At 31.5% G+C, this 72089-nt stretch overlaps 4 protein-coding genes across 8 annotated transcripts; 2 read left to right on the forward strand and 2 right to left on the reverse strand.

Annotated features, from left to right (window-relative positions):
* The first annotated feature begins 4347 nt into the window (after positions 1-4347).
* LOC131601396 (peptidyl-prolyl cis-trans isomerase PASTICCINO1) lies at positions 4348-16809 on the forward strand. Of its 5 annotated transcripts, none has more exons than XM_058873200.1 (21): positions 4348-4486; positions 4669-4793; positions 4881-4965; positions 5841-5910; positions 6744-6841; positions 7507-7629; positions 7916-7948; positions 8529-8587; positions 8676-8760; positions 9056-9211; positions 11077-11134; positions 11500-11648; positions 11829-11926; positions 12061-12130; positions 13476-13535; positions 14609-14665; positions 15392-15460; positions 15600-15677; positions 15909-16010; positions 16097-16168; positions 16272-16809. In XM_058873200.1, exons 2-21 carry the CDS (start codon positions 4714-4716, stop codon positions 16548-16550), a joined length of 1881 nt encoding a protein of 626 aa, XP_058729183.1. In that variant the 5' UTR covers positions 4348-4486; positions 4669-4713; the 3' UTR covers positions 16551-16809. The 5 variants fall into 5 exon arrangements, with proteins under 5 accessions (XP_058729183.1, XP_058729184.1, XP_058729186.1 ...); XM_058873201.1 differs by having other exon boundaries at positions 4354-4486; positions 4675-4793; XM_058873203.1 differs by having other exon boundaries at positions 4380-4486; positions 4709-4793.
* A 94-nt stretch (positions 16810-16903) lies between these two features.
* LOC131601397 (copper transporter 1-like) lies at positions 16904-17694 on the reverse strand. The gene has a single exon (XM_058873205.1). It carries the CDS (start codon positions 17448-17450, stop codon positions 17049-17051), a length of 402 nt encoding a protein of 133 aa, XP_058729188.1. The 5' UTR covers positions 17451-17694; the 3' UTR covers positions 16904-17048.
* Positions 17695-32899: 15205 nt separating this feature from the next.
* On the forward strand, positions 32900-33814 carry LOC131606344 (peptidyl-prolyl cis-trans isomerase PASTICCINO1-like). The gene is made up of 3 exons (XM_058878592.1): positions 32900-33015; positions 33102-33173; positions 33277-33814. The coding sequence occupies exons 1-3, from the start codon at positions 32962-32964 to the stop codon at positions 33553-33555; spliced, it is 405 nt and encodes a 134-aa protein (XP_058734575.1). The 5' UTR covers positions 32900-32961; the 3' UTR covers positions 33556-33814.
* Positions 33815-33908: 94 nt separating this feature from the next.
* On the reverse strand, positions 33909-34700 carry LOC131606345 (copper transporter 1-like). Its single transcript, XM_058878593.1, has one exon. The coding sequence runs from the start codon at positions 34453-34455 to the stop codon at positions 34054-34056; it is 402 nt and encodes a 133-aa protein (XP_058734576.1). The 5' UTR covers positions 34456-34700; the 3' UTR covers positions 33909-34053.
* Positions 34701-72089: the final 37389 nt, after the last annotated feature.

Raw genomic sequence — 72089 nt, forward strand, 5'->3', positions numbered from 1 at the left:
GTTTGACTCTTTCTTGGGTTGTCCTTTCTAGAGTGTTGTTGAGGTTTTCTAATTTGTCGGTATCCTTATGAAGATAAGATTAACATTACACGACGCATAAACATAATGTGTGTAGGGGCGACGTGTTTTAGACTGAAAACTACGATATTACATATTTTCACTTAGTTGTCTCTTCTATACTAGTGTTAGGCCAGTGGGGCCGAGCAAACTTCTTAATTAATGGTCAAGTTAGTATTCTAATTTGAGGTGGTCTGTCCTTACTACTTTAAGTTGGGATCTTTCGCCCTTATCAAAAGCTTCTTAGAGTTTGTCTCATCCTTAGGGATTACTCTTTATCTTATTATTAAGTCCCTTTGTTAAAAATTTACCTAGAAATAAACATTTTCCCGTGCATGCGGTCTATATGGGTGAAATGTTTTTAGTGAGAGTTCTTGGTGATAAAATACCGCCTCTACGATCCAAATAAGTTGTCTTGGTCATTAAATACCAAATTGGTCTCGTTGAAAGGGTGATGTCATTTCTTTTGTAGTGGTAAGCTTAGCAAATCACGATTGAGGTCAATCAGAGATCATCTTGGGTTCTTTAAGTATCCTTCCTAATTCTCGTAAGAACATAAGAGCATGTGTGTATAGGTGAAGTGCTTTCAAACTAGGTCGATCAACCTTCAAGGGCGAGTTTCCTTTATAGCCCATACTTTTTTTGCCTTTTTATGAGCTCTTATTATGTGTGAGTACTCCTTTGTATTGATCATACCTCGAGGGAAGTAGCATGTGGGTGAAAGGTTTCCCATTAAATTTCAACATATTTCTAATAAGAGTCTTGTGTAACCTTAAAGACAGTATAGTTGGTTCCCACATTTACACCCATAGGAGTCTTTAGTATATACAACGAGAGTTTGGTGGATTCCTGCATGTATGTCATTGTCGTATGAGTCTTTAGTAGGTTCAAGGAGAGTGTGGTTGGTTATTTTATTTTCGCTCATGTGGAAGTCTTTAATAAATGCAATAAACCTAATTGATTCTTGCAATTTGATCCTATATGAGTCTTCAGTAGGTACAAGGAGAGTACATGCATTTGGCTCTTGTGAGAATTTTTAGTAGGTGTAAGGGGAGCCCGAAGAAACCCTGATTGTGGATTCAGGTTGGTTGCATCATACAGGAAGAGAAGTGATTCCTGGGTGATAGGATCTATTTCGCAAGATCACACATGCGTTAACACGATTCTTTCCCAAGATCATTGAAAGCTAAGTTATGATATTATATGTCAAGAAATCTTACCTCTGGTGAGCAACGATCCGTCATTAAAGGTAAAAATGATGATCTCTCATATCATTGCGACTTACAACTATGCTTCATCTTATAGAAAGGCGTGGATGGTGAAAACCAAAGCAATCGAAATTATGTATGGCAACTAGGAGGATTCGTACAAATAACTTCCACGTTTCTTACTGCCCTTCCGACTTATGCTCATGAAATCGTTTCTATTTTAGAGACCCTTCTGGCGCATTCTCCCTACGGAACGTGCGTTCAAGGAAATGGGATATTCCATAGAATTTTATAGGCTTTTCGACCTTGCATTCAAGGATTTGCGTATTGAAAACCAATTCTTCAAATAAATGGCACTTGGTTGTACGATAAATACAAAGGGACTTTGTTGATGGCTGTTGCACAAGATGTAAATAATAATATTTTTCCACTTGCGTTCGCTCTTGTGGAAGGTGAAACTGCTGGGCTCTGTTTGATTTCAGATAGGCATGCTTCCATCGAGAGTGTGTACAACAATCCAGCAAACGGATGGCATGAACCACCTTCAATGCATGTCTACTGTATTCATCATATTGCGCAAAATTTCATGCGGGAGATCAAGGATAGGGTTCTTCAAAATACTCTTGTCAATGCTGGGTATGCATTAACTTAACCAAAGTTCTAACATTATCGATGTGAAATCGTATTGTCAAATCCAGATGCAGGCAGATGGATAGATAATCTAGGCAGAGAGAAATGGACTATGGCTTACGACAACGAGCAACGATAGGGGCACATGAATACAAATCTTGTGGAGTCAATGAACAGTGTTTTTAAGGGCATCAAACACCTTCCAATTACTGCCTTGGTGAGATCAACCTACTTTAGGATGGCTTCCCTTTTCGCAAGAAGAGGTGGAGTGCAGTTTCATAATTGGAACAACTGTTCAGCGAAAGTTGCATGAAATTTAGGAAAGAACAATTTGCCAAAGACAACAACCATCATGTTACAGCTTTCGACCGATTCAACCGTACATTCAGTGTCAAAGAAACAATTGACCATAATGAGGGCCTGCCGAGACAAGAGTACATAGTTCTGCTGGAAGAAGGGTGGTGTGAGTGCGGAAAGTTTCAAGCCTTTCGCATGCCTTGCTCCCATGTCATAGCAGCATATTTATATGCGCACCGAGATGTCTTAGCACTCTTATCTCCCATTTACAAGACCGACACCTTGCTCGGAGTATTCAACAATGCATTTCTAGTGATGGAAAAGGAGGATTACTGGCCTGCGTATGAGGCAGAGGTAGTTTGGCATAATGACAACATGCGGCGAAAGAAAAAGGGTCGACCGAACAACACGCGTATCAGAACCGAAATGGATGATCATGAAAAAATTGTAAGAAAGTGTAGCATTTGTCGTCAAGCCGGGCACCGTAAAAATAATTATCCTAATCGTGGAGCAACCTCTACCAACCAATAATTGTATGTCATGTTTTTGTACTATCTTTTATGAAATCAACTAGACTTTCTTTATTCCTGAAACATATTGGTGTTACAGCTGAACACACACAAACAAAGATTAAACAACAACAACACAAACAACTCTAAACAACTGTAAACAACAACAATAACACAAACAACGCTTAACAACAAACACATACGTAGATTAACTGCATTAAAATAAGTACAGTTTCACGCTATCACAACCATCAAAAAAATGTCATTTATGTCATGCATCATGGTCATGACATCAACGTCGTTCTTAACTTCAACCCACCAACGTTCAGTTTTCCCGTGATAATTGACGTCCTCGTTCTCTGCATCCAGATTCGTTTGATGCTTTCACCAGCTTCGTACTTCCAGTCTAACCAGCGGAACAACGACCTTTTTAGATGGTCCATGGAATGAATGTTCCAAAATTTTATTTTAATCGGAGGTTTCACAGCCGAGTAAAACACATGAACACCTCTCTTAAAAATCGGCAAATCCGCCATGACGAGAAAAATCGAAGAGAAGGTGAGAAAATGGTGGAAAAAGGTGTGGAAAATGAAGGGGGATCGAAGGTATATTTATAGAAAATACTCTAACACATAGGAGCCATCCCATATGGCTCCTATGTATAAAATATGTACATAGGCGCCACCACCATGCAAACCCTAATTTGGGTACACTAAGGCGCCACATGGATTGACGCAAACTCACAAAATTTTCTACATATGCGCCATGGGGTGGCGCCTATGTGTAGTGCTCCCCCAACCTGGTTACCCAAATAATTTTTTTGAAAAGATAGTTTTTTGAATACTTTTTAATGTTGATTATTTGATTTTTTTTTTTTTTAAATTTGATCTTAGATACTAGATACCATTTAATTTCAAATTTTTATACAAATAATTTTATATCAAAATTTTATTTTTTAAAAGGAAGGGACGATGTCTAATTTTGAATAATTCTAAAACAATTATTTACAAAATAATTATCAAAATTTAATCATAAGTTAAATATTCAAAAAATTTTAGAAAAAAAAATACAACAATAATATACAATATTTTTACATATCAATTAATTAGAACAATATACAATGCTTTTACATTATCATTTAATTAGGGACATATATTTCATCAAATAACATTTTTATTTTTAAAATATTAATATGATTTGACAAATTAAAATATTTTGTTTAATACAACATGTTGGGTAAAATTAGCTGGTAGCTAGTAGCTGATGATTTGTAGTTCGTAGCTAGTAGCGGGTAGCTGATAGCTGTTAGCTGATAAAATAATTTGAGTGTTTAATAAATTAGCTATTATACGAACTTATAAATACAAAATGACATAAAAGGACATTTTTAATTAAGAAATTAATAATTTTATTATATTATTGTATTATATAATTAAATTAATTTATATAAATAGTAAAATAATATTTGATTTGATAGCTATAATATAACTTTATACGAAAATTACACTACCTTTAATTTTTTTTTTTTTTTTTATCATTGAACAACCTCTGAAATTTAAATAAACTTCCTTACAAAAAAGCATATTAAACTATTTATTAAAAAAATCATTAATAGTAAAATAATGCTCACATAATATATTCACTTTTATTTCTATTTTACAACACATTATTTGTTCCTCGATTTTCCCGCAAGCGGGTAGGTTCACCGTTCATAGATCCAACTCTCTGAACTGTACACACAGCAAACAAGTTGGTGCAATCCACACCGGTTTTTCTTTCAATCAGGCGAGAATCAAAATCCACCTTTCTCTCTCTTCACCTTTCAAATTTCATTTCTAGTAACTTCCAAATCCTCATTTCATTTTGTTCGTTCAACAACTTTCTAACTAACCAAATTTAACCAAATTTTCATTCAATACCAATCAAATCAACCTTATTTGAATCTTCAATTGTATCTATTTTTGTAGCTATAGGTTTTGGGAACTAGAACCCTAGCAGAACATTCAGTGGTTATGGCGATTGTAAAGGAAGAAGGTGAACATGAATTGGCTCCTCCACAGCAGAAGAAAGAACCGTCTGAAAATGAGAAGAGGTAGTTATTTATTTATTTATATATTTATTTTTGGTTGATTTTGTTGTAGTGACTGTATTTTGAATATTGTTTGTTTGGGAAATTCAGGAAGCTGAAAATTGTGCCTGGGAGTTTGATGAAAGCTTTGATCAGACCTGGTGGAGGTGATTCTCGACCTTCAGATGGTGATCAGGTTTGTTTATTTCTATCTAACACGACACCTCTTTGAAAAGTGTTTGAAACTGACACTGACACTTGTTATTAGTTTAATTTATCCATTTGTTTTTTTAAATTATTACTGGTGTCGTTGTGTCAGTGTCGGTGTCATGTTTCTGGTGACTGAGCTTCATAGATTTATGTTATTACTAGGATTATGTTTAAGATAGACATTTTAATATCAATTTGGGACAATGAAATCCTACAACTTTTGGAATTGTAAATGAACTTGACATGGTTTGTATACTTGGTTAACATAGTTCCATTCAATGACTGGTTGGTTAATGGATGTATCAAGATTGGATTGTTTATAAGACTTCTATTAAACTTATTTAACCGTGAGTTTAAAGATTATCAACCATGATTTCAGGTGTTCCAACTGAATTTCATTTAAAACAGTTGAATATCAAGGTTAACTTCGTTTAAATCGTGATTATTAAATTCAATAGATGGTTAATGAGTTGCAATACTGAATATATTTATTAACCATGCACCTAAAAATAAAATTTCATTTAAAAGTTCTCCATTTTAGGACAAGTGTCCTAAATTGATGTTCAAATAATATTTCTGTTTTGGGATATATTACATCTGTCTCAGATTATAAGTCACTTCGACGATTTCATACAAATTAAAGAATGTAGCTAATTTTATATGAGAAAGAGGAATTATTATTTGTTTTATAAAATTGTTCTTCAATAATGGTATGGGTTATAATTTGAGACGTAGAGAGTATATAGGTAAGCTAGAAATGGTTTCTTAATGTTACCAATAACTGTAAATATGCAATGTAGTATAGAGTGGATTGATGTTGATAGAAATATATGCAGTGTAATGTAATATCATGTCACTCAGGTTATCTATCACTGCACGGTTCGAACTTTGGATGGAGTTGTTGTGGAATCTACGCGATCTGAAAATGGAGGTGAGGTGATTGTTACTTGCACGGGATGTTTTTTTTGGTGTTTTTAAATTGGATGAATGATCATAGTTAGTTCTGTTGATTATTTTGCACTCTCCTTTGAAAATTGACTGTTTTTTTTAATTGTGATTTCTGTTGTTGTTTGCTTTATTTTGTTTGAGAGTTGGCATGGGTGAAGTACTTCTTGTCAATCTGTTGTCAACTGCTCGGACGTGTTTAGTTTCAGGGTGTGTAGAATTATTCCCTGGAATAATTTGGGGATACAAGGTTCTCCAGTGTGGTGCATGATGCAAACTCTAGGAAAAATATTTCTAGGTATTATTGCTCCCTAGGAAAGGAACATGCTTGTGTTTTGCTTGCTTTTTATTGAGTATCTTACTTTCCCTTGAGAACACAAGTTATTTTGAAACCCGAACAACCATAACTTCCATTCTAACTCACTTTTATGCCACCATATTATTTCTTCCATATTTTAGTCTTTTTTATACGAATTAAAGAAGTTCCAACAATTTTTTTCTAAAAATATTAAATACAACCAAACAAAACATATTTGTAAATTTACCTGAGAATAATGTTCCCAGTTAGTGTTTGTGGATAGAGATTATCTTGAAATAAAAGCTCCCTAGGGATTACAAAAGCTCAACTTGAGTTCTTTTGTTTGAAGGTTTGAGACACAGCTATCTGATTTCATGAAAACTCCCTACTGTAGAAAATGTTAGAGTTTGGTACTGCTGATTTAGAAATTAGGTTTGTAAAGATAGTATTCATGCTGTATTTTCGTCTTCTGCGATAGACATATTTGATGGGATAGACAATTGTTTATGTCGTTGCAACAGGCAAGGGCACGCCGATAAGACATGTATTGGGTAAAAGCAAGATGTTATTGGGCTTGCTAGAAGGAATTCCAACAATGTTGAAGAGTGAAGTGGCAATGGTAACATACTATATATTAAGTTTTTTTTCTCTTATTTATGTTTTTTGCTGCTGACTATGCTAAAGTCATCTTATTTTTATTTTTCTCTCATCTATATTTTTTGCTGGTGAATATGCTAAAGTCATCTTATATGTAGGGAATAATGAAAATAGCAATGATTTCCTTATGAATGTTTGAAGACAGAAAATGAAACAAAATAATGTAATATTTTTCTATGTAATAATAGTTAACACAAGCAATATAAACAAAAGAATTTTCTGAAGCCTAACACACCCTCAGGTTTTAGTGTCCTTGTCTTATTTGAAGTAATTCTATGTATGCTTTTTCTTAAGGATTTGATGAATTATCTTTGCGATGCATTTATTTTCTATAACCAACATTTTGAGTGATCAATACTCATATTTCAGAGGAATAATGAAAGTCCAATACAAATACTATTATATGATGGGATAATGTCAGTGGTTTCTTTTGGAATATGGCTTTAATAAATCCTTAGTTGAATATATGACGACAATTCTAGTCTGATGTCTTTTTCATTTTCCTCATTTTCTCTTTTTGTTTGGTAGATGTGTTATCCGTTTTGTGATTTTATTTTATTTCATTTTTTACTTTAAAGGAGAACGAATTATCTATTTGTACTGAAATACTTTTTCAATTACTTTCAGTTGAAGATGAAACCTCAGCTGCATTATGGTGAGGATGATTGTCCTATTTCTGCTCCTGATGGGTTTCCTAAGGATGATGAACTCCATTTTGAAATAGAGCTGATAGAGTTTTTCAAGGCCAAGGTAATGATGTGATCTTTGAATTTTATTTCATATTATTTTTGTTTATGTTTTCTATCTTTTTTATCTTGATGAATTTTGGGTTTTGTTATACTCTTGTTTATGTTCCCATTACTGATTTAGTTTTTTTAAACTGATTTATTAGATATCCTTTACATCTACCGACAACAACCACAACCAAGTCTAATCCTCAGTACTGCAGTACTGATATTTAGATTTACTAGAATTTATTGGGATTGAAGTCTTTCTTCTAACCTTCATATATTTATTTTTTTGTTTATATTTCCAGGTTGTCACTGAAGATTTGGAAGTGATTAAAAAGGTATAATTGTCTAGAATGTATTGCTGCATCTGCATGGTTAATAAATCTATTGTGATTTGTGTTCCTATTATATTGGATGACTGACAAAATGGGAAATATGAATGTCAGAATAAAAGAGAGGAAAAGAGTTGTGTTGTGTATGATGCAAATGGTTAAATTGCGACTACCAAATTGTTGGTAAATGAGATCCAAAACTGCAACATTACTGCCTCAATTGTGGTTGCAGATTGCTTCATGCAAGAAGCCTGAATACATTTTTAAATATGATATTCTACTGAAAGAAATATTTATATTTTTTCCTGTTTCATATCATCATAGAGTTCAATGGTTTTGAAGCTTAAGTATTGATTTATAATCTTGTAGATATTCACAATAAGCATGGGAAATTTTGATTTCTGTCATAATTTGGCTAAAAAAATTGGCAAAATTTGATGCCACTTTTTATATATTTTACTTGTATTTTCATGTTTATATCTTGTGCTCAACAAGTCATAATTGGAAAGAGGGGTCTAACAGGAATGGTGCCCCTTTTTGTCAGAAGGGTATAATTTTTTCTTGAGTAAACTTTCTCTTAGTGTAGGTTGTATGCGAAGGGCAGGGTTGGGAATCTCCAAGAGAACCTTATGAAGTGAAAGCTTGGTAAACCAATCCTTTTTACCAACTTGTTCATGTATGTTAGTAAAACGTTTTGATGGAAGTCTGATGATTTTTGTATGGTAATTTCCAGGGTTTCAGCGAAGACAGCTAGTGGGAAATTGATCATGTCACAGAAAGACGGAGAACCATACTTCTTTACATTTGGAAAATCTGAGGTAGTTAAACCACTTCACAACGTGTTTGTTTTTATAATGATATATTGGTGGAGTAACTTGCACAGATAGTTAGCTGGCCACTCCCAGTCTGCCAAAAATTTCAGCTATGATCTGATATGGTCGTGCCCATACTTTTATTTCCTGATTCCAACATGTGAAGCAACTCCCACAAAATACATATAAGAAAGCTATTTATTTCCTAGACATTGTTGTGTTGGCAATTTTTACAAAATGCCTTAAATTTGAATTGCTTTCTGCACCGTGAATTTGATGATTACCCTGCTGATACACTCAGGTACCTAAAGGTCTTGAAATGGGGATCGGAACAATGGTTCGGGAAGAAAAAGCTGTTATATATGTTACAAGTCAGTATTTAACTGAGTCTCCTCTGATGCCTGTTATAGAAGATTCTGAAGTCCAGTTTGAAGTGGAGCTTGTTCACTTTATTCAAGTGAGCCATGATCTTTCTTGCTAATGATTTTGTTTACTGTTGTGTCATGTATGTGTGTGTTTGTTCATATGATTTTTTCTTGACATTCTCCAATCATTATTTACTTTACTTATTTACCGTGGCGTTCATTTATTTAGTTTTGAGTTCTCCATTTTTGCCTGACTTCTGGTGTGCATATGGTGTGGTAGCTTTTGTATTCCTTTAACACGGTCCATTAGTTTGTATACTAAGCACTAAAAATTTTTGGTATTGGGGCTTGGAAATATACTCCCTTGAATTGAGCGATTTTACTTTCTAGGCTAGATGGACCATCCATTTGGTAACACTCTTTTTGAAAACTCGGACATGGGAGGATATTATTATACAAAAGTAAAATATTAACAATTATGTAATAGTAATTTATCAAAAGGTATACACCTTTTAGACACAATGAAAGAGATTTGATTTACTCCTAAAACAAGAAAGCGAAGGATAGAATACTGCAGAACTTCTAGGATATGCTAACCTCCCTGTCCAAAGGCCCCATAAAACGCACTCACCGAATGTCTTCCCTACCTTTTCTTTCTTCATTATTTATAGCCGTTCCCGTTCCTACCCTCTTTTCTTTGTAATCATGGTTTTTACAACTAACATCCCTCTTTTGTCTCTTACTCATGTCTCTCTGTATGGTCTAGCGTTGGAGCAGCTAATAGCCCGCCCCGCCACAAGGTGCGAAAGGACAACATAAATGATATTTTGACCCACAAATTTCAATTACAAGTTAAATGGTTAACACATTTCAAATGTATTTAATCACGTTCGGTGGATGATTAATGAATATAATAATTTGTCGTAACATATTAACCATCAACTGAACTTAATTAACTATGTTTTTAAATGTCATTAACCATACTTTTTCTGAAGTCCAGTTATACATAATATCTATTTAACATCCAAACTGTGTTCAAATATACATGATTTTCAGGTGTTTAAATATAGATATCCATTAACCATGGTTTGTGTTCAAATTTACACTACAAATTATGGTTATGACATTCATAGTCGTGGTTAATTGTGTTCAGTTGATAATTAATAGTTGTGACAACTTGTTATATTCCTTAACCATGTAATGAATGTGATTAACTATATATTAGAATGGTGTTAACATATAACTTGTTGAAATTTGTTGTTTGTCAAAACGACATTGCTCAAAAAAAAAAAAAAGAGAGGGACATGAAATGAGTGATTTAGCAATTATTGAAGACATATAAGCTGAATTTGATGTTTTTCAAGAAACGAGGGGCAATCAGCTAAAAGAAATTGGGATCATGTTGTCACATTCACAAAGCAGGCTGAAATTCCCAACATTGGATTATTATGCCTAACTATAGCCTTTTTGCAGTCTTGTCATACTAGTAAAGAAAAAAGACGGTGGTTGGTTTTGTGTACATTGTAAACTATCTGTCCTCAGGCAATCTAACATTACCCAAAAAAATCAAATATCCCATCATTGATGAGCTATTAGATGAGTTGGGGGATGCAAAGGATTGGATGATCGACCTGAGTTTGGGACTCAATGAAGGCGGCTTTTTTCTTAAGATACTTTGCTTTTAATAAACTTTGCAAGGAATATGAATAATCAGCAAAATTAATACATTTATGTCATGTCCAACATTTTGTACATGAAATGTGGATTTTGTTTTGATTTTAGACAAAATATTGTGTGTGCTACAGTTTCTCTCTCTCATAGTCATATTCAGAGATCTGGTTTTTATCCTTTGTATTACTAGTAGTGCCTGGAGCATGTGTTTTTGTATTTTTAATTCTTTTCTCCGACCAAGATGTTGAGCATGTTTAAATTGCTTGCTGGTAAAATATATCAACAGGTGAGGGACGTGCTTGGAGATGGGCGTCTTATAAAACGTCGGGTTCGTGATGGAAAAGGTTTGGCTTAAAAGTAGAGTTAGTTTCTAGTTACATAATTACTAGAAGCACATAGATTATGGGAACCTTCATGATTTCTCTTTAGCAAAAGAAATAAATTAAAATAGAAAGGAAAGAAATAGAAAATTATGTTGTGAAAAATGCCTGGCTCGTGCTTGGGTTATACTCTCAAGATACTCGAATAATAGAAAGTCAGTATTTTTCTTTCTTTTTCAATGTTATCATTTTTATTTTTGTAAAATAGTATGTAGGGAGATGATGCCGAATTTTTATTTTATGCTATTTTATGAAGTTTAAGTACCAGTTGAGTATTTATGTTTGAAGTTTTTTTTTTTTTGATATTGTATTTTGTTTATGGCAAATAGGTGACTTTCCAATGGATTGCCCCCTTCATGACAGTCTACTTCATGTTCATTACAAGGGCACTGTTCTCGGTGAAGAAAAGAGGGTGTTCTATGATACGAGAGTTGATAACGATGGTCAACCATTGGATTTCTGCTCTGGAGAAGGGCTTGTAAGTTTATAATTTAAGCATAAATAAGTTCCGCTTTTTAATTGTACAATTATTTTATTTTAGGTTGTGTCTGAAAAATCCACGTGTAGTTGTTTATTAATAATGTCTGCCTTTCATTTTCAAGCTCTTCATGCAAATAATGAATATTTGCACTGGAATCTCTTTTATTTTGCTCTTCAGGTACCAGAGGGATTTGAATTGTGTGTTCGTCTGATGCTACCAGGAGAGGTGGCTCTAGTCACATGTCCACCAGACTATGCTTATGATAAGTTTACAAGGTTGTTGATGAAATTTTTGGCATCATAAAGCGTTTTGGCAATCCCTGATTGAATATGTTCTTTATGATTAAATCCACTGGCACTCTGTTCTATGATGCTTCATGATCCTATTGGCATACTTTTTTATTTATCAGGCCTTCAAATGTCCCTGAGGGTGCTCATATTCAGTGGGAAATTGAACTTCTATCTTTTGAAATGCCAAAGGTAAGTTGAAAAAATCTCTAGTTAAGTTCTAGTTATGTACTGTAGAGGATGCAGATTTATATATGGCAATGAAGCATGGACACGATACGAGTATCGGATACGATACGTATCTGATACGGCGATACGTCACTAATTGGAAAATACATGATACGATACGTTTAAGATACGCATATAAAAATTATAATTAAATATTTAGTTAAATTGTAACTTAACAAAACCTAATTCATAACTCAATTTTTAACATTACTAGATTGTTGAAAAATATTAAATTTAAGATATTGAATTAGTATCAATGTTATCACTTTCTTCACCATCATAGGTAAATCGTATTCTTCACTCTCATTCGTAAATAAGTAGAGCACCTTTCATATTTAGTAAGTCCATCAAAGTCTGGGGAAGAAGGGGACTTTGCAGAAAGGAAGAAAAAAAAAGAAGGTTGTAAGGAGTAATAATTAATAAATGAAATTTTAAATGTGTATTGACGAGGAGTTATGGGAAATCAAACCAATATTTTAAAAAAGGATAACTATCTCAAAGAATTAATTAGGATATTAAAGAGAATGACTAGAAATGAAAGGTTATTAAAAAGAGAAATAAAAGGTCATTAAAAAGAAGAATCGGATGAAAAACTAAAGAATCACGTATCCGTGGAGTATCGGAGCGTATCGCCGCCGTATCGGAATTTTTTTATTTAATTTTTTAAATAAATAAATTCGGATACTTCTTCGATACGTATCGGCGGCGTATCGGAACGTATCGGCGTATCGGGACGTATCGGATACGATTCGGATGAGTTTTTGAAGTATCCGTGCATCATAGATATATGGTCTCGAATCCTTAGTACAGTACTGACAATAGAAAAAAACAAGTTATGCAGAAATTATAATGCTGATATGTCATGTTTGCATTGATTTTTAAGTTAGATTATTTTCTGTTTTGGTTGACTTAGGTTTCCTTGAAAATGTTCTCTTATGAGATTGATTTAAGGTTTAGTTGAAGTACAATTGTTCCATGATTTTGATCCCTGTAAATTATATGAAACAGTTCGTGTTTAATCACATATGTGAGATTTAATATAGGTTCCACCAAATTGGTTAAAATTCATATGGTCCCACCAAATTTATATGGGATCCACATGATTTAGTGAGACCCATATGAATTTCAACGAATAGAAGAGCGTGTGTTGAAATGTGTGTTAGAGAGTATGTTCCTAGCATTTTTCTTCTGCAACAATAATTAGCTTACACAACTTTATAACCTTCAACCCCTTTCAGTTTCTATTTAAATGATGTAAACTGAATTCATTAATATGCCTAATGCATTTTGGACTTAATCCCTATTACAGGACTGGACGGGAATGGACTTTAAAAGTATAATGTACGAAGCTGAAAATATCAGAAACAAGGTATGCAAATGAACCTACACAACTTTTTACACATGGCTAGTCTTCAGCTTGCTATTACTGATGTTTCGATGGTACAGACACGACTACCAAACATGCTTATGTACATGGCTTATGTGTGTTTTGAGCACAGTATGAAACAAATAACTAATATGCTGTTCCTTTTCTAAATAAGTTCTCAATTGTGCATAAATAGCATTTAGACCTTACTGGAAAGATATCACCTTTCAGGTCAAGCAATGAATTAATTTTCTGACTTGGTAGTAGACTAGACTAGTAGTCCCTTTCTTTTAGATGAATATTTTTGAAAATTTAAGTGGAGGTTTTTCTTATAACTAAATTTCTATAGATCAATTTTAATAGACAGCTAATTACCTACAGTTATACTGAATGTGTACTTAAGCAATTGAAGATTAGTTCACAAATAGAACTGGATCAAAATATAGAAAGTGAAGTGATTAGAAATTCTATTACACCCCAAGTATGAGATACCTAGCTCTTTTCCTCCCCTTAACGGAAAACCCCTTGCTTTTCTTTCCTTTCATTGTTTATAACCTTTACATTCCTCTCTCTAATTATCTAACCAACTGTTTCACTGACTTCAGCTGTCTAATCTACAGTTCCAAACAGTTTTTTCTGTTAGTAACTGATTAAATCCCTGTTGAGTTCAATGCCTCTCTAGAAACTGTGAATAGAATTATATAAAATATTTTTTTTATAATATTGTTTTTGAACTATGGATAGTTATTGATTATTTCCTAATGATAGGGTCCTCAATCTTTTAAATGTTGCCCTCTTCTTTAGGTCAGGGCTTCATGTAGCATACTAGCAGTTATGTATTTAATTATGCAGACATTTATTTATCTAATTATATCGGGCTGTTAGTAGCAATATGTATTCCTAAATGTGATGTAAGAAGGTTAGGAGACACTTATGGTAGTTTTGGACAGTTCATTTTTTGCAGGAGTTTCACAACTCAGAGACAGAACTGTTCCCGTAATTTCTGTGTTTAATCATGATATATACAAATTATACTCTAATTTCAATTGGCTATCAAAATCTCTCATGCTTTACAGGGTAACAGGTTATTCAAAGAAGGAAAATATGAACTTGCAAAGGCAAAGTATGACAAGGTATCATCCATCTTTCTTTCCTCTTGCTTGGGCATGTGTTCATTTTTATTGCAGAGATTTTAGAACTTTTAGATGTTGCAGTTGTAGGCCCTTCTGCATCCTGATGGAAACTATGTGTTTAAATCCCCCACAGTCTAGAAATATAATCAAATTAGGCCTTATAAGGCTTGAGCGATCCTCACCTATTAAGATAGTTTTTAGTTTAACTGTTGGGCTTGGTTATTGCACTAGAGCCTATCCTTGACATGTTATTGGGACACCTTTCGTTACTCCAAATGCTTAGTCCTGTACGAGGGATATTTGGCCACCCATATTAGTCCATGCTACAGAGTACAGATGTGAAATCTTGAGCATGAACTTCATGAAGAAGGGTGTCTAGATCCAACCTCAACTATAGGAGTCTGCTTATACATTTCCTCATCTTTGTTCATTTATCTTTTTGATAGGTCAAAACTGGGGTATTGCTTCAACAAAAGTTCTGTTATTATTAACTATATTATGACTCATTTCTATCAAATTCTATGCTAGGATTTAAAAGCTACTAATTTCAATTTATTTTTGTCTCCGCTGTAATATCTTAACTTTTATTGAAAGAATTTGATTTATACTGTACTTGCATTCAAGTTCTGTGTTCGTCATTTGATGGTTGCTTGGATTTTTGTTTTTGGCTCTGACGGTATTGCTGTACCATCAATCTTATTAACATTATGTGGTAGTTGATAACAGGTGCTTCGAGAATTTAATCATGTTAATCCACAAGATGACGATGAAGGAAAAGTTTTTTCAGATACACGTGTAAGTGATCTGATGCATTACCCAATATATTATATTTTATTAATAATATTCTTAACAGGGGAAGCATATTTACCTAACTTATGACTGGTAGATGGATCTCAGCTCATACTAAATCTTTCTGTCTCTCTCATGATTGAAGAATTTGCTACACCTGAATGTTGCTGCATGCTATCTAAAGCTGGGAGAATGCAGAAAGTCCATTGAGACTTGTAATAAGGTATGCTTGATGGCCTCAGCTATCGTGTAGGCTTTATTTAATTGATTGGAATAAAGTTAATAAACAAAATAGCATATATCAATAATTGGTTTTTCCATTTCGAATTTGTAGAAGAGGTGTCATTGGCTAAGCAAGTTATATATTTTATTTATGATTAAGAATGCTCCAATTCATTATAGTTCCATATCTTAATTTTGCCTGTTGTTATGTGTTCTTCAATAAACTGTGCAGGTTTTAGAAGCGAATCCTGCGCACGTCAAGGGTCTTTATCGTCGTGGAATGGCCTACATGGCTAATGGAGATTTTGATGAAGCAAGGGCTGATTTCAAAATGGTAGAAACCTTTGCTGTCAACTTTCTTTTGAATATAAGGCATAATGTCATTTTGTTTTTGAAGTCAATTGTGTGCTTTTACTTTAGATGATGAAAGTCGATAAGTCAACTGCATCAGACGCATCAGCAGCCCTTATAAAACTTAAGCAGAAAGAGCAGGTGGGTTTGAAATCACCAATCGGTTATTCTCTTAAATGCTTGAAACGTCATCAGAAGGAAATGCTAAGACCTTATTCTTACACGAATTCTGGTTTATTTGTAGGAAGTTGAGAATAAAGCTCGGAAACAATTTAAAGGGCTATTTGACAAGAAGCCTGGAGAAATTGCAGAAGTTAATGCCAATGAAGATGGAGATCATCAGGTCACCAGGGAAAGCCAGAAAGATGGTGAGGTACGGGAAGACGCATCAGATGGAACAAATTCAGAGGATTCACATGAAGCTGTGCCTGATGTAGACCAAAGGGGTTGGTTCTCTCACTTTTGGCCAACCGGTAGTAGAATTTTTTCGTCTCTTGGGCTTCAAAGATGTACCATACTATAATTCATCTTAAAGAATGCAGTAGTTGGCAGAAATTTTCAAATGGAGGCATTCAAAATCACTACCACAGGTCTTTAGAGAGTTCAGGCATGTTACCAGGAATATTTTTTTGTTCTGCTTTATATTATAATCTTAAACACTTTGTAACAGTATATTTAATAAAAGAGAGCTGTATTCATAATAGGAATACAGAGGATTGATTGTAAGGAATTTTAGTCTAAACAAACTCAAATCATAGTAGAAAATTTGAAACTTCAATTTATGGAATGCCTTAACTATTACAGAACCAAACACTTGTTATCCACCATACACAATAGAAAAGAAAACTTTATTCAATTAAAAGCACAAAGTTGTCATCACAAATAAATCGTCACCACTAGATCAATATCATATGATTCACAATACATTTTATTTTCAGTAAGTCAGACTCAAAATACAAACTCAACATCAAATATCTATTTCGTAACTTCGAAGACTGCATGTTTTTTCGACTCATGGTGACTAAATTTCATCGATACTCACGGCGGATTCATGCTTTAGTTCTTTGTTGGCAGCAGAAATAGCATGAGACTTGACAAAAAAGAAACCCAAAGTATGACCAGCAACAGCAGCAATGAAGATTCCTATATTGAAAGACATAACAGCCAGCATAACCAAGTAAAGAAAACTTATACGAAAAAAGTAAATACTAGCTTGAATCAACCCTCCCTTAATGTGATTTGTCCCTTGCTTGATGGTGGGTTTGTTAGGCAAAAACTCAACAACCAAAGCAAGGAAAAACACAAAACAGAAAGCTAAAATATACATGCCTACACTCTCATTAGGCCACCCAGGGAAAAGTACTACAGCATCTTTTCCCCAATAGAGACTCATATGCATAGTCATTTTCTTCATCCTCATCATTTTCCTTGATTAAGTGAGAGATATAGGTTTTAGGGTTGCTAGGTTTTAAATTAATAGTAGAGAACCAGTTCTAGGAGATTGATGATGAGAAACCATAAAAAAAACATTTATATTTATATACTTTTAATGTGAAATTATAAGTTTGCTAAAAATTCTATTAGTTGGAATATCGATTCTTTAAGAAATATTTATTTATTTACTGATAAATGTTGTGAACTTGCATTCACCGAATTTCCCCTTATAATATGGTGTTATTGAAAAGGTGATTTAGTTTGATGAATTCTTAATTTTTTAAAGTTACAAATAATCTACAAATCTTATACAGTGAAAGAGACAATGGATGATATATGTATGGCCTTTTTTTCTTTAAATAAATAAATATGCAATGTGTGCCTTTTCTATTTTTTTAAATGGAAATTTGTGCCTTTTCATATATAAGTTCGGATGAATAAAAATAAATTTTGGTTTATGCTCATTTTATTTGTTTAAATCTTTACTTTAGAGTATAAGGCAGATTGAACTTCTTCAAAGGTCAATAAATATCTTTCATACAAGAGAGTTTATTTGAATTGAGCACGAGACTTAAGTAAATAACACATCAATAACAATGCTTTATCTTTATCATCAATATTAACCTCGATATTCTCCAGATCAAGTATCAACTTGTTGAACATATCCAACTGCTCCATTAAGACTTTATCTTCACTCATCTTGAATGAATACGAAGTTTGCTTCAGGTAGAGGCGATTGATCAATGATTTGATCATGTATAAACTTGCGACTTTCGTGCACACACTTGCCACAATCTTCTCCTTCGACACCCGCCGAAGAACCTTATCACCAAGGCTAAATACGATGACGCTGTGGGATTTCTCTACTTTCTCCTTCCCCGTTTGCGCAACATCAATGACTACGACTCCCTTCAACGTTTCTAGCAAACCCTACTAAAACAATAGTGCTTGCATCTTCAAGCGCCACCAACTGAAATTATTCACGCTTGTTAATTTCTATATCTCATACTTTGTTGACGACATCTTCTTCTCCATGCTCACTGCACCGACTTGTTGTAACGGAGTACCATCAAGAACAAACCAAAACAATGAGAAATATTGAGTTCTTGAACAAACACAAGAAACTCTATTAGGTTTTCACGAAAGAGAGAGAATATGGAAGAAGAAAAAAAACTAGGACTGGTTATAATTGTTTTACTATTCACTTACTCAATAAGGGTTTAAAGATACAAGTGAATAATAACAATCAATCTCTCTCAACAACCTGAGAGAACTAGTCTATTTATAGACTACTAAGCTAACTTAAGCTACAAGTTAACTTAAACAATTGAGTTAAACAAACAGGCTCAATTCGATATGCTAACAAACTTATCATTATTGACTACTATATACTTGAGTGTATTTCGACTACAGCATGCGGGACTTCGACATCAACATGTGAACAAACTTCGACATCATACTTAATCTCCATTGAACCAAAAAGCTACCCTTATCGAGATATTAAAGTTCGTCCAAAATCTCAGTTTTTATTTTGAATATTTATAGAAAGTAGTTTTAAAGGGCCTTATTAGTAATATAATTGAATACTATATGAGTTTATTAGACATAAATATTAAATAGATTAACATTAAAAACAAACACTCTATCATACTAAAGATATGGTGATATATTTCTGAGTCTTGTTCATGTAGTAGTTTGACGAATATCTCCTTTTATCTTGTTGGGAGTTCTTGATCCTCCACAATCAGTTTTGATTTTGGTATACTAGTTTCAATTTATTTTATGAAAAACAATTTTTAGTTTTTAAAACATATTTATTATAATTTTTTACTACTTTTTTGTATTTTTTAAAAAATATTTACAATTGTTTTTCAAAAAATCTAGTTTACAATTATCACTTTTCAAAACTTTTATTTATTTATTTGTACAACTTAAACAAAAATAAAACCTCAATCTATATGGATGGTGGTTGGTTGAGGTTTAATGGTGTAAAAAAAACCAAGATGATTCACCTGCGTCTCATTGTATGATATTACTCTATTTAAAGATAAAATATGCAAAATTGAACGCTAGCTCGCCTTGCCAGTATGGTAACTGTCTTAGAACATTACTTACTTGACTAAGGATCGAATGCTGGCAAATGATGATGATGATGATGAAATTGTTAACATTAATATGAGGTATTCAATAATACCTCTCTTAAATGAATTTGTAAAGATGTAGCTTATTTTTTAAGAGTGATTTGAAATTGTTAACATTAATATGAGGTATTCAATAATACCTCTCTTTTTGTAAGAGTGATTTGCGATTATTAATAAGAATCAGATACAAATGAATTTGTAAAGATGTAGCTTTTTTTGAAGAGTGATTTGCGATTATTAATAAGAATTTGATGTAGCTTTTTTTGAAGAGTGATTTGCGGTTATTAATAAGAATTTGCGATTATTAATAAGAATTAGATACAAATGAATTTGTAAAGATGTAGCTTTGAAAGATTTCTTTAGTGATAAGGTTTTATCTGCTAAGATTATTCTTAGTCATATGGAAAATTTGGAGGTTTGCATTGAGAATGTAGATGTAGGTGTTAAGAAATCTTCAACGAGACTAATTAGAACAAGAGTTCACAAGGCGATCCTTTGTCACCTTATCTGTTCATCCTTGTCTCTGAAGGCTTTTATGCTTTTATTAGAGGAGCCGTTTTCCGCGGAGATCTCCATAGAGCACATATTTGCAGGGGGGCACCCAGTGTGTCCCACTTGCTTTTTGCTGACAATTGTTTTCTATTTTGTAGGGCAAATCTAGCGGAGGTGTCAAATCTTATGGAGATTCTTAAAACTTATGATGAGGCGACGGATCAAGTGATCAACCTTTCTAAATCCAAAGTGTTTTTCAGCCGTAACTTGAGTGTGTCAGCTCAAGAGGATTTAGCCAAAGTGATGGGGTTGAGATGTGTTTTGGGAACATGGGCATACTTGGGTTTACCGTCCATGATTGGAAGAAGCAAGAAGGCGGTGTTCTCTTTTATTAAGGATCGGATATGGAAAAGAATCAATTCTTGGAGTGGTAGATCTTTATCTAAAGCGGGGAAAGAGGTTATGATTAAATCAGTGTTCCAGTCTATTCTAGCCTACATAATGAGTGACTATTTGATTTTGGATGGGGTGGTGAACGATATTGAAAAAAAATGCTTAACTCGTTTTGGCGGGGGGGGGGGGGGGGGGGGGGGGGTGGTCGTAATAACAAAGGAATAAGGTGGTTGGCTTGGGAGAGGATGACTATGCTAAGAGTGAGGGAGGTATGAGATTTAGGGATTTCAAAGCCTTTAACATGGCTATGGTAGCAAAACAAGGTTGGAATCTTTTGGCGAAACCCAATTCTCTTGTGGCTAGAATCTTCAAAGCAAGGCATTTTCTTCGCTCCTCTTATCTTGATTCTAAGGTTGGTAACAATCTGAGTTTTGTGTGGCGGAGTTTGTGGAAAGCTAAGGATGTTATAAAGCTTGGAAGTAGGTGGAGTATAAGTGAAGGAAATAATGTTAAGGTTATGTATGATCCGTGACTTCGTGAGAAAGGAAGTTAGTGGGTTAGTGGCCTACAAGTTCAAGTTGTGCATGATCTTTACGTTAAATATCTTTTGCTCCCCAATGTCAAGCAATGGGATATGGGAAAGGTGAACAATCTTTTTGATCATGCAGGGGGTGAAATTATTCTTAGAGTGCCTTTGGTGGAGGATGTTGTGGAAGAGAGGTTGGTATGGAAAAAGGAGCAGAATGATGAATATAGTGTGAAATCGGGTTATAGACTTTGGAGAGGGTTGCAAAGTAGCACCCGACAATATGATATTAAGGGTAATTGGAAGAATTTGTGGAACATTTACATACCATCTAGAGCTAAGCATTTGTTATGGCGGATTTGTAGGGGCTGCCTTCCGACTCGCTCTAAGTTGCAACAACATCCTGTTCTTTGCCCATCTCTATGTCCTTGGTGTGATTTAGAAGATGAACATGAGTGACACGTTTTTTTCGGTTGCGCTTCTATTTCTCAAAGTTGGCAGGCAGCAGGTTTGTCATCTATAATCGACCCCCGTATACATATATTTCATGATGCTAAGTCCCTTATTTTTGATGTTTGTAGCCGTGTGGACCGTAGGGATGCAGGTAGATTTACTATTTTGCTTGAGGTTCTTTGGAGAAGTAGGAATACTGTGGTTTGACAAGATGTTCGAGAAAATGCTATAAGAATTGGTTTACTGTGTGAGATTTTTAGTTAGAGAGGAGCATACTGTGTGAGATACTAATAATAATTTAGTTGTTGGGATTTTGCCTATGATTAATCAGGTGAAGTGCAATGTTGATGCAAATTTTAATAATGTTCGTGGTACTACTAATGGAGGGTGGTGCTTTATGGATCACTTGGGGAGATTCATCAGAGCATGTGTTTTTTGGGATGTGGGTCTTTTTTCTTCTGTCTTTTAAGCCGAAGCCATTTCTTTGAAGGAAGCAATCCAACATGCTATCTCCTCCCATTTCTCCCATGTTACCTTTGAAAGTGATTGTCAATTTTTTGGAAATTAATGTAATTAAAACTTGTTATTTTTTATTATACAAGGATCAAATTATAACTACAGGTTTTTGAATTCTTATTTAAGTGTCCTTCATATCTCGCCTTTTAATTTATTCTGCCAACTAGCATATTTTCTCATTTTCGAATGAGGAAGTCATCGTAAAATGTTTTGTATATTTCAAGAATGATTTAAAGGTGTGTGTGAGTTGCCTTAGTATTTAGTAGTTACTTCTTTATTTTTACAAAATTTGGGTCTTTCAAACAGACACGATGTGACGAACTTTCACACTTCATCTATTTTATTACTTTGAGGCTTCTAAGACTATTGTGAGATACATCGATCATATAAGAACTTTAGTCTTGAGCTCTTTTTATACATGAGGCATGAAATGTCTCTCTGTTTAGGTCACCATCATAATAGAATTGAAAGCTATTGCCATCGACTTTAATCACTGTTGTCGTCATAAAAACTTTGGATGAATCTTCTATGGCATTTTCAGCTTTATATCTGCAAGTACATAGATCCACAAGTTTTACACGGGCTAGTCCCGAACCAACTTAACTTTTATACAAGCTAAACTCAAGAGGCAAGTTGAGATTTTATACAGGCTAATCTATAAAGCTTTTATATGGGTTGAGCTCAAGAACCGTTGTGCATATTTTTATGGTTGATCTTCATGAACCAAAATAAGACTTTTTCTTCTTGGCGAAACTCACGAACCAAACAAAGACTTCCTAAGAGAATCCTGCAAAACAAGAAAGAGCTTTTACTAGTTTAACTCGCAACCGGACAACTTCTTATAAAAGAATATTTCACTCTAGTAATAGTACACTTTTGGTAAATTATAATTAAGCTCTTACCCAGAACAATTACTCTCACTTAGACACAAAAGAACTCTTGAAGCATTAAGGTAAAATATATGTGAAAAACTAGGAGATTTATAGAATATGATGAGAGAGTATGAAAGTGAGACCAAAGTTCATTTTGTGGATGACATGAAATGATAAATATACTCTCTATTTATAGGCTAGATTGTGGTTTAAATTTGGAAACAATCCATGGGCAAAATGAATGCCATAATCAATCAGACCAATTGATTATTGACTTCTAATAATCGATTGTTCAAGCCACAAATGGAAGGTTTTTATATTTAATAGTTACCAATCATTAACATACTTTCCTAGTCTATTTTAGACTTAACCAAGATAAAATAATCGATTAGGTGGTTAGGTCTAATCGATTATCTAGTTGTAAAAAGTTCTCCAATTTATAATACAAATCCCTTAATTAGTTAGCCAGGCCTTAAAAATATTTTGAAATGGTTTAACTAAAATAAGAGAGGCTTTTCAAATATTTTTAGTGTGTGTGATTTTTCTATTGTATTTCTTCCTTGTGCCTTTACAAAACATTGATCACTCAAACAAACATGACCATATGAGCTTTCACACTTCATCCTTTTCAAAAATCTAAAGCTTTATTATCTTTGAGTTTAGCATCAGATAAGAACCCTGAACCCACAAAATGAGGCTTGAGATATCTTCACGTTGATTACCATCATCTGAGAGTTGAGAGGTCAAACCACCGACAAATCTTGAAACAAAGATCTTCACTTAAATTTCGTTTGACTAAAGTGTTGACTTCAAAGAGATGACTTAATCTCAAGAGCGTCTTCAAAGGATATATTGATAAAACATCTTGAGGATCTTTTACAGCGTGAGCTATCTTCAATAGATAAGGACTTCACTGAATATCATTTGATAACAGGTGTTGTCATCCTCAAAACCAAATAGCTAGTCAGTTGATTGCAGATATGCAATCAACATACTTCACCACCTTATATCACCTTGACGATACTCGCAAGCACATAGATTCAGAGGATGTGTTCAATTGAGTTTGTTTAGTTGGCAGCCCACTCAAGCAGTTATATAAATAGAAAGCGTGTGTTGAAGTATTCACATTTGATAAAAATCAGCTTATGAAACCATATTTGTTCTCTCTCTCTCTCTCTCTCTCTCTCTCTCTCTCTCTCAAAGACTTTATTCAGAGCAACTAACATTGAGATTGCCGACACTCTATTCGTGGGGACTGGGTATATGTGTTATTGCTTGTTTTGTGCTTGTGATCAATCTCTAGAATCTGCATGAACGGTTAATTCCCATAAGATGTAACCATCCTATCATGGATTATGTTCACCCGTAAGAATAAAATTATGGGAAATTTTTTTCTGCGGCATATTTTTGTGGCAATTTCCTTTTAAAAGTTCCATGATAGTTGAAGTCTCAAGGTGTTGTTCTTAAGTATTAAATGTGAGTGTCATAGTTTTCGGACGAACCAAGATAAAATTCAATGTGTTCTTCTCTCACCTCTTAATTTTTCTTGTTCTATTTTACGTATCATTTTCTTCTTCTTCTTCTATATTTATCAAAATCAATTCAAAACAGATTTAATTTTTCAATCTTAAAAAAAAATTATATCACAACTCACCTCCATTGTTTGATGTCAATTGATTAACACATAAGTGAATTCTTTAAGATTTTGAACGTTCTTATGGGATAGGTACACTTTTTATTTTTATTTAATAGTTGTCTGAGCATTTCCTTTGCTCTTTACCATGTCTTGAAATGGCTTTTTAAAAAACTTTTTAATGCACATATGTCGAGTGTTTCTAGAGATCTGACGATGTTTTTATTTTGAATCTTTATTGAAAGTGGTTTTTAGTGGTCCTTATTAGTAATACAATTGAATAATTGTGCGTGAAAGAGAAATTTCATTTGATGATAAGGTAGGAATAATATGAGTTCATCAGACATAAATATTAAATAGATTGAAATTAAAAACAAACATTCTTCCTAACCAAAAGTGTGGTGCTATACCAATCGTTAGTTGATCTAGTGGTGATTGGCGCTGAACTTAGTAGGGAGAACCATGGTTCGATCCCCTGCAACTTTTACGAAGAATGTTTTTTTTATATTTTTCAGAACATTTTTATTATAATTTATTATTTTAAGAAATGCTTACAATTTTTTGGTTTTAAAAAAAATCTAGTTTACAATTATCACACTTTTTAAAATAAATTTATATTTTACAATGAACTTTATTCTATTTAGGCTCAAAATATGCATAATTCACTGCTAGCTTGCCTTGTCTGTTTGGTAAATGTCTATGAACTTTACCTAACATGTCAAAGGCTCGAATGCTGGCAGATGATGATGATGATCTTGAAGTTGTCGTTGGCCTTAATAAGGTATTATATGATACCTTTCTTTTATTTTATTGAAGGGATTCTATTTTTTTAAACATGAGATTGTTGTGGACCTAGTCCTATATAAAGATGGACGTAGCTTTGAAATATTTCATTAATGATAAGGTTTGTCGTTGGCCTTAATAAGGTATTATATGATACCTTTCTTTTATTTTATTGAAGGGATTCTATTTTTTTAAACATGAGATTGTTGTGGACCTAGTCCTATATAAAGATGGACGTAGCTTTGAAATATTTCATTAATGATAAGGTTTGTTGTTGGCCTTAATAAGGTATTATATGATACCTTTCTTTTATTTTATTGAAGGGATTCTATTTTTTTAAACATGAGATTGTTGTGGACCTAGTCCTATATAAAGATGGACGTAGCTTTGAAATATTTCATTAATGATAAGGTTTGTCGTTGGCCTTAATAAGGTATTATATGATACCTTTCTTTTATTTTATTGAAGGGATTCTATTTTTTTAAACATGAGATTGTTGTGGACCTAGTCCTATATAAAGATGGACGTAGCTTTGAAATATTTCATTAATGATAAGGTTTGTCGTTGGCCTTAATAAGGTATTATATGATACCTTTCTTTTATTTTATTGAAGGGATTCTATTTTTTTAAACATGAGATTGTTGTGGACCTAGTCCTATATAAAGATGGACGTAGCTTTGAAATATTTCATTAATGATAAGGTTTGTTGTTGGCCTTAATAAAGTATTATATGATACCTTTCTTTTATTTTATTGAAGGGATTCTATTTTTTTAAACATGAGATTGTTGTGGACCTAGTCCTATATAAAGATGGACGTAGCTTTGAAGTTTTATCTGCTAAGATTATTCTTAGTCATATGAAAAATTTGGAGGTTTGCATTGAGAATTTAGATGTAGGTGTTAAGAACTCTTCAAGGAAACTAATTAGAACAAGAGTTCACTTCTTAACATCTTTAACCAATGGTTGTGAGAAGAAAATAGTTAATGAAAGTATAAACTCTCAAATTCAATTTTGGTGTTGGAAACTAATATAACTAGATCTATGGTCCGTGCGTTGCACGGGTTTGATTAAACATATTTTAAATATTATATATGGTTCAAGTGTGATGTGATTTTTAATTTTTAAAACATTTTTTAGTTGAAAAATAAAATTTATTTTCAATAAATATTTCCAAAAAAAAAATTAAATGCCAAAATAATAAATTTGATATGTATTAGATTGAGCTTTTAAGAGACTATGTTAACAACATAAAAAAATATTACAAATATTTAAAACTTTGTATAATTATATTGCCTTATTAGAATTTTAAATAAAAAAATCGTATAATAAGTCTTTGTACACAATTAATTTATATTTTAAATAAACATATAATGATGGGAATGAGAAAGAGAAAAAGATTAGAGATAAAAGCATAAAGAAACTACTATAGTATTGCACGGAAAACACAATCGATGATCCAAATTCGTATCCGTATTTGATGTAACCAAAATGTGTTATAATAATAAAACTACATGATCATTAATTTTTATAGAATTTTAAAAATTGCACAAAAAATAAGTATACAATAAAGATGATGTGACATTTAATTCAAATGTGTAATATTTAATTATTGTAATAAAAATTGATTCATATTATCTTCATATTAAAAAACAATAATATAAACAAAAAGAGGCTTGAGAGAGTGTCATATATAATTCACATGTGCGACATTTAATCATTATTCATAAATTGATATTGTTATAACGAATAATTATAACAATGAAGAAAATAACATATTTGCAATATTGTTTAATGCATCAAACAAACATAAATTGCAATTATAAAAGTTCTATAATATATATCATAAAATAATTTGTACAAAAAATTATAATAATATAATAACAACAACAATAATAATATAATATAAATAGTAAATATTATGAATTTATTTACGACAATAAACGATTAGAATGGTTATGTTCAATAAATATAATAGATACCCATAATATATTTTTTTCTCGAAAAAGGTTGACTATTCGTGTAATAATAAAATATTAATTAAAAAATGAAAATGTATTTTGAAATTAAAAGATATAAAAAATATTTAAAATTAAATGAAAAAAATAATAAAATTATATCATTCATATAATTTAAGATGTTGTAAACATAACTTAATAGATACGTGTTGCAATTATAAACACAATAAGGTTAACAATATAATGTTTTTCCTGAAATTTTACAAATTATAAGAAGTTAAGACATGAAAACCATCATCATTCAAAATTCATATATACATACTTAATCTTCAAGATTTCATCCTATATAATTGATGGTAACATTAAACAATTACAATTAATTTATCAAAAATCTCACTAAATAAGTCATACCTATTTTCATGTTTGTCACCTCCAATTTAAATGTGCACTTGATTGCCTCCATTCACAACTTCTTTTTTTCTATACAATATATTTTCACCTCACATACTTTGTATTTTGTGATCAACCACTCTATTTACATTACACTAAAAACTGAATAATCTATACAAAAAATACAATAATATATAAAATAATAATTACACCATATAATATAATTTTGATTCTAGAAAAATTGAAAAAAAATTCTATTATTCTTGTAACACAATGTTGCAATACTGCTTGAATTTCACGCCCGTGTGAAATATGAAGGGAAGAGTGATATATAATAAGGTATATATAATTCACAACTTCTTTTTTTCTATACAATATATTTTCACCTCACATACTTTGTATTTTGTGATCAACCACTCTATTTACATTATACTGAAAACTGAATAATCTATACAAAAAATACAATAATATATAAAATAATAATTACACCATATAGTATAATTTTGATTCTAGAAAAATTGAAAAAAATTCTATTATTCTTGTAACACAATGTTGCAATACTGCTTGAATTTCACGCCCGTGTGAAATATGAAGGGAAGAGTGATATATAATAAGGTATATATAAGAAATTTTAGTAACTCATTTTTTATTAATTACATATTGAATGAAAATCAAGAATTTGTATAAATTACATAAAGGAATACGTTTCATAGTTAATTATATAAGAATAATACAAAATATAAATTATGAAATTTAATACAATGAATATTTTTAATTCATGAGACAAAAAATTAAAGAAATTAAATGTATATTTATGGTAATAAATAGTAGCTAGTCAATTAAATAAGAAATTTTGTATTAAATAACTTAATTATATAATACTTGTTTTTCAAAATATTTTGAAACAAAAACATGAGATTATTTGTGGGCTTACGAGTTAAGGAAATTTTTTTATGGGATGGATAGAAAAAATAGTTCAACGTAAATATCACATGAAAATTTATTAACCAAATTAATATCATAATACTCAATGAATGGGGTATTTAAAGCAAATAAATTTTATAATATTTAATTTTTGACTTAAAAGCCAATTAAAATCACAATGTTAAAAATTTCATTTTAATTATACAAAAAGTAACAGTTAAGGAGAGATAACTAAATAATTGTTAAAAAAAATGTTGATTAATTTAGAAATAATAATAATTGCTTCATCTTACGTGTAAATTGATTATCTCTAAACTAATATTCAGTACATTTGAGATATATTGGATAACATAGTTCCATTTTTTAATTTTAATTTTTATAATATAACATAAATTTTTTTATTATTATTCTTAATGGCTCTAGTTTATTATGTTATTATTATTTTTTGTTTATAATTATTATATATATATATATATATATATATATATATAATTTATTAAATTAATAATAATAATAATAATAATAATTTTTAAATATATTTTGAATCGAAAAATATTTTTTTTTTTATTTTTTATATTATCATTGTAGTTTATTATTTATAATTTTAGTGATTATTAAAATAAAAAATCTACTTAGTTGTTTATAAAACTATTATAAGTTACTTCCCATATTATTGCAGCATTTTGTATTTTATATATTTATATTTATTAGAATTCATAAACTCATTTGGATTATATCTTTTTTTATTAGACAATAATTATATATTTATTTGACAATCTTTAATGCAAAATTTATTTGAGATTTATATTTAAAATAAATATTGAATTATATAAAATAAAAAATTGAAAATATTATTTAATTTGAGAAGCTTTGTGAGTTTGCCACATAAGCATGAAGCTAGGGTTTTGTCTAAGGTTGTCATCAAGACAACCTTACATTTATATTAAGTAGATTAAAACTCGTTTTTTATGATATAAGGATCAAATTATAGCTACTTTATATCGGTTTTGAATTCTTATTTAAGTGTGTCTTTCTTATTTCGTCTTTCAATTTATTCTGCCAACTAGTACATTTTTTAATTCTCGAAAGAGAAAGCTACCGTTAAATATTTTGTATGTTTGAAGAATGGTTTATCTGTTTTTGCCTAATTAACATTATTTATTGTTGATTTTATTGTGTTGCAGCTGAAAACTTACTGAAAAAAAATTATAGAACGGAAAACTAAATCATCTTGTCCTAAATTATTTTTGTCAATGTTGAAGATGAAGTGAAAATCTCGAGCCAAAACACAGTCAGCTCGAGAGGAACATTTGTCTAATGACCTGAACCGATTTTTTAAAAAGGTCGGAACAAATTTTCACCAAATTATATTTTCATTTGAATTTGAAGCTAGTTAAACAGATGGCGGTGTAACTGGTGTATACTATAATCTACCTGATACACGTTTGAATACGGGCAAACAACCTCGAGATTCTTATTGATTAAATATAATTGAAATATGAGGTATTGTATAAAATTGTCATTCTCTATTATAACATTTGTGAAAGTGTCAACTATGACACTTATTTTGAGACAGACGGAGTATTATTTTTATATTATTTTATTGTTTTTTTAATATCATTTTATTGTTTTTATTGCTAATTCTCACAAGTATATATTACAATATTGGGTCCAAATAACTTGATCACATGTTCAATGCTTACATACTTCATCATTTCACTTCTTGCCATTGAATTACCACAATGGTTTCTTATACACAATTTTGATATTAGCATGACACTATTTGTTGTGTTACTTTCAATAAAACACGACTCAATTTGTAATATTATTTGTGTATAAGAAAGATTGAGATTATATATAGAATTTAAGTTAGTTTACGATTTCATAAATTAAGAATGTTAAATCAAATATTCAAACCATGATTATATATGGATATAATGTGATTTTTAATTTATTCCAAAATCATAAAATATTAAATTCATTTGCAATGAAATAAAATGAAAACCATATAAAGTTATTTGATATGAGAATGAGGTATAGCAAATTAGATTAAAGATAGATGGTAGATTGTGAGATTGTGATATTGAAAATATTTAATGGTATTAAAAAATATGACATAATAACCATATAAAGAAATTATTTAAGAAAAAAATGGAATTTTAACATTTTATTTTTCTTTAATTATTTATTTTGGACAAAGGACGATTTGGCACACGCTCTCATGTTCTGCATCCTTAAGTGGGCATCCTTTGAGGTAATCATCAACTTCATCCACATTTCTAATATATGTGGACTGTGCAAGATGTACTAAATCATACCATAAATATTGGTAGAAATTATAATAACTAAAATTGGCATCTAAACAACTGATCAATTTCTTATAGAAGAATATTTTACTCTAATAATAATACACTTTTGGTAAATTAAAATTAAGCTCTTACCCAGAACAATTACTCTCACTTAGACACAAAAGCACTCTTGAAGTACTAAGGCAAAATATATGTGAAAAACTGAGAGATTTAGAGAATATGATGAGAGATTATGAAAGTGAAATCAAAGCTCATTTTATGGATGATAGGAAATGATAGATAAACTCTCTATTTATAGGCCAGATTGTGGTTTAAATTTGGAAACAATCCATGGGCGAAATGAATGCCATAATCGATTAGGTGATCATCAACTTCATCCACATTTCTAATATATGTGGACTGTGCAAGATGTACTAAATCATACCATAAATATTGGTAGAAATTATAATAACTAAAATTGGCATCTAAACAACTGATCAATTTCTTATAGAAGAATATTTTACTCTAATAATAATACACTTTTGGTAAATTAAAATTAAGCTCTTACCCAGAACAATTACTCTCACTTAGACACAAAAGCACTCTTGAAGTACTAAGGCAAAATATATGTGAAAAACTGAGAGATTTAGAGAATATGATGAGAGAGTATGAAAGTGAAATCAAAGCTCATTTTATGGATGATAGGAAATGATAGATAAACTCTCTATTTATAGGCCAGATTGTGGTTTAAATTTGGAAACAATCCATGGGCGAAATGAATGCCATAATCGATTAGGTGATAAGTGCCAAATTGTAGTTATTTTTGTATATAGTTTTACGACACTTATCGTCTCTTTTTCCTCAACTTGTACGTGAATGCGTACATTTTAGTTAAATTTGTATATATTGTGTATAATTTGTGTTTATTATTCATTTATATACCATTTGGTAGTTTTCATTCATTTTGTAGGTATTCATTCATAATTGGAGCATTGAGTAATAAAGGCCAAAGGCTAAGCTTCAAGAATACTATTTTTAGCAATTCATAAAAAAAAATAAGGCTCAAAATAAAGATGAAAAAAATCATCAATTTTATTGATATATAGTCAATCTTAGATAGAGCATTTAATAAGCTTTTCAACGCTTCGAATCGGGGACAAATTGGAGTTACGGTTCTCAAGCTATGGCCGAAATAAGATCTCAAGTTGCAGCGGAGTGCGCTTAGCGGGCTCTGTTTCGTTAAGCGAGATTAGCTGGGCAGAAACCGTTAAAAGGGCCAAAATATCCATTTTTAGGTTATGTTTTGGGGTATTTGTTCCCTACTCATAAACCTTCATTCTTGGTAGTTTAGAACTTAGAAAACAACATTTGAGCTTGCATCTGGATGATTTGAGGTCAAAGTTTTCATCGATTGGTGTTGAGAAACCAAGAAATGTTTGGTTCCTCTTCTTCTCTTCTCTTTGTAATCTCTATTTGTTGGAGTTTGTACGTAACTTTACCTTGATTATATATATATATATATGTGTGTGTGTGTGTATATATATATATATATATATATATATATATATATATATATATATATATATATATATATATATATATATATATATATATATATATATATATATATATATATATATATATATATATATATATATATATATATATATATATATTGCTCATGGTGTTGTATGAAACTCATTTTACAAATCGATGTTGATGATTGCTTTCTTTATTTGGGTTTGAGTTGTTGCAGAAATGGACGGTTCAAATTTGGATTTAGGATGAACATCTATTGATTTTTAATTCTAGAGATATATTAAGGCTTAGTATTCACTTGTGTATAGGGGCTTAATGCTTTCGTGTTTGTGTTGCGCTGAGAGATCGCATCCGCGAGCGATATGGTTGATATCTCATTTTGCGTTAGAGATAACCTCTGTGTGAGTGATACATGATAATATTAACGAGTAATTTAGGTTGAGTACAACTGGGTAGTAAGTTTAAGTATTTGATAGGGTAGATGAAATTCAAAACCGAGAGTTATCTACTTTCCGAAGAATGAATTTTTTTATGTTCATAAGTTTAATTTCCGAAGCGAATCCTGCGCACGTCAAGGGTCTTTATCGTCGTGGAATGGCCTACATGGCTAATGGAGATTTTGATGAAGCAAGGGCTGATTTCAAAATGGTAGAAACCTTTGCTGTCAACTTTCTTTTGAATATAAGGCATAATGTCATTTTGTTTTTGAAGTCAATTGTGTGCTTTTACTTTAGATGATGAAAGTCGATAAGTCAACTGCATCAGACGCATCAGCAGCCCTTATAAAACTTAAGCAGAAAGAGCAGGTGGGTTTGAAATCACCAATCGGTTATTCTCTTAAATGCTTGAAACGTCATCAGAAGGAAATGCTAAGACCTTATTCTTACACGAATTCTGGTTTATTTGTAGGAAGTTGAGAATAAAGCTCGGAAACAATTTAAAGGGCTATTTGACAAGAAGCCTGGAGAAATTGCAGAAGTTAATGCCAATGAAGATGGAGATCATCAGGTCACCAGGGAAAGCCAGAAAGATGGTGAGGTACGGGAAGACGCATCAGATGGAACAAATTCAGAGGATTCACATGAAGCTGTGCCTGATGTAGACCAAAGGGGTTGGTTCTCTCACTTTTGGCCAACCGGTAGTAGAATTTTTTCGTCTCTTGGGCTTCAAAGATGTACCATACTATAATTCATCTTAAAGAATGCAGTAGTTGGCAGAAATTTTCAAATGGAGGCATTCAAAATCACTACCACAGGTCTTTAGAGAGTTCAGGCATGTTACCAGGAATATTTTTTTGTTCTGCTTTATATTATAATCTTAAACACTTTGTAACAGTATATTTAATAAAAGAGAGCTGTATTCATAATAGGAATACAGAGGATTGATTGTAAGGAATTTTAGTCTAAACAAACTCAAATCATAGTAGAAAATTTGAAACTTCAATTTATGGAATGCCTTAACTATTACAGAACCAAACACTTGTTATCCACCATACACAATAGAAAAGAAAACTTTATTCAATTAAAAGCACAAAGTTGTCATCACAAATAAATCGTCACCACTAGATCAATATCATATGATTCACAATACATTTTATTTTCAGTAAGTCAGACTCAAAATACAAACTCAACATCAAATATCTATTTCGTAACTTCGAAGACTGCATGTTTTTTCGACTCATGGTGACTAAATTTCATCGATACTCACGGCGGATTCATGCTTTAGTTCTTTGTTGGCAGCAGAAATAGCATGAGACTTGACAAAAAAGAAACCCAAAGTATGACCAGCAACAGCAGCAATGAAGATTCCTATATTGAAAGACATAACAGCCAGCATAACCAAGTAAAGAAAACTTATACGAAAAAAGTAAATACTAGCTTGAATCAACCCTCCCTTAATGTGATTTGTCCCTTGCTTGATGGTGGGTTTGTTAGGCAAAAACTCAACAACCAAAGCAAGGAAAAACACAAAACAGAAAGCTAAAATATACATGCCTACACTCTCATTAGGCCACCCAGGGAAAAGTACTACAGCATCTTTTCCCCAATAGAGACTCATATGCATAGTCATTTTCTTCATCCTCATCATTTTCCTTGATTAAGTGAGAGATATAGGTTTTAGGGTTGCTAGGTTTTAAATTAATAGTAGAGAACCAGTTCTAGGAGATTGATGATGAGAAACCATAAAAAAAACATTTATATTTATATACTTTTAATGTGAAATTATAAGTTTGCTAAAAATTCTATTAGTTGGAATATCGATTCTTTAAGAAATATTTATTTATTTACTGATAAATGTTGTGAACTTGCATTCACCGAATTTCCCCTTATAATATGGTGTTATTGAAAAGGTGATTTAGTTTGATGAATTCTTAATTTTTTAAAGTTACAAATAATCTACAAATCTTATACAGTGAAAGAGACAATGGATGATATATGTATGGCCTTTTTTTCTTTAAATAAATAAATATGCAATGTGTGCCTTTTCTATTTTTTTAAATGGAAATTTGTGCCTTTTCATATATAAGTTCGGATGAATAAAAATAAATTTTGGTTTATGCTCATTTTATTTGTTTAAATCTTTACTTTAGAGTATAAGGCAGATTGAACTTCTTCAAAGGTCAATAAATATCTTTCATACAAGAGAGTTTATTTGAATTGAGCACGAGACTTAAGTAAATAACACATCAATAACAATGCTTTATCTTTATCATCAATATTAACCTCGATATTCTCCAGATCAAGTATCAACTTGTTGAACATATCCAACTGCTCCATTAAGACTTTATCTTCACTCATCTTGAATGAATACGAAGTTTGCTTCAGGTAGAGGCGATTGATCAATGATTTGATCATGTATAAACTTGCGACTTTCGTGCACACACTTGCCACAATCTTCTCCTTCGACACCCGCCGAAGAACCTTATCACCAAGGCTAAATACGATGACGCTGTGGGATTTCTCTACTTTCTCCTTCCCCGTTTGCGCAACATCAATGACTACGACTCCCTTCAACGTTTCTAGCAAACCCTACTAAAACAATAGTGCTTGCATCTTCAAGCGCCACCAACTGAAATTATTCACGCTTGTTAATTTCTATATCTCATACTTTGATGACGACATCTTCTTCTTCATGCTCAGTGCACCGACTTGTTGTAACGGAGTACCATCAAGAACAAACCAAAACAATGAGAAATATTGAGTTCTTGAACAAACATAAGAAACTATATTAGGTTTTCACGAAAGAGAGAGAATATGGAAGAAGAAAAAAAAATCAGGATTGGTTATAATTGTTTTACTATTCACTTACTCAATAAGGGTTTAAAGATACAAGTGAATAACAACAATCAACCTCTGTCAACAACCTGAGAGAACTAATCTATTTATAGACTACTAAGCTAACTTAAGCTACAAGTTAATTTAAACAATTGAGCTAAACAAACAGGCTCAATTTAACATGCTAACAAACCTAGCATTATCGATTACTACATACTTGAGCGTATTTCGACTACAACATGCGGGACTTCGACATCAACATGTGAACAGACTTCGATATCACACTTAATCTCCATTGAATCAAAAAGCTACCCTTATCGAGATATTAGAGTTCGATCCAAAATCTCACAGTTTTCATTTTGAATATTTATAGAAAGTAGTTTTAAAAGGCCTTATTAGTAATATAATTGAATACTATATAAGTTTATTAGACATAAATATTAAATAGATTAACATTAAAAACAAACATTCTATCAGCTAAAGATATGGTGATATATTTCTGAGTCTTGTTCATGTAGTAGTTTGACGAATATCTCCTTTTATCTTGTTGGGAGTTCTTGATCCTCCAAAATCAGTTTTGATTTTGGTATATTAGTTTCAATTTATTTTATGAAAAACAATTTTTAGTTTTTAAAACATATTTATTATAATTTTTTACTACTTTTTTGTATTTTTTAAAAAAATATTTACAATTGTTTTTCAAAAAATCTAGTTTACAATTATCACACTTTTCAAAACTTTTATTTATTTATTTGTACAACTTAAACAAAAATAAAACCCCAATCTATATGGATGGTGGTTGGTTGAGGTTTAATGGTGTAAAAAAAACCAAGATGATTCACCTGCGTCTCATTGTATGATATTACTCTATTTAAAGATAAAATATGCAAAATTGAACGCTAGCTCGCCTTGCCAGTATGGTAACTGTCTTAGAACATTACTTACTTGACTAAGGATCGAATGCTGGCAAATGATGATGATGATGATGAAATTGTTAACATTAATATGAGGTATTCAATAATACCTCTCTTAAATGAATTTGTAAAGATGTAGCTTATTTTTTAAGAGTGATTTGAAATTGTTAACATTAATATGAGGTATTCAATAATACCTCTCTTTTTGTAAGAGTGATTTGCGATTATTAATAAGAATCAGATACAAATGAATTTGTAAAGATGTAGCTTTTTTTGAAGAGTGATTTGCGATTATTAATAAGAATTTGATGTAGCTTTTTTTGAAGAGTGATTTGCGGTTATTAATAAGAATTTGCGATTATTAATAAGAATTAGATACAAATGAATTTGTAAAGATGTAGCTTTGAAAGATTTCTTTAGTGATAAGGTTTTATCTGCTAAGATTATTCTTAGTCATATGGAAAATTTGGAGGTTTGCATTGAGAATGTAGATGTAGGTGTTAAGAAATCTTCAACGAGACTAATTAGAACAAGAGTTCACAAGGCGATCCTTTGTCACCTTATCTGTTCATCCTTGTCTCTAAAGGCTTTTCTGCTTTTATTAGAGGAGCCGTTTCCCGCGGAGATCTCCATAGAGCACATATTTGCAGGGGGGCACCCAGTGTGTCCCACTTGCTTTTTGCTGACAATTGTTTTCTATTTTGTAGGGCAAATCTAGTGGAGGTGTCAAATCTTATGGAGATTCTTAAAACTTATGCTGAGGCGACGAATCAAGTGATCAACCTTTCTAAATCTGAAGTGTTTTTCAGCTGTAACTTGAGTGTGTCAGCTCAAGAGGATTTAGCCAAAGTGATGGGGGTGAGACGTGTTTTGGGAACATGGGCATACTTGGGTTTACCGTCCATGATTGGAAGAAGCAAGAAGGCGGTGTTCTCTTTTATTAAGGATCAGATATGGAAAAGAATCGATTCTTGGAGTGGTAGATCTTTATCTAAAGCGGGGAAAAAGGTTATGATTAAATCAGTGCTCCAGTCTATTCCAGCTTACATAATGAGTGTCTATTTGATTTGGGATGGGGTGGTGAATGATATTGAAAAAAATGCTTAACTCGTTTTGGCGGGGGGAGGGGGTGGTCGTAATAACAAAGGAATAAGGTGGTTAGCTTGGGAGAGGATGGCTATGCTAATAGTGAGGGAGGTATGAGATTTAGGGATTTCAAAGCCTTTAAAATGGCTATGGTAGCAAAACAAGGTTGGAATCTTTTGGCGAAACCCAATTCTTTTGTGGCTAGAATCTTCAAAGCAAGGCATTTTCCTCGCTCCTCTTATCTTGATTCTAAGGTTGGTAACAATCCGAGTTTTGTGTGGCGGAGTTTGTGGAAAGCTAAGGATGTTATAAAGCTTGGAAGTAGGTGGAGCATAAGTGAAGGAAATAGTGTTAAGGTTATGTATGATCCGTGACTTCGTGAGAAAGGAAGTTGGTGGGTTAGTGGCCTACAAGTTCAAGTTGTGCATGATCTTTACGTTAAAGATCTTTTTTTCCCCAATGTCAAGCAATGGGATATGGGAAAGGTGAACAATATTTTTGATCATGCGGGGGGTGAAATTATTCTTAGAGTGCCTTTGGCGAAGGATGTTGTGGAAGATAGGTTGGTATGGCAAAAGGAGCAGAATGATGAATATAGTGTGAAATCGGATTATAGACTTTGGAGAGGGTTGCAAAGTAGCACTCGACAATATGGTATTAAGGGTAATTGGAAGAATCTATGGAACATTTCCGCACCATCTAGAGCTAAGCATTTGTTATGGCGGATTTGTAAGGGCTGCCTTCCGACTCGCTCTAAGTTGCAACAACATCCTGTTCTTTGCCCATCTCTATGTCCTTGGTGTGATTTAGAAGATGAAGATGAGTGACACGTTTTTTTGGTTGTGCTTCTATTTCTCAAAGTTGGCGGGCAGCAGGTTTGTCATCTATAATCGACCCCCGTATTCATATATTTCATGATGCGAAGTCCCTTATTTTTGATGTTTGTAGCCGTGTGGACCGTAGGGATGCAGGTAGATTTGCTGTTTTGCTTGAGGTTCTTTGGAGAAGTAGCAATACTGTGGTTTGACAAGATGTTCGAGAAAATGCTATAAGAATTGGTTTACAAGCCTATCACAATTGGTATGATTGATTTTTAGCTAGAGAGGAGCATACTGTGTGAGATACTAATAATAATTTAGTTGTTTGGATTCCGCCTATGATTAATCAGGTGAAGTGCAATGTTGATGCAAGTTTTAATAATGTCTGTGGTACTACTAATAGAGGGTGGTGCTTTATGGATCACTTGGGGAGATTCATCAGAGCAGGTGTTTCTTGGGATGTGGGTCTTTTTTCTTCTGTCTTTTAAGCCGAAGCCATTTATTTGAAGGAAGCAATCCAACATGCTATTCAAGCTACCTTTGAAAGTGATTGTCAATTTGTTGTCAATTCTATTCAAGCTAAACATGACGACTCCTCTGAATTTAGTTTTATCATTAAGTCTATTCAGAATTTGTTATGTTTATTTCCGAACTTTGAGGTAAAGTTCATTAAGCGCTAAGCGAATTCGGTTGCCCATATGTTAGCTAAGGCGGCCAATTATTGGTCTAGGTGTAGTTTCCTTAATATGATACATCTTTGTATTGATTTTTGTTTGATGAATGAAATATGTTAAGTTTGTTCCTGTAAATAAACCAATAGTTGGTTAAGGAAAATATCTAGTAGTTAATGAAAGTATAAACTCTCAAATTTAATTTTGGTCACATAGTTGGAAATTAATGTAATTAAAACTTGTTATTTTTTATGATACAAGGATCAAATTATAACTACAGGTTTTTGAATTCTTATTTAAGTGTCCTTCATATCTCGTCTTTTAATTTATTCTGCCAACTAGCATATTTTCTCATTTTCGAATGAGGAAGTCATCGTAAAATGTTTTGTATATTTCAGGATTTGATTTAAAGGTGTGTGTGAGTTGCCTTAGTATTTATAAGTTACTTCTTTATTTTTACAAAATTTGGGTCTCTCAAACAGACACGACGTGACGAACTTTCACACTTCATCTATTTTATTACTTTGAGGCTTCCAAGACTATTGTGAGATACATCGATCATATAAGAACTTTAGTCTTGAGTTCTTTTTATAGATTGAGGCATGAGATGTCTCTCTGTTTAGGTCGCCATCATAATAGAGTTGAAAGCTATTGCCACCGACTTTAATCACTGTTGTCGTCATAAAAACTTTGGATGAATCTTTTATGGCATTTTCAGCTTTATATATGCAAGTACATAGATCCACATGTTTTACACGGGCTAGTCTCGAACCAACTTAACTTTTATACAAGCTAAACTCAAGAGGAAAGTTGAGATTTTATACAGGCTAATCTTAATTCGATAAAGCTTTTACATGGGCTGAGCTCAAGAACCGTTGTGCATATTTTTATGGTTGATCTTCATGAACCAAAAGAAGACTTTTTCTTCTTGGCGAAACTCACGATCCAAACAGAGACTTCCTAAGAGAATCCCGCAAAACAAGCAAGAGCTTTTACTAGTTTAACTCGCAACCGGACAACTTATTATAAAAGAATATTTCAATCTAGTAATAGTACACTTCTGGTAAATTATAATTAAGCTCTTACCCAGAACAATTACTCTCACTTAGACACAAAAGAACTCTTGAAGCATTAAGGTAAAATATATGTGAAAAACTGGGAGATTTAGAGAATATGATGAGAGAGTATGAAAGTGAGACCAAAGTTCATTTTGTGGATGACATGAAATGATAAATAAACTCTCTATTTATAGGCTAGATTGTGGTTTAAATTTGGAAACAATCCATGGGCGAAATGAATGCCATAATCAATTAGACCAATCGATTATTGACCTCTAACAATCGATTGTTCAAGCCACAAATGGAAGGTTTTGATATTTAATAGTTACCAATCATTAACATACTTTCCTAGTCTATTTTAGACTTAACCAAGATAAAATAATCGATTAGGTGGTTAGGTCTAGTCAATTATCCAGTTGTAAAAAGTTCTCCAATTTATAATACAAATCCCTTAATTAATTAGCTAGGCCTTAAAAATATTTTGAAATGGTTTAACTAAAATAAGAAAGGCTTTTCAAATATTTTTAGTGTGTGTGTTTTTTCTATTGCATTTCTTGAAGTACTCTTGTGCCTTTACAAGACATTGATCATTCAAACGGACATGACCAGATGAGCTTTCAAACTTCATCCTTTTCAAAAATCTAAAGCTTTATTATCTTTGAGTTTAGCATCAGATAAGAACCCTGAACCTTCATAATAAGGCTTGAGATATCTTCACGTTGATTACCATCATCTGAGAGTTGAGAGGTCAAACCACCGACAAATCTTGAAACAAAGATCTTCACTTAAATTTCGTTTGACTAAAGTGTTGACTTCAAAGAGATGACTTGATCTCAAGAGCGTCTTCAAACGATATATTGATAACACATCTTGAGGATCTTTTACAGCTTGAACTATCTTCAACAGATAAGGACTTCACTGAATATCATTTGATAACATGTGTTGTCATCACCAAAACCAAATAGCTAGTCAGTTGATTGCATATTTGCAATCAACATACTTCACCACCTTATATCACCTTGACGATACTCGCAAGCACATATATCCAGACGATGTGTTCAATTGAGCTTGTTTAGTTGGCGGCCCACTCAAGTAGTTATATAAATAGAAAGCGTGTGATGAAGTATTCACATTTGATAAAAACCAGCTTATGAAACCATATTTGTGCTCTCTCTCTCTCTCTCTCAAAGACTTTATTCAGAACAACTAACATTGAGATTGCCGACACTCTATTCGTGGGGACTGGGTATATGTGTTATTGCTTGTTTTGCGCTCGTGATCAATCTCTAGAATCTGCATCAACGGTTACTTCCCATAAGATGTAACCATCCTATCATGGATTATGTTCATCCGTAAGAATAAAATTATGGGAATTTTTTTTCTGCGGCGTATTTTGTCACAATTTCCTTTTAAAAGTTCCATGATAGTTGAAGTCTCAAGGTGTTGTTCTTAGGTATTAAATGTGAGCGTCGTAGTTTTCGGACGAACCAAGATAAAATTCAGTGTGTTCTTCTCTCGCCTCTTAATTTTTCTTGTTCTATTTTACTTGTCATTTTCTTCTTCTTCTTCTTCTATACTTATAAAAATCAATTTAAAAACAGATTTAATTTTTCAAATCTTTAAAAAAAATTATATCACAACTCACCTCCATTGTTTGATGTCAATTGATTAACACATAAGTGAATTCTTTAAGATTTTGAACCTTCTTGTGGGATAGTACCCTTTTTATTTTTATTTAATAGTTGTTTGAGCATTTTCTTTGCTCTTTACCATGTCTTGAAGTTTTTATCATAACTTTAATTGGTTTGTAATTTCTTGTCTGGCTAGTGCCTCCTTTTGTAAACAGGTTGGAGAACCCTTAATTCTCCGATTTATAATATCTTGTTTACTCAAAAAAAATGTCTTGAAGTATAAAAAAAAATGAAGTGGCTTTTTAAAAAACTTTTTAATGCACATATGTCGAGTGTTTCTAGAGATCTGATGATGTTTTTATTTTGAATCTTTATTGAAAGTGGTTTTTAGTGGTCCTTATTAGTAATACAATTGAATAATTGTGCGTGAAAGAGAAATTTCATTTGATGATAAGGTAGGAATAATATGAGTTCATTAGACATAAATATTAAATAGATTGAAATTAAAAACAAACATTCTTCCTAACCAAAAGTGTGGTCAATATGCGGATAAGTATATTATGTCCTATTTATTTTACAAAGAATGTTTTTTTTAAATATTTCAGAATATTTTTATTATAATTTATTATTTTAAGAAATGCTTACAATTTTTTGGTTTTCAAAAAATCTAGTTTACAATTATCACACTTTTTAAAACAAATTTATATTTTACAATGAACTTTACTATTTAGCCTCAAAATATGCAAAATTCACTGCTAGCTTGCCTTGTCTGTTTGGTAAATGTCTATGAACTTTACCTTACATGTCAAAGGTTCGAATGCTGGCAGATGATGATGATGTTGTTGAAGTTGTTGTTGGCCCGTAGCCTTAATAAGGTATTATATAATACCTTTCTTTTATTTTATTGATAGATTGTTGTGGACCTAGTCCTATATAAAGAGTGATTTGCGATTATTTACAAGAATTAGATGAGGTTTTATCTGCTAAGATTATTATTAGTCATATGAAAAATTTGGAGGTTTGCATTGAGAATTTAGATGTAGGTGTTAAGAACTCTTCAAGGAAACTAATTAGAACAAGAGTTCACTTCTTAACATCTTTAACCAATGGTTGTGAGAAGAAAATAGTTAATGAAAGTATAAACTCTCAAATTCAATTTTGGTGTTGGAAACTAATGTAATTAAAACTTGTTTTTTATGATATAAGGATTAAATTATAGCTACTTTATATCGGTTTTGAATTCTTATTTAAGTGTGTCCTTCTTATCTCGTCTTTCAATTTATTCCGTCAACTAGTACATTTTTAACTCTCGAAAGAGAAAGCTACTGCTAAATATTTTGTATGTTTGAAGAATGGTTTATCTGTTTTTGCCTAATTAACATTATTTATTGTTGATTTCTACTGTGTTGCAGCTGAAAACTTACTGAAAAAAATATGGAACGGAAAACTAAATCGTCTTGTCCCAAATTATTTTTGTCAATGTTGAAGATGAAGTGAAAATCTCGAGCCAAAACACAGTCAGCTTGAGAGGAACATTTGTCTAATGACTTGAACCGATTTTATAAAAAGGTCGGAATAAATTTTCTCCAAATTATATTTTCATTTATTTGAGGCTAATTAAGCGGATGGTGGTGTAACTGGTGTATACTATAACCTACCTGACACACGTTCGAATACGGGCAAACAACCTTGAGATCCTTATTGATTAAATATAACTGAAATAGTATTGTATAAAATTGTCATTCTCTCTTTTATTTATAACATTTTTTAATCTGTGTGAAAGTGTTGACCCTTATTTTGAGACAGACAGAGTACTATTTTTATATTATTTTATTGTTGTTTTTAATATCATTTTATTGTTTTTATGGCTAATTCTCACAATTCGTGTATAAGAAAGATTGAGATAATATATAGAATTTAAATTAGTTTACGATTTCATAAATCAAGAATGTTAAATCAAATATTCAAACGATGATTATATATATGCATATAATGTAATTTTCAATTTATTCCAAAATCATAAAATATTAAATTCATTTGCAATGAAATAAAATGAAAATCATATAAAGTTATTTGGTATGAGAATGAGGTATAGCAAATTGGATTAAAGAGAGATTGTAAATTGTGATATTGAAAATATTTAATGGTATTAAAAAATATGACATAATAACCATATAAAGAAATTATTTAAGAAAAAATGGAATTTTAATATTTTATTTTTCTTTAATTATTTATTTTGGACAAAGGACGATTTGCCACATGCTCTCATGTTCTGCATCCTTAAGTGGGCATCCTTTGAGGTAATCATCAACTTCATCCACATTTCTAATATACGTGGATTGTACAAGATGTACTAAATCAGACCATAAATATTGGTAGAAATTATAGTAATTAAAATTGGCATCTGAACAATTTCTTATAGAAGAATATTTTACTCTAATAATAATACACTTTTGGTAAATTAAAATTAAGCTCTTACCCAGAACAATTACTCTCACTTAGACACAAAAGCACTCTTGAAGTACTAAGACAAAATATATGTGAAAAACTGAGAGATTTAGAGAATATGATGAGAGAGTATGAAAGTGAAATCAAAGCTCATTTTATGGATGATAGGAAATGATAGATAAACTCTCTATTTATAGGCCAGATTGTGGTTTAAATTTGGAAACAATCCATGAGCGAAATGAATGCCATAATCGATTAGGTGATAAGTGCCAAATTGTAGTTATTTTTGTATATAGTTTTACGACACTTATCGTCTCTTTTTCCTCAACTTGTGCGTGAATGCGTACATTTTAGTTAAATTTGTATATATCGTGTATAATTTGTGTTTTTTATTTATTTATATACCATTTGATAGTTTTTCATTCATTTTGTAGGTATTCATTAATAATTGGAGCATTGAGTAATAAAGGCCAAAGGCTAAGCTTCAAGAATGCAATTTTTAGCAATTCATAAAAAAATAAGGCTCAAAATAAAGATGAAAAAATCATCAATTTTATTGATATATAGTAAATCTTAGATAGAGCATTGAATAAGCTTTTCAACGCTTCGAACCGGGGACAAATCGGAGTTACGGTTCTCAAGTTATGGTCCAAGATCTCAAGTTGCAGCGGAGTGCGCTTAGCGGGCTCTGTTTCGTTAAGCGAGATTAACTGGGCATAAACATGTTAAAAGGGCCAAAATACTCATTTATAGGTTATGTTTTGGGGTATTTGTTCCCTACTCATAAACCTTCATTCTTGGTAGTTTAGAGCTTAGAAAACAACATTTGAACTTGCATCTGGATGATTTGAGGTCAAAGTTTTTATCGATTGGTGTTGAGAATATATATATATATATATATATATATATATATATATATATATATATATATATATATATATATATATATATATATGGAGCATATCAAGTGAGATCAAAATGAGAGATGAGAGGAATAAATATCAACCATTCAATTCATCAAGAGAGAGAATGTTAATACATTAATGTGACTATTAATTTCTCTCTCTTGATGAATCTAAAGGTTGATATTTATTCCTCTCATCTCTCATTTAAAAATGCTCTTACTTGATATGCTTCCTATATATATATATATATATATATATATATATATATATATATATATATATATATATATATATATATATATATATATATATATATATATATATATATATATAGGAAGCATATCAAGTAAGAGCATTTTTAAATGAGAGATGAGAGGAATAAATATCAACCTTTAGATTCATCAAGAGAGAGAAATTAATAGTCACATTAATGTATTAACATTCTCTCTCTTGATGAATTGAATGGTTGATATTTATTCCTCTCATCTCTCATTTTGATCTCACTTGATATGCTCCATATATATATATATATATATGGAAAAGCTAACATGTGCCCCAAGGGCACAAGTTAATGAGATATTTAAAGAAAATTTTTTTTGGAACGCGTGCATTCATTGTATCGAAATTTTAAATATGACTTTATTGCATTTAATTATATTTACGTTTTCCAATTATAATATCCTTAACATGTGCCCTTAGGGCACATGTTAGCATGACTTATATATATATATATATTGCTCATGGTGTTGTATGAAACTCATTTTACAAATCGATGTTTTTGGATTTAGGATGAACATGTAACACCCCATATTTTTTAATTTTAATTTAATCGGAAATTAAATTATTATTTAGAATTATTTGGTATTTTTGTTGAACTAATTGGAGGAATTATGTAATATTGGTCTTTGGGCCAAGTGTAGTATTTAGTAATGAGGGGGTGTTAAGTTGTGGAGTCCATTACTAAATTATGTTATATTTTCATAAAACAAGGAAATAAGAGAATATTGGACTTTTGGTGTGTGAGGGATAATTAGGGGGTGTATGGAGTAAAAAAGCTCTACACTTAGTCCTAATTCTATTATTATTTTATTATTAGAAAAATAGAATAGAAAGGAACAAGAGAAGAGTTGGGAGAAAAGATTTTGATCGTAGAAGTGAGAAGAACAAAGGAAGGAGGAAAACTCCAAAGTTCAAGGATCAATTCAAGAATCTCCATCAAGGTAAGGGGTGATTACTCTAATTATATGGTATTATGATTTTGATGATGATAGGATTGAATTAAGGGATTAGAATCTCTATTTGGGATGTTAGGTTTTGTGAAATTCCAACACTGACATGCATGATTTGATGAATTGACTGCAATTGATAATGTAGTATTGTTACATGGTGTTATGGTATGTTGTTTGTGCATTAGAATCATGTATTTTGAGTATTTTGATGTTATTGGTGATCAATTTCGTAATGGTATGAGTTGGTATGTGTTTGGGATGCATAAAAGCCTTAAAAATCATGTTTTTCAGCTACTGGGTTCGTGGAAACCGGTTCCCATGTGGGAAGAACCGGGTTCCACTGTTTTAAAATGTTAAAAAATAGCATTTTGGGTCCAGGAACCGGTTCCCACATGGGGAGGAACCGGGTTCCAGTACAAATTCCAGCAGCACACTTTGAAAACTATTCTAACTTCAAACAACTCTAATTTACAAACCGTAAGTCCGTTTTAGACGCCGTTTTGGATGTTATTTCTTAAATTGAATGCTATATCATATGAAATAAAGAAAACAACAATAACTTGATTTTATTTTGAAAAGTATCATTTTCTTCAAATGTGGTTTATTCTTGTTTTGCATAGTTGATGAGGTGCAATGATTTGTTGTTTGCATAATTAAATATGTGCAATGATGTGTGTTGTTATAATGTGATTGCTTCTTCTTGTTATGCAAATGGATGTTGTTCGTGGTAAATATGGTTATCATGTGTTTTGATGAATGATGATTGATTTGTTTTGAATGATGCATGAGACATGTGCATACTTACGATGTTGATGTGATGAGATGAAATGAGACGATGTTAAGCATCGTATTGATGATGATATAAGTATGTGATATGCGTGCATTCATTCATGAATCATTTGCATTGATGATATATCCCGATGATGAGTGGATTTGTAGGACATAATTCCCATTGTGTGGAATTTGTGTCGGTGGACTGTATCTCGATGATGAGTAGATCAGTTGGATGGGTTTAGCCCATGTTTGGTACCACATGCATAAGAGTCTGCACGGTCTTTGTATAAATTGTGACATGTCAGGATGAAATCCGGTGTTATGGTTGTGTTGTGTTATTGGTGCATACTATTGACTTGTGCTTGTGATTGGTATGAATTGATTAATCTGAATATGCTAAGTAGGGTGGATAATTGCTTATGAAATTCTATATCTGATGATTTATAATGCTATTTAATTTATGATGTAGTCTCACCCTTACTCTTATTTTTCAGATTGAAGCTAAGTGGCTTAGATGTTTGGTGAGGATGGCTTTTAAGAAGTTATCGCTTTTAGTCTAATAATTAGGTGTTGGTGTCATGCTCTGAATACTTGTAACACTGGGAACGCATGTTTTTTTTAGAGTTATCATACTCTTTTATTTCTTTATTATTTGGTTTAGATAATTCTCTTTTGTTGGAATAAAAAGGCTTAGATCCTTATGAATGATGTTTCATGGAGTATCCAAATATTATTGATTTTCCGCTGTGATAAAACATGAGTTTGAATGAATTATATGTTGTTTTCTTAGTGGAGCATGATTACACATGGAATGTATAATTGTTTTAAATTGTGACGCCCTTGAATTCATGTTTAACTCTGATTTTGTACTATGTTTTTTTCGGGGTATTTAGAAGGGTGTTACAGAATATCTATTGAGTTTTAATTCTAGAAATAGATTAAGGCTTAGTATTCACTTGTGTATGGGAGCTTAATACTTTCGTGTTTGTGTTGCGCTGAGAGATCGCATCCGCGAGCGATATGGTTGATATCTCATTTTGCATTAGAGATAACCTCTGTGTGAGTGATACATGATAATATTAACGAGTAATTTAGGTTGAGTACAACTGGGTAGTAAGTTTAAATATTTGATAGGGTAGATGAAATTCAAAACCGAGAGTTATCTGCTCTTCGAAGAATGCATTTTTTTATGTTCATAAGTTTAATTCCCGCATTTACTGTTTTAACTCATTTTAACCCAAACTCATTAATGCGAGAAATTGTCGAACGACAATTCAATAGAACTAATCCCTGCGGAGACGATATGATAAAACTAAATAAATACTTACTTTTTACTGCCGCTTTACCGCTTCAACATTAGGCCAATCGATTACTGACCTTTAATAATTGATTATTCAAGCCACAAATGGAAGGTTTTGTTATTTAGGCGTTACCGGTCATTAACATACTCTCCTAGTCTATTTTAGACTCAACCAAGAGAAAATATTCGATTAGGTGGTTAGGTCTAATCGATTATTCAGTTGTTAAAGTTTCCAATTGATAATACAAATACCTTAATTAGTTAACTAGGTCTTAAAAATATTTTCAAGTTGTTTCACTAAAATAAGAGAGACTTCTCAAATATTTTTAGTGTATATGTATCATTTTTCTATTGTATTTCTATAAGTACCGTTGTGCCTTTACAAGACGTTGATCACTCAAACGGACATGACGAGACGAGCTTTCACACTTCCTCCTTTTCTAAACTCTAAAGCTTTATTATCTTTGAGTTTAACATCAGACAAGAACCCTAAATTTTCATAATGAGGCTTGAGATATCTTCACGTTGATTACCATCATCTGAGATTTGAGAGGTTAAACCACCGACAAACCTTGAAACAAAGATCTTCACTTAAATGTAGTTTGACTATAGTGTTGACTTCAAAGAGATGACTTGATCTTAAAGAGCGTCTTCAAAGGATATCTTGATAAAAGATAAGGACTTCACTGAATATCATTTGATATAATGTGTTGTCATCATCAAAACCAAATAGCTAGCCAGTTGATTGAAGATTTGCAATCAACATACTTCACCACCTTAGATCACCTTGACAATACTCGCAAGCACATACATTCGGACGATGTGCTGAATTGGGCTTGTTTAGTTGGCGGCCCACAGAAGTTGCGGATAGAAAATTGAAAATTCGATGCCCGAACTAATTGTCGTCGAATTTCATTATTTTAGTTCGGTTCTTGTTAGAGCTGAAAAAATAACCGATCCAAATACTATGATTTAATTCAAATTCCAGTTTAATTCAAATTTGTCTAAACCAATAAACACACTCCTAAAGCATACCATGTCCTATTTATTTGACGAAGAAAGTTTTCTTATATGTTTTAGAACATTTTAATTATAATTTTTTATTTTCTATTGTTTTAAAAAATACTTGCAATTTTCTGGTTTTCAAAAAATCTAATTTACAATTATGACACTTTTTAAAAAATTTATTTTTACAAAATAAAGCGAAAACAAATTTCAATATATACGAACGATGTCTATGAACTTTACTCAGTTTAACCTTAAAGTATGCAAAGAACACTGCTAGGTCGCCTTGGCAGTTTGGTAAATGTCTATGAACTTTACCCTGCATGGCCAAGGTTCGAATGCTGGCAGATGATGATGATGATGTTAAAATTGTTGTTAGCATTAAATAAGGTATTCTATAATACCTTTTTTTATTTAATTTACTCCGAAATAAGTAAATAAAAAATCAAATTGATTGATAATGAAAAAAATGAAACTGAGAAGGTGATATATGAAAAGTGTGATAAAGAGTAAGAAATATTCACTCAAAATTTATAGATTGTGATATTAAAAAGATGTAATGGTATTGAAAAAAATATATCATAATAACCATTTAAAACATTTATTAAAAATAAATTAGATATTTATTTTTCTTCTTTTTTTATTTATTTTGGATGTGGGACGATTTGCCATACTCTCTCATGATCTGCAGTCTTAAGTGAAAATCTTTTGAAGTGAAAATCTTTTGAAGTGATCATTACTTTCTCATGTATTTCTTATATGTCGGTAACATCCACCACCTTTATTGAATAATTAATTAGTTGTGAGAACATAGGATGAGAGAGCTCCCTATCTCTTATTCATACACCAATTTCAATTCCATGGCGATATCTTAACATTATTACATTATTAGTATTTATAAGCGCGTTAGTTGAGGCACGAACCTCTAAACAAACTAAAAGTAACAATCCAGCTCGTAATCGATTATTTACAATTATGGTCCAAAACTAATTTATTCTTATATATGAGAATTAAGTGCAATAAAGTCAATCATTGATATAATATTTATATTATATTTCAATGAATTATTAAAGTTATCCATAAATTCAAAGTATTCATCTAGAACATCACATTTTTATATTCACATATAACTGTATTCGTGTCTTCTTTTGAAAAATACTTAGTTTTACATGTCTATCATTTAGTCTCACTTTATATACTTTATTTGAAATTAAATTGTGAATATTTTATTGCTAATTGGCCTTGTCATCATGGTAATTGTCTTTAGATAACCTATCTGACACGCATTCGAATACTGACAAACGACCTTGAGATCCTTAATGATTAAATATTATTGAAATATGAGGTATTCTATAATACCTTTCCTTCGGTGGTAGATATTTTAGTTCGTTTTTAAGATAAGATTGTAGTGTTAGAAACACGTCACAATGTTTATTTATTTATTTATTTTGTAATTATTTTTATATTATTTTATTATTGTTTTTAACATCATTTTATTGTTTTTATGGCTAATTCTCATATGTTTACTACAATATATTAGGTGCAAATAACTTGATCACATGTTCAATGCTTACATACTTCATCATTTCACTTCTTCCCATTGAATTACCACATGGTTTCTTATACACAATTTTGATATTAGCATGACACTATTTGTTGTGTTACTTTCAATAAAACACGACTTAATATGTAATCAAAATCAATCAATAATATTATTTGTGTATAAGAAAGATTAAAATTATATATAGAATTTAAATTAGTTTATGATTTCATAAATTAATAATGTTAAATCAAATATTCAAACGATGACTATATAGGGATATTATGTGATTTTCAATTTATTCCAAAATCATAAAATATCAAATTCATTTGCAATGAAATAAAATGAAAACCATATATGAGAATGAGGTATAGCAAATTGGATTAAAGATAGATTGTAGATTATGATATTGAAAATATTTAATGGTATTAAAAAATATGACATAATAATTCTATAAAAAAATTATTTGACAAAAAATGGAATTTTAATATTTTATTTTTATTTAATTATTTATTTTGGACAAAGGACGATTTGCCCCACGCTCTCATGTTCTGCAGCCTTAAGTGGGCATTCTTTGAGGTAATCATCAACTTCATTCACATTTCTAATATATGTGGACTGTGGAAGATGTACTAAATCAGACCATAAACATTGGTAGAAATTCTAGTAACTAAAATTGGAATCTAGCACAAAAAAAAACCAAAATAGGAAAAAACAAAATAATTGGCACAGATAAATATGGATTTGAACAAACAGAAAATACCGAACACTGATCGTCTGCTGCGTTTTAGATTCAGCCATCAGTGCTGCCTCTAATCCAATGGCCAAGGAATTTTAAAGGAAGGAAATAACTATTAAAAAATGGTACTGAAAAATAATGAGCGGTGGAAATTATAGCAGGACAAAGTGTAACACCCCATATTTTACATTTTATTAATTTAATGGGAGTTTAAATTAATTTCTTGGATTATTGGTATTTTAATTGGACTTAAGTTGGAAATTGTGTAAAATAAGCTATTGGGCCAAGTTGTGGTTAGTAATGGGAGGGGGTGTGATTGGTAGGTCCTATTACTAAAGCTATTTTACTTTATTTTCATAAAATAAGAAAAAAAGAAAGAAATTGGAAATTAGAAGAAGAAAACCTAAGAGGAAGAAGGAGAGAGCTCATGGAGAAAAGAGATTTTCGTATTCATGGTGCAACCCTCACAAAATGGGTCATAACTCTCTGCTCGTAACTCCAAATCAGGTAATTCTCAAAGATTCGGATTCTACACGAAATTTCCTTCGATTTGATATATTAATTCGTGTCAGGGAGGTTCTCGATGAGGGAGATAAGCGAGTTTGAAGATTGGGGATTCTTGCTGAAAGTGAAGAAAAAAGGCTTACGGGTTTGATGAAGAAGAAGGGAAAAAGTCCAGATTCTTGGCTAAGGTAAGGGAGGACTTATCTGGTTAACATCTATTATCGGGTTAGGGGTTGATAGCATAAAATAGATGTAGAATTCGTATCGATTGAGTCATATGATAGAGTTAGGGATTTGAGTCAATTTGGATGATGATTGATCATTTGGCTAGAATCCATGATGTTTGTGTTGTTGTGGTTCAAATTGATAAAGTATGTGTAAATGCTTGTTTGTGATGTTTGATTGTGTTTGAATGTGTTGTTGAGGCATGAAATGACATGGAATAATTGTGAATTGATTATGTTTTTCGTGTATGGTCGAAATGATTCGATTTGGGTTGTGTTGGATGGAAATAAGCTGCTGTCAAAAGTGCTTTTTTTGCTGTTACAGGTGATGTAACCGGTTACGTTCGGGCTTGTAACCGGTTACGGTTGTGAAAAATGGGGTTTTTGGGCTGGTTACGAGTTCGTAACCGGTTACGGCTGAAACGTTTTTGAAAAGTTGTTCTTCGTAACCCGTTACGCTTTTTCTGTAACCCGTTACGGCTGAAACGTTTTTGAAAATTTGTTCTTCGTAACCCGTTACGCTTTTTCTGTAACCCGTTACGGCTGAAGGTTTTTGAAAAATGAATCATTTTAGAAAACTCATAACTTTTGAACCGTTGGTCCGTTTTGTGTGCCGTTTCGAGCTAAACGAACCTTGTGAAATAATCTATGTGATGATTAATGATGTGATTGTGATTGAATGATGCATATATATATATATATATATATAAACATACTGTGATGATGATGATGATTATGATGAAATGAGTATTTGATGATGTTACTCATATACTTGACGATGGTATAAGTATGTTCATGTATGTTTGCATTCATTCATATTCATTGATGATGTTGTATCCATGATGATGTGTTGGATCAGTAAAGGGCATGATTCCCATTATGTGGAATCTGTGCTGGCAGGGCCGTATCTTGATGATGTTGGATCGGTCATGGGTTATTCCCATTTGATGATGTTGGTACCACATGCATAATGTCAGTTCATACATATGCATAATTTTATAACATGATTGGGTGTATTCCAGTGTTATAAATATTGAGGGTGTGTTGGTTGACTGTTTGTGATGAATGAAACTTGTCTGGGTGTCTGTTTATGAAACAATTGGGTGAACAATGCAGCTATGATGTGTTATTGCCTTATAACCTTATAACATTTGTTAATTATGATAAAGAATCACTCTTACATTTTGTCATTTTCAGATTGAGGATAGCGGCTGTTCGACTCGGTGAGGATTAGCTCATGAGTCAGTTATTTAGTTAGCGTCAGGTGTCATGCTCTGATAGTTGTAACACTGGGGACACGATGTTTAGAGTTTATGTTTATAACTCTAGTTATGTTTTGATGTTTGAAGGATTAGTTTTAAAGATGTTAAACTTAACCTGCTTGATTTAATTCCGCTGTGTTGACATGAATTGTTTTAATTAATGAGAATTGCCTCAGTGAATGCATGACATGACTGAACGATGTTTTTAATTTATTTGGAATTGTGGCACCCTTATTTCATGTACTCTGAATAAACTTATTTAATTCGCCGCGGGGTTTAGAAGGGTGTTACACAAAGGGCTGGAGACAGAAAAAAGGAGAGAATATGGATCCGAAAAATACCACACCAAAGAGAAGGACAAAGGCTAGGAAAATAAGGACTATTCATGATGTCCAACTCTTCCAAACATTTGAGAGTTGAAAACTAGGAGATCTTTTATACAATTTAAGAAAAAGTGATTTCCTTTCGAAAAGGCATAAACCTATCAGGCTGGGGTGATAAAGAAGAAGTCATATTGGAGTCATTCTTTGAGGAAACGCGAGTTAACTTGGTAGCCCTTGCCGGTCTATCAAATGAATTCATTTATAAGCATCTCCTGGTTGTTCACAACTTAGGGGTACTAATACCCTTTACGATTTTCAAATCAGAGGTCCTTACGACCATAAATGTTGCTTCTTCTAGGATATCTCCTAGCAGACGGGGCTTTATAAGAGCATTTGAGATTATATGCAGTCGTCTGGGAATCATGCCAACTATAATAGTTTTCTTTTCTTTTAACGCAACTAAGACGGTGACTAGAGGAGGTTGAGTTATCTTGGGCGTCTTGTTGGGGAGGTTTCTTTTTACTCTTCACTCAAATAATTACAAAATTGGAAGGACATATTCGTAGGAGTGAGTGTGCGAGATAACACCTCTATGGTAATATTCAGAGATAACGACGACTATTGTTTCCCTCTATAATGGACCGACAACCCTATGGATATAAAAAACTATAATCTTTATTACTTGATCATTATAAAGATGGAAGTTTTTGATATTTTGGAAGAATTTGCCATTATGAGCTCCCAAGAAATGGTGGAGCTTGGCTGTTCTGATGATTGGAAGAAGAAAACTAAGGAATAATTGCATAAGTTTGGCTTTTGTTTAGGCGCTTGTTGACAAGTCATTTTCCCTATCTAATGTTTATTATTTCTTTTTTGTTTGCAGAGAGGATGATTCCCATGAACATTGCTGAGAGGAAAACTCGCCTTACAAGGAAGATAGCCGAGCGGAGCGAGAAGTGGTATGATGATCCCAAAAGTCATTTTTGAAGCCTGATGGTTAAAGTAAAAAAGATTAATGCGACGAGAGAGATCCTCATTTCTACAAGGCCTACCAAGAGTCTCAAAACTAAGTGTAATAAAGTTAATCAATGCTATAATATTTTTATTTTATTATTAAAATTATTTTTTTAGAACATAAAAAATTTTATATTCACATATAATTATATTTGTGTGTTATTTAAAAAAGTACTTAGCATCCATATAGATCATCTAATATAACTTTGTATTTACTATTTGAAATTAAATTATGAATATTTTATCGCTGGTTGGCTGTGTTAGTGTGGTAATTGTATTTAGACATAACCTACCTGACTCGCATTCGAATACTGGCAAACGACTGTGAAATCGATTATTGATTAAATGAGGTATTCTAAAATACCTTTCTTTTGGTGGTAAATAATTTAGCTCATTTATAACATACAATTGTAGTGTTATAAAGAAACCACAATATTTATTCATTTATTTTATTTTATTTTTTATATTATTTTATTGTTGTTTTTAACATCATTTTATTGTTTTTACTACTAATTTTTACAAGTATATTACAATATTGGGTCCAAATAATTTGATCACATGTCCACTTTTTACATACTTCTTTTAGGGATGGTAGACAAATCCAAACTAGCGGGGTCAACCCACACACGAACTTGAGTCAACAGGTAAAAAACTGAGTTGAGTGAGTTCGGGTGCGGGTAGTGTGAAACCCGCACCCGAAACTCGAAATTACATAAGTGTCCCTATATATATATATATATATATATATATATATATATATATATATATATATATATATATATATATATATATATATATATATATATATATATATATATATATATGAGGAGGGTTATATTTACTCCAGGAGTAAGTTATTATAATTTACTCTAAATCTAGACCATTGATTCTTCTCAATCTAGTGGTTAAAAACAATAAGTAATAGTTTTCTCTCTCCATATTTAATTACTTATTATTTTTAACCACTAGATTGAAAAGAATCAATGGTCTAGATTTGGAGTAAGTTATAATAACTTACTCCTGGAGTAAATATAACCCTCCTCTCTCTCTCTCTCTCTCTCTCTCTCTCTCTCTCTCTCTCTATATATATATATATATATATATATATATATATATATATATATATATATATATATATATATATATATAATTCTATGTTGTATTTTAATGTTGCTGTTGTATTTTATGCCCCTAAATATATTTTAATTCTACAGTGTTTTCCACTCGTCTGGATTGATGGAAAGTTTCAATGTTGCTATTGTATTTTATGTGTTTTGCTGTGGGTTCGGGTGGAAAAACTCGAATCCAACGGGTGTGGGCATGAGAGTTATTTTGCCATTCGAATAGCCTTTGGGTTTGGGTTCGGGTGGTGATTTTGGGTGCGGGTTTGGACAGTGTGAAACCCACTCCCGACCCTACCTGTTGCCATCCTTATTCTTCATTTCACTTTTTTCCATTGAACTGCCTCATAGTTTCTTATAGAAAATTTGATATTATCATGATAATTAATGAAGAGGGTCTCCTATACCGTAAACGAATCATGAGTAAAAGTGAAAAATCTTTAATAGTTAGGGATTCTTGCAATTTTTTTAATCATAAATATAAGTATCCTTTCTTATCCGTCTTCATTTATGTGACACCTTGTAAGAAATACACCTCACAAGAGGAAAAAATTATACACTATTTATTATGTTACTTACAATAACACATAACTCAATATATTAATGTTCTTGCGTAAAAATACTAAACAAGTGACTTCTTTGTAGGAACAAGGAGAGCCTCAATGAGATGGATTTCTGAGATATTCTAGGGGATTTAGGTGCTACTATTAGTGTAATATGCCCAAAAAGATGTCTTACTTAACCCTCTTGTGGGAGCCCTTTCATATAACATTGATCATCAAGTGCCTCATTTAAGAGGGATCTCTCATATTCTCCTCTGTTATGCTACCATTACAACGTCCGCTACCAGCTTTAAATGGCTTTCAATGAGCCATCATGCAATGTATGTGTTAATGATCTATTTCGTGACTTCTCCTGTTCCCTCCTTCAGTTTTTGACATTATGGTTCACTTAATAGTTCATCTAGTAAAAGAAATCATATTTTTTGGTCTAATTTATTTAAGGTGGATGTATCCAATAGTGCGATACATAAAGATCTTTAAATGGTATACAAAGAATCATCACCGACTGGAAGCTTCGATCATTGAAAGGTACATCACATAAGAAGTTGTTGAGTTATGTTTAAACTATTTGTCAAAAGCAGAGTCTATAGTAATTCCAAAGTCTCATCATGATGACAGACATGAAGGTAGAGGTACTCAAGGTTTAAATGTTAAGTCAATGACTCAGGATATAGTTCTTCAAGCACATTTCTATATATTGAATAATATTGATGAAGTTCAACCTTACTTATCTACTCACAAAAGTCTTAGAAAGAAAAAATATCCCTAAATTAGTCACAAGTCATTGTTGAAAGAGCATAACAAGAATTTCATAAGTTGGTTTAATGGAAGGATTTATAATGATGATAATGCATCCGAGACAATTAAATGCATGTTCATACATGCCTAAATTTAGTACAGTAAATTGGACTACATAAGACATTAGCAAGTTTTCCTATTATACAAAATAAAAAGATGATCGTCGTACAATGCAAACTATCAGGGATATGATTGAGACCAAATCCATGTACTTCTCTAGTTCAAAAGATAAGAATCCTATAATGGCATCTTGAGCGTACTTTGGGTTCATGGAGGATATTTGTGAGATTGATTATATTTTATTCAAAGTGCCTTTATTTAAATGCAAGTGGGTTGGCTATATCATTGGTGTACAAACAGATGAGTTAGGATTCACACTGGTTGCCCTTGACATGAAAACTTATATGATCGAACCATTCATCATGGTATTCCAAGCAAAATAAGTGTTTTATGTCACTGACCTTTCTAAGAAAAGATGGTCAATTTTTTCCTAGGAAAACACATTCCTTATAGTGATGAAAATCATGATTTAAATTTTGATATTTATGCGGCTCCTTCATACGCAACACATGTGCCTATTTCATATAAAGAAGTTGATATAGATGATGTGCATGTTATTCATTATGATCATGAAGAAGGCATAAGGAAAAACTAACAAGTAAATATTTTTTATTGTTTATTCATAATTTATGCTTCTTATAATTTCTTAGTGTTATATACTAACAAGTATTATCATTTAAATTATAGGTGTTTAGAGACAAGACCCCAAAATATGTTCACAGATAATCAAATATTAATCATGAATGAAACATTTAAAGAGAATAAAAAGTTATTCATTCATTTGCTTATTGACCCTTTGTTGTCAACCTATCATTTGTGGTTTAATGCATTTTGAGTGTTCAGACCATCATCTAAACCATTTGCAGAAAAAACTTCCTTGGGGGGGGGGGGGGGGGGGGGTGGGGGGATGTTCCAAAAATCTCCTAGATTAAGTGGGAAGATGTCTATTAACCAAATAAAATAGGGGGTAGGGTGAAGGACCTTCGGTTGGTTAATCTTGCCTTTTTGGCTACATGGAGAAGGTGGCTTTTTGTTGGGGATATCCTTATAGCTCGATATGGCCTGTCGGTTGTTTCCTCCCTTTGCGGAGGAGGACTGAGGGTTTTTGTTCTACTTCTTATTGGTGGAAATAGGTGTCCCCTCTTGGATTCAAAGAGGGTGATGCTTCATATTGGTTTATTGATGGGGTTATTAGGAAATTTGGATCACATCTCCAAACTTCCTTTTGGAATAAGCATTGATTATGGACCATCTAGTTAAAGAATAAGTTCTCTAACTCGCTTCATTCTAATACATTATGGGAGAGATATGTTTAGTGGATATTGGGGTCTTAATTTTATTGTTTGTAGTTGTTGTTCTTTTGTTGTTTTTGTGTTTTATTGTAGTCTCTGACACTCCCTGTATTTTTTTTATAAACCAGATATCTTCGAGCCGGAGATGACCACAATAGACGGTAAAGTAGAACCATAATAGACGGTAAAAGCTCTTCCTCCAAAGATTTAACAATGTTGCATGCTCAGGACTGAGTTTGAACTCAAAACCTCTGATTAAACTGAAAGAGACTCTTACCATCTCAACTAAGTGCCCTTAGGTCAAACTCTTTGTGCTTTGAAATAATATTTATTGCAGTTTTATATTTCCACTATATTATTATATTTTTATTTTCCATTAAAAAATTTGACTTTCTTAAAAGTTTGATAACGTTTAGAAAGGATGTGTCATAGATTTTACGAACACAATCTTAAAAGAAAATTAAGTAGACTAACATATACTTTATTTTTTATTTTAAGTCGTTTAAAACATTTTTACTTATTAATTTTATATAAAAACAAATAAATTAAAAGTAATTTTATAAAATTATCCTTCAATAATATTGAAAAGATAGACTTAAAGAGGAATTAGAGAAAAAAGAATAATTAAGTTATCTAAAAGTTATATCTATGTATTGTATTAGTTTCTTATTAAAAAATTATTTAGTGTCGGTATAGGTTACCGAACTTGATTATATATTACTATCTCCGTTCTTTTTTATAAGAGAAAATTTAATGTTTAGATTCATTGGATAATCAATGTATAGTGGACGATGGGATTGGTCCCTCTTGGATTAGTTGGTCGCAAGGCCGGATACCAAGATTTCAAAAAAAAAAAAAGACCAAATACATTAGTTATTAAATAAACCTAAAAACTAACTTGTCTCTTATAAAAAGGAACAGTACTAAAATTTAGCTACTAGCTGGGCTTGTCAGTTTGGTAGTTAGTTGTCTATGAACATTACCTAACTGTCTCAAGTTCGAATGCTGGCAACCGGTTGTGATTTTCATGATTAAGATTAATGTTGAATGAATTTCATTCAAACATGAGGTATTCTAAAATACCTCTCTTTTTTTTTTGGTGGAAGACGTTTGAGCAGATGCAAAAATTTAAGTGTTTAACTATGATCAATATATAGTAAAAATAAAAGTAAGCTTAAATCTTTAAGTGTTGTTGTTTTTTTGTGTGTATCAGTTATAATCTTTTCGTGTATATATATATATATATATATATATATATATATATATATATATATATATATATATATATATATATATATATATATATATATATATATATATATATATATATATATATATATATATATATATATATATATATATATATATATATATATATATATATATATATATATATATATATATATATTTAAATGAGTGTTCAACACCTCTTACAAGTCTAGTGTGAAAAAGACAATGACATCTAGAACCATTATATTGAGAGCGTAAATATATCTTTCTAGAGTGTTAGATATAAGAAACTCAGACATGCTTAGGATCATGTAATGATTGGAGATGATATTTAACATATAAAGAGTGAAGACCTCGGTACACATGATTATAACATAACATAAATGTTGAAGACGAAGACGATATAATACTCTTTATAAATTGATTCTTACGCTTTTGCATCATTAGTATAATTCTGTCTACAACGGTCAGTGACGGGAGATAATTGGCAATCAGGTTTCAACTTTACTTGAACCCAATGATTACTGTTGAAAAAACCAACAATAATGATTTTATGCTTGCTCGTATACATAGGTGGAGTTAAGGCAAGAGGGAAAAATGTGATGTTAAGTCTCATGGAAAGGGAGACAAATACGACACTGTATCGATAAGCAATAGGGTAACCCATATCAGAAATCATCATCCATTTATTCATACCCTGCACACCCAAGTGGTCTACTCGTAACACATTCCTAACTGTAGAGATCGTGTCATAGAACATCTTTGAAAACAATCGGGAGTATTGATGAACTTGTGCATCTAACTGCGTTCGTATCAAAAGTCATGACTCTTCGTCTCATCCAAGTAAAGCTGCAATAGAACGGAAACATCAATTTACATCGTCACCAACATCAATTATATCATCAATGTATGGATGTAAGAAAGTAGGAAACTGTGATAAGTAAAGATGTCTTGAAGATTCGGTGGACGATTGACTACCAATCGACATACTTGACTATTGACTTGCTATAGATTTTATGCATGATGTCTTCGTAGTCAGACTCCCCTGCGAGTCCTCGGCATAATCCCACTAGCTAGGATCACGAAGCACATCACTCTCTTGACTCATTCTACTCTTCTTAACTCCCCTCTTTGGCTTGTACTTCATCGGTGGTGGACACATAAAAATTGTGGATGGAAGTGTTAGTTCCCGGACTTTTTTCAACTCCCTCTGACCTACAATATCCAAAGCACTAAAATATGTTTTCAACTCTTCACACTCTACTTCTAAATCCCACTTTGTACCACTCTCATCATGACTAATCTCATGCTCTGTAATGTGCAATTTCGTCCAAAATACATGAATTGAGTCTAAAGGAACATGATTGCCTAGTATTTAGAAACCGGCAAGCTGACACGCACACGGTAACTGGTGTGTTGTTCAAATGAAGCAACCACATCTTTCAAAGCAGCAACAATGTACCTTGAAGCCATGTTGTACTTCGTCATGTCATTCACAAACTTTTTTTTTCATGATCTTTATACGACCTAATATGTCATGGCCTTCCAAATCCTCAAATAATTTATGATCGTGCATCTCGCACCTAACAATCACCTTCCAACCAATACCACTTGGAACAGATCTCACAACCCATAATCAATTTATCTTTTCTTCCTTGCCTTACATTAGTAGAATCGAAACGAACAGTGACAACAATAATATCATGTTGTTTACTAGTAGCTTGTGTCCAAGCTAAAACTTCATACTGGAATTTAACTATTTGTCAATTAAAAAAGAGTAAACTACCAATATCATAGAGACAATAAAACCTTTAAAAATTGCATATGTTACATAGAAAACATATAGCATCAGTGGCGAAGATTTACGTAAAATCTATACAAGAATCCTTATAAGAAGTTGTCGGTTCTAGCCCACACAAGTATAATTTTTTTCTGCAAACTTATCGAAAATTTCAAGTATAAACAAAATTTCCAATATACCGAAATTTTTGTTATTAATAAAAAATTTCAGAAATTGCAAAATTTCAAAATTTTTGGCTAATCGTCTTCGAGATTTTTATAATTTACACACAATTTTCAATAAAATTCCTATTTGGATACCGAAAAATTTACTTTTTACTGCATGTTCATAGTGATTTTTTGTTTGTTTGTTTGTATTTTCTATTTTTTTTAGGGTAAATAATTGCAAGACATTTTTATTATTATGAAAATATGAGGGATGTCAGGTATAATTTGGAAGTGAAAAGTTAAATCTTTTAGATAAAATAGCTCTCATCAATTGAGCATCACAAATAAAATAAATAAATATTAGAAGTGTTGGGCTTTCCCTCCTATTTAGAGAGCTCCAATTAGATGTGGGTTAGTGACCCATGTGTGTGTAAGTCTTTGTTATCACTCAATAAAGAGGATTAGGTTATTCATTATTGTGTAAGAGTGAAAACAAGAAAAAGTAGAGAGAAGAGTGAAATCCTGCAGCCCTATTTCGGCATAGAACAATTCCACAAAATTAGAGCTTGAGCAAAATCCAACGGTCGGATCGTCCTGAAATTTTGACACAACGTTCATGACTCATAGGAGCACATTCTGAACGATTTTCATTGTATTCGGAATTTTCTAAGTCAGTCTGTAGAGTTTATTTTTGAGGTCAGAAATTTTGGTGTTTTTTGGGTTGTTTTGTCTCTCTTGATTCTTGTTGTATTCTAAGATTAATTGTAAATCTTGATGATGTTTATGTATGCCTCTAACTAGTGTTAGAGAGAACCTTGCTTGTATTCATTGTTGATTGGAGATTTTAAGTGGCCTACGGGTCCTGTGATTTTTTACTCCTAGTTAACGGAGGTTTTTCCACGCTAAAATTGTGTTGTGTTGTTTGATGTGTTTTTTGTTGATTGTCTCTAAGTTACATGTGATATTTAGAAGAGTTGGTGGTATTGAATTATTCTATTGCGGTTGTGATCTCCTAGCTAAGGAAGCCTATAATCTAAAAAAAATTATTTTAATAGTCTTTAAACACACCACCATTGGCTGCAATTCTCGGACTCTACTACATCTGAATTGCATTTTATCAAACATATTATGAAAGGGTGCTATAAGATCTGTTTGATTTTAAAATTTCTTATAATGAATCTTCATATAAAAACTTTAAGAATTAGAAATTTTGTCATGTTATAATCTGCATGTGAATAATTGTTCAGATATATAATTAGACTAAAGAAGAATTGGTTGTTCCGAATATTTATTTCAAAGAACATGGTCCAGTGCAATCTTGATTATATATGATACGTTACTACCACATATTAGGAGTGGTCCCAATGGTCCTCAAAAGCCAATTCCCCATTTATTTATTTATTTATGATTGCAACCTTTGATCCATTTAGAATATTGGTTGGGGTACACGAACAATGAATAATGAATAGTCATAACTAGTAAGGAGTTGTGTCTCCAACCAATCTATATTAAGGTTTAAATTAACATCTTTTTAAAAATTAACAACAATAAAACTAGAGGTTTTTTAAACCTTATTAATTTTTATAATATTAAATAATACAAAAGTAAATATCAAATAGATTTATGCGATTGATTAAAAATAGTAATAATGAAAAAATATACTATTTGACATAAAATAATAATAATAATAATAATGAAAAATGCTAATAACATTTATTTTTCAACACTCTTTTAAAAACTCATTTTTTTATTGGTTGAAATTAAGGGTGTTTAAAATCAAACCAATTCAATACAAAACCGCAAAACTGAATCAAATCAAACCGAAACTGCAAAAAACCACATTTGGTTCAGATGTATTTGAGTCATTTTTTAACAAAACTGCGTGGTTCGGTTCGGTTTGCAGTTTGAAATTTACAAACGAACAAAACCGAAACAAACTGCATTACGTTACAACTAACATTCACTTAAGCCACATCCAACCCAAACTCAAACCTATTATACCCTCGCCTCACGATTACGAATGGATTTTACTTCCTCACACTAAAGGTTATAATTTAAGTCTTCTAAAATCTCACTTAGCGGTAGCGCGCCTTTTTCTCATATTAATTCTTTTCCAAGTACATATCACTTCTTCTCCTCTAGTCTCTCATCTCTTAAGTTCTTTCTTTTTCATCTTCTTATTTTTATTTTATTGTTCTCACTTCAAATTACGTTTTTAATGCTCCTCTTATTCTCTAATCTCTCCTCTCTTTTGCTATTTGTTTTTCATTTTCTCTAATCTTTCACTCCTCTTTTTTTTCTATTTCATTATAATATTTTTGATATTGTTTTATGCTATTATTTTATGTTTTTTATTTCATTTTTATCTAATCTTATTTCTGTATATTAAATAAAAAGTTGTTGTCCAAATATGATGAGTTTTGTTGTTATTTGATAACACATACATGATTAAATACAATGTTATGTTGTCATCTATATGTGTATGTATGACTCAATATTTTTTTATAAAAACCGAACCAATCGAACCAATCCAAACCACATTAGTATGGTTTGGTTTGGTTCAATTTTATTTCTAAAAGCCAACCGAACCGAACCAAACCAAACCAAACCGCAAACTTTTTTCTCCTGCGGTTCAGATGAATTTTTACGTAAAAATTGCCCAAACTGTACCGTGAACACCCCTAGTTGAAACATGTCTGAGTCTTATCATTTTATGTGAGACTTATTTCCAAAATGAGGGACCCACACATGTTTCAGCTAAAGTGAGAGTTTTGAAAAGAGAGTGCACTCCTCAATAATAATTGTTAATAAAATTAACAGTATTAGTTAAATTATAATTACTATCTTGAAGTTTTAAAAAAAGAGGTCTAAAGAGAAAGTTACCTCACTTATCACCTCCATTAATCGATCCATACAAATGGTTTTAAATTCAATCTCTGGTTGTTGCATATGAAAACAATTGGCTGGGAGGAGAAAATCGTCCTATAGGGGTCAGGATCCTCTCTCTCTCTCTCTCTCTCTCTCTCTCTCTCTCTCTCTCTCTCTCTCTCTCTCTCTCTCTCTCTCTCTCTCTCTCTCTCTCTCTCTCATTACTATAGTTTTTTGTGTAAATAGCACATATTTCTATGACATGTGACATTTATTTAACATTTATTTAACTTTATATACATAAAATTATAGTAATTGAGCCTTCCATTTCTTTTAGGAAATGGAGAGGATCCTTACCCCACCTAGAGGGCCCCATAAATTCTCCGACAAAGATTTGTCATTGTTAAACGACAATTAAAACTTCATACCAATTACATAAATAACCAATAATAATAATAAGTGTACATGTCAGATCTCTTGATTTGGGTTGTGTCATAATGAGTGGGTCAAATATCAATCTCGACCTAAAAGAATGTGTCTTAAATAATAACTCTTCTAACAAAACAGGTTGAACTGAGATATTCGATGGTCGAGGTTGATCATGTCGGCTGAAAATTATTACATCCGTCCCTAAATATAAGACCATATAGTGTAAATTACGCTAATTAAAAAAGTTGGTTAGAGTATTAAATTTATTAACTATTTATATAATTTTACAAATTTATCCTTAAGAGAGATAAATAATTAATGGTTATACAAGAGTATATATTACATATTGCAAAAAAAGATGTAATATTATTAGGGGTATGTTTGAAAAAAAAAATTGATGCACTTTGAAAGTTGAAGAGGATTTTATAAAAAGATACCAGAAAAAACTCAATAGGATCTTATAAGTAGGGACGAAGGTAGAATATGGAGGAAATATTTGGATTAAGATACGAGAGATAACGCATTTATAATTGATTCAGAGCATTATGATCTAAGATCTCCCAATCAAGTATGATTTCCAATTATCATTAAGAAGTTACATTAATTAGTGGCAATCACCTAAAATGGTCTCTAATGGGCCTTAGTTATAAGATGATTTAGATTACAATATAAAGGGATGATCACAAAGGGAAAAGGATATGCATAATACACATAATAGACAATTGACTAAGAAATGGTTGTGATTTTATTGCCCTTGACTGATAAAGTTATCATTGATGTGCTTTTACGAGTACATTTGGCTCCCACTGTGAGATCCAATTAAATCGACCATGGAAAAGCATATACATAATTCATTTAATAGATAATTAACTAATAGAGATGCGACTTTATTGGCCTTCACTGATACAATTATCATTGATGTGCTTTTACGAGTACATTTGGCGCCCACTGTGGGACATAGTAAAACATGCCAGGGAAAATGATATACACAATTCACATAATAGACAATTAACTAAGAGACAGATGGAACTTTATTGGCCTTCACTAATAAAGTTATCATTGATATAATTTTACGAATACATTTGGCACCCATTATGGGACACAATAAAACCGGCCAAGGCTTCACAATCCAATCCCATCAACAATCTGATATTATTTAAAAATGGTTAGGGTTGTCCCCGGTAGAACCAACAATGACCGACCCACCACATTGGAGATGCTAGATGATATCGAATGACTGTGTTCCAGAACGAAATGTTATAAAAGAGTGTTTGTGACCTACAACGAAAGCGATCTCGAGGAGCACATAGTTACAAACAACAACCAAAAGGCTATTATTTGGGTGGATCATTCACTAAAGTAGAAGTTGATGGTCGAGAAGTTGAAGGAAGCCTCCCTTTAGTGGTATATGAGCCTCTTGGGGTTCTCAATGTCAAGTTGCCGAGATTTGAGAAGAAAGATGATCCACTATTTCTCGGCCATCAAGCATAGAAAAGTCTTCACGACAAGCATGTTGAATGTTCACTAGTGGTATTTTGAGTCCTTGCAAAAATATTTGTCCAGATTTAATGAGGATACCATCAAGGTATCCAACCCAAACCAAGATATATTTGTTGGAGTTTTGTGAAACAAACTTAAGGTTGGGCACTTCAGTGAGTTCTTTATCCAGAAGTCGACAACCTAGATGGAAGAGGATGTGGCAAGAGCAAAATGTTATATCAAAAGAGAAAAAAAGAAACCGAGATGCGAAAGAGTATGGTGGTGGAAAATTTGAAGTACCCAACCAACAAAGGAACCATAACAGAATACATGTTCAAGAGAAAGCTACATTCAAGCCCATCGAGAGGCCATTAGAGAATTTCTTCCCATTGAACTCAAGGAGAAAACAAATCCTCCAAGATGTTTATCATACTAAGGTCATTTTTCAAACCCCTTGTCCCAAGGGAGACATAATAGAGGTGAGTGATATGAGTAGTGCAAGTATCATAGGATACGAGGTCAACTCATAGACGATTGTCACCTACTACCATCAACCACCGCTCTGTCCTCCGCCAACTACCATGTTGATCATCACTTTACGAACTGTTAATCATCTTTTTATCCACTCACGTTCACACCACCGACTATCACTCTAATCACCACCATGATCCCCTAAGCTCAAAAATATTTTATAATGAATTTTCTTTTTCGAAAATTTTTAAACTCAAAAACTAATTTTAGTTATCGAAAATTTCAATGAAGATAACTATTGCAAACAGTGTTTTGCATTTTGAAAATCTCAAAACATATTTACGATATAAATTTTAAATATTTAATTCAATTTTTATTCTAGATTTTTTTAAATGAAATATTGTTGCATTAGTCTATTTAAAGGACTCTTTAAAAATTTCACCTAGTTTATAAGAAAATAAAATTAAATATGGAGAAGAATTTTTCAATCCACCTATATACTTAAATCAACTAAAGTATAATATCTTTCCAATCAATCTCTCCATTTTTAGAGTTAAATTGAAAACTCACAATATTAATTGTGAAGAATATTGTTTTGTCCCTCATTTTTGTTCAAAACATTTTCACAAAAAGAGCCCAAAATTACTTGTGTTCATGTGGGTCACCCTAATCTCATTGTATACTATTCTATATTTAAAATGAGAAAACTTGCAAAACTGATCGCTGGCTAGGCTTTGTTCGGGTGGTAAATGTTTAGACATACAACCTGCCTGACTCAAGTTCGAATGCTGGCATATGATGAAACTGTTGGTGATGGTGGTACTATAAGGTATTTCTAAATACCTTTCTTTTTAAGGTTGTTGCCTTGTAGAGATTTTAGTGTTATAACATGTAAAGATGCCAAAGAATTCCTTCATATTTCACTTTGTTATTATCCATTTTTATTATTTTATTGTTGGTGTTATTGTTAGCTTTTATAAAATCATTACATGTTGGCTTGACCAAAAAAAATCATTAAATGTTGGACCCAATGGTTTGGCAAGATGTCCAATACTTACATACTTTTTTTATTTTGAATCTCTTTTACTTTTTAATGAATTTTATGTTGTTTTCAATTTTAAGTGATTTTTATTATGTGTTTTAAATAGTTTTTCAGTTTGATTTATTATTTTAAAAATGAACATCTATAAATATTTATTTTTTTAATTTTATAAAAGTAAAAATGTACATGAGATTATTGAAATATTTGCTTGTTTTGCTCTAACTTCATTGGTGGAGGTTATTATTATTTATTGCACATTTATGTGCTATTGCAGTTACCTTATATTTAGAAGTCCTTTATGATTGGAATTCCTAAGAATAGTAGATTTTGTAAACAGATAGTCATGTAATGCGTATATATAGTGAGCCTAAAGAATGAATAGAGATAGAATTCACATAATACTTTTATGGTGAATCTTAACATGGTATCATGAGCTAGGGAATATCCTAGAGAAAGTTAAATACATTTCTTTTTCTTTCAGATCACGCACCATAAGAGATAATGGGTGATAATTGTGATAATGGCGAGAAGAAAGAGGGTCGGGAGAAGAAGGTGAATTTGTTTTTTTTCTCGACACCAATGACAATCCCGACAACATGATCAACAAAACCTATACAAAGGTAAACCTAATCTATTATGATTGGAATCTTTTCAAATAGAGTTTGGCAAGCTAGTCCACCAAAGGAATCTAGTAATAGATGAGTCAATATTGGCCATTTATCATAGCAATAATCTCCTATCTAAAAATATGAGTGACTTTAAAATACATTTGAGAAATAAGAAGCATGCAATTCCTTCATCTACTATGAAGAGACCAAAGAATAATGTGAGGTTTCTTAAAAGTTGAGATAACAAGTTATGAATTAGTTTCTAGCCATAAAATATGGAAATATTTATCAAAAACAATTTCAATAATTAAAATAGCTCTCATCAACTTAGTATAAAGAGCAGAGGAAATGACTATATTTAAAGCATAACAACCTAAAACTTCTATTTCATAGTCTCTAAAAACACCTCCACATTCCCAGTGTCAAGACTACCATGAGTTACTCCATCCGAATTTCATTTTATCCAATATAATATAGGAGGGTGATACAAAATCTCTTTGATTTTAGGAGCCTTTTGAAGATTAATCAACATATCAAAAGCTTTGAAATTGAAAATTCAGCCAAATTAAGAGAAACATAAATGTCTTTATAATTTCCACTAAGGGTGACGTTAGACATAATAGAATTGATAGAAGATCTCCAAGTTATTTTCTTATCTTGAAATTTGAAATTGTTCATACAAAACCAAATAGTGTAAACATAATAATAATAATAATAATAATAATAATAATAATAATAATAATAATAATAATAATAATAATAATAATAATAATAATAATAATAATAATAATAATAATAATAATAATAATAATAATAATAATAATAATAATAATAATAATAATAATAATAATAATAATAATAATAATAATAATAATAATAATAATAATAATAATAATAATAATAATAATAATAATAATAATAATAATAATAATAATAATAATAATAATAATAATAATAATAATAATAATAATAATAATAATAATAATAATAATGACACTCTGGATGACAAACTTACATTGCCCATACCAAGATTTGTCACAAGAGTTGTGAATAAGTTGCATAAAACTAGTGTCAATAGGAATACCAACGATATTCTGCAACCAACTCTAAAGTTGTTAAATATAGGAACACAAGAAAAAAAAGACGTAAATATGATTTCAGGCTAGTACCACAAAGATTATATTTGGAAACAATACTTTAACCTCTAGAGCATAAGTTGTCATATGTAGGTAAGTTATTATGAATTAGTCTCCAAATAGTGATACACTTAATGGTGAAATATCATTGTGCCAAACCATTTTGGTGCAAAGAAGCATCTGACCATGAGGTCTTTGAAATTTATAAGCTTCTTTAAAATTGAGAGAGTCATTCACACTATGAATTCAAAAAAGCTTGTTAGAAAATTTAACCTTAGGAATAATTAGCTTCCGGAGCAGGTTATACAAATTATAAATGTTATGCCAAATAAAAGTAGGAATATGACATTGATCATTGAGTATGGCATATCACATCTTAGCATTCCCCGACTATAGTCAGTAAAAAGAGCATAACCTAGCCATATCAAACCAAAAATTAATAAAATTAACTCTTTCTATAAGAGAAAGAATAAAAGCATTCCAAACACTCAATTTGAATTTGATCTTGGTAGCAATAGGTTGAAGATAGTTTTCCTTATCAATTTGGATTTGACAAATTTCCTGCTATTTATATCACATGCACATATCAATCCTATAGATTTATGTGAAATTTATATTTTAAAATAGTGTCATCCACATAAATTTAAATAAAAGTAAAGTGTTTAAGACGTTAAATAAGTCGAGTTGAGTCACACTTAGTTTCGTTGCATTTGACTCAACAAGAATTGGATTAACTCAAAATTTGACTAGAGTTTATCATATTTTTTAATTAGAATTGGACTCGATTAAATTTCAAGAACAACTTGATTTGACTCGATAACTCAAACTCCGTTCAAAATCAAATGGCCAAAAATAAATTTAACTAAGAAAAATTATAATCATAATTAATGCCTGTATTACTTATATTAGGTCTAATGATCAATTTTATTAATAAATAAAATTGTAGAAATATGCTTTAAAACTTTAAATAGATGAAGAGAAAGAAGATATGTTTTGAAATTGTGAGAAATTAGTAAGCTAAAAAGTAGTCTAGTATGAGCGGTTCAATGGTATCGAATTCGGTAGGTTCGATTCGCGGATCCGTTCATTAATGTTAGAATATTCTATATAAATTTAGAGACACTCTAGGGTATACTAAATTAATATAAAAGATATCAAAAGATATTTATATGCTTTTTAATTTAAAAGATATTATAAAATATTTATAATATTTTAAATTAATATAAAAGATATTATAAGATATTTATAATATTTTAATTTTAACTGTTAATGGATTGTGTTTTGGGCTCAATAATGATCTGCTGAGTTTCAACCATTATAAATATGTGTTTATATTATTCTTGTGTTCAGAACCATAAAAAATTTATTGTTGAAGATAGAGAGAAGAGTTTGGGATTTCTAGTGTAATCTTAGAAAGAGAAGACCAGCAAAAGGGTATTGCCAAATTATGAAGGTAAGACCAACAATCCATTAGGAGTTAATCAAGTTGACGTGGTCATAAGAACCACCGCAATGCCAACATTATTTGTAGTAGTTCCAACAAAAGAGAACTACAATTTGTTGTTGGGTCGAGAGAGGCTGCATAGAATGGGTTGCGTACCTTCATCCATGCATCATCGAATAACTATTAGAAATCCGACGGTATCATTGAGCATATTGAAGCTAATCAAAGTTTCTTTCTTACATTGAGTAATTCTTCTTAACTACATTGAGTTATTCTTAACTCTCAGAGGGGTATTGTTTACAAGGGAGCACCATGAGTAAACTGGAGATTGAGAAATTTTCTAGAGACCACCATTTTGGTTTATGGAAACTAAATATGTAAGAAATCTTAACTCAAGAGAAATTCATTGAAGAATTTAAGGGTGATACATCGATGTCTGAATGTTTAACACAAGCATAAAAAACCGAGATGGTTGATAAGGACAATATTGCCATTATCTTGTGTCTTGGGAAAA

The sequence above is a fragment of the Vicia villosa genome, linkage group LG5 (assembly GCF_029867415.1).
Source record: "Vicia villosa cultivar HV-30 ecotype Madison, WI linkage group LG5, Vvil1.0, whole genome shotgun sequence".
NCBI classification, from domain to species: domain Eukaryota; kingdom Viridiplantae; phylum Streptophyta; class Magnoliopsida; order Fabales; family Fabaceae; genus Vicia; species Vicia villosa.

Coding starts and splice junctions, on each gene's coding strand:
- LOC131606345 (XM_058878593.1), bottom strand. CDS start 34,455: ATGATGAGGATGAAGAAAATGACTATGCATATGAGTCTCTATTGGGGA.
- LOC131606344 (XM_058878592.1), top strand. CDS start 32,962: ATGGCCTACATGGCTAATGGAGATTTTGATGAAGCAAGGGCTGATTTC. Junction 33,016..33,101: donor CAAGGGCTGATTTCAAAATG/GTAGAAACCTTT, acceptor CTTTTACTTTAG/ATGATGAAAGTCGATAAGTC. Junction 33,174..33,276: donor AACTTAAGCAGAAAGAGCAG/GTGGGTTTGAAA, acceptor GTTTATTTGTAG/GAAGTTGAGAATAAAGCTCG.
- LOC131601396 (XM_058873200.1), top strand. CDS start 4,714: ATGGCGATTGTAAAGGAAGAAGGTGAACATGAATTGGCTCCTCCACAG. Junction 8,588..8,675: donor CCTTATGAAGTGAAAGCTTG/GTAAACCAATCC, acceptor GGTAATTTCCAG/GGTTTCAGCGAAGACAGCTA. Junction 15,678..15,908: donor CCATTGAGACTTGTAATAAG/GTATGCTTGATG, acceptor TAAACTGTGCAG/GTTTTAGAAGCGAATCCTGC.
- LOC131601397 (XM_058873205.1), bottom strand. CDS start 17,450: ATGATGAGGATGAAGAAAATGACTATGCATATGAGTCTCTATTGGGGA.